Source organism: Lissotriton helveticus, chromosome 12, assembly GCF_964261635.1.
Source record: "Lissotriton helveticus chromosome 12, aLisHel1.1, whole genome shotgun sequence".
In the NCBI taxonomy this organism is placed as follows: Eukaryota; Metazoa; Chordata; class Amphibia; order Caudata; family Salamandridae; genus Lissotriton; species Lissotriton helveticus.
In genome coordinates, this window is record NC_136073.1 from 351,749,656 (window position 1) to 351,821,744 (window position 72,089).

Genomic DNA, 72,089 nt, shown 5'->3' on the forward strand with positions numbered 1-72,089 from the left:
TGCGTGGGCGGTGAGGCGGGCGGAAGAGAGGCAGGGTGGGGGGTAGTAAACACCAGAATATGGATTTTTTAAATGTATTTAATTGTTTACTTACCTCCATTCATACATATTCCGGTGTTTACTGTGCCCCACCCTGCCCCTCCCCGCCCCGCCTCACCACCCCACGGAACACCCTCCACGGGCCGCTACTGCTGTGTGATTGTTTTTTCTTAATCTCTCATCAACAAAAAATAAGTCAATTCTTGAAGCATGTGAGTATTTCTTATTTCGATACGTAAATTCTGTCCGATACCAGCATTAAGTCTCCAGATATCCACTAGACCTAGATTCCTTACTAACTGCTGTATTCTCTGTCTCATTTTTGGTGCATTTACTATATGTTTAGTTGATGATCTATCAAGGACAGGATTCATTAAGATAATAAAGTCTCCTGCTATGATGATGTTATACTTAACATCGGTATGTTATCTTTACAACGCAACTTTTACAACGCACAACAATTACAACGAAACTTTTACAACGCAAATGCTTTTTCAACGCATGTTTTTACAACGCATGTTATTACAACGCAAGTACTTTTACAACGTAAGTACCTTTACAACGCAATTATTGGAGTAATAATAAATATATTATGTTAAAATTTATTTGATGTATTAAAATTAATTTTTTAATGTATTTATTAATTTCTTTTATATTTAAATTTATAATATATTAAAATAATTAATTAAAAAAATAAAAATAAAAATAAATACAAATACATTTAATATTAATAAATGAATATATTACTTTTTAAATTTAAAAATATATTACTTTTTGTTTTATGAAATAATACTGTAGTATTAATAACAATATATAAAAATTATATCTATGAAATAATACTGTAGTATTAATAAAAATATATAGAAATTAATAAAATAAATATTTACATTTATATTTATATTTATTTATAAATATTACTTTATAAATTTAAAAATATATTACTTTTTGTTTTATGAAATAATACTGTAGTATTAATAACAATATATAGAAATGATATCTATGAAATAATACTGTAGTATTAATAAAAATATATAGAAATTAATAAAATAAATATTTACATTTATATTTATATTTATTTATAAATATTATTTTTTATTTAATAATTTAAAATAATTTAAAAATATAATAATCTAATAAAATTTAAAAATTATTTAAAAAAAATAATATAATAATATAATTATATACTATATTAATTTGTTATTAAATTATTATTTTTAAAGTTGTAAATATCTTAGTTTGTTTATTAAGAAAAAATACTGTAGTATTAATAATAATAAATATGTTATTTATTTATTAAAAAAATGTTATTTATGAAAAATTATTACTCTAGTATTATTTTGAAAATCTAATACATTTTAGTATGATTATTATTAGTTAATGTAAATGTTAAAAATAATTTAATGAACTATTAAATATAAACAAAAATTAATACTCTAATAATTTTAGTTAATGATATTGTTATAATACTTAATAATAATGATAAAATTATCAAAATTATTGTAAAGTAATTAATAATTGATTTTGATAAATTTAGAATTATTAATAAATATTATTTTAAATTTATTTATTAAAAAATAAATAAATTCTATAGTAATGTATAAAAATTATATTTTAAAAATATTGATTCATTATTTGAAAAATATTTATTGTTTTATAAAAAAATAACACATTTATTTTTATAAATTTAGCAATATTAATAAATATTAATTACAATTTATTTATTAAAAAATAAATAAATACTCTAGTAATGTTTAAAAATTATTTTGTAAAAAAGTAGAATTATTAATTGAAAAATATTTATTAATTTGATATTAAATTAATATTTTTTTAGTTTACAAATTAAAAAAAGTAATTATTAAAAAATAATACTGTAGTATTAATAATAATAATGTGTTACATTATTAAAAAAAATTAATAAAAATATTGTATAAATATTACTTAATATATTTAATATAAAAATAAAATTAAGACTATAAATTTTAATTATGATTATTATTAGTATATGATAAAATTTTCTCACGCTTTTACATTGATTACAATGGAAACAATTGTCCTTCATTTATGTCAATAGCTGGAGCACTACAGTCCGCGGAAACGATAAAGAAGGTCTCAAAGAAGAAGAAAGGGGATGAGTAGATAAGAAAAAGAAAAAGGATGAAGGTAAGGAAAGAATTTTATTATTTATAGAATAAATACATATTTTGAAAAAAGTAGAATAACATAAATACATTAAAAAAACAGACAACATTGTTTAATGTTTGATATTTTTTTATTAAAAAAATATAGAAAAACTGCAAATAATGTTTAATATTTATTAATATTTTTCTGTAAATTTAATCATATCAATTATGATTTTTATTAAATATAATGTAATTTTTTAATAACAGTATTTCATTAGTCCATTTTCTATCTTTGCAGCAGATTATGACGTATTCACGTAAACGTCATCGTAAGCGGCCATTTTGAAGAGCATCGATGGAGGAAGCAGCTGGAAGCTGATCTACGTCCAGGTAGGAAATATTTTTAACTTATAAGATACATTTTAAATTTAAAATAAATACATATATGTTAAAGAAAGGATAAGGAGTGGTTGCCGTTTATATTATTAATATAAAATTAGAATAACAACATGTCGACGATCGTGTAAATACTGTATGCCTATGACGGATCACAAAGAAAAGTTATGTTTTGAATTGAAAGATATAAATATGTATTTTATATGCATTTCTTATTTCATTATAGATATAATTAAATAGGACATGCTTTTTCATTGAAATTGAATCGATATACATTCAACTACATTTTTGTTTACGGGAAGAAGAATGTTAGTGGAAAATGCTTCTTAAAATTATTTCTGTTATTATTGGTTAGGTAGATTGTCAGGAAATAATTTTGTGTCTTTGCATTTATATAAAATAATTTCTATCGAAAGTTGGAATAGAAATTCAGAAATGATTAAGTGGATTTTTTCATGTTTTTCGATTTGTTGGTCTGTCGGTAAATTAAAAAAATGTTGATTTGTAATTAGAAAAAATATTGCAACTGTTTTGGATGAGTTTTTTGGTTTGGATAATTTGGAAAAAAAGATTACAATAAAAGCCAAACTGCCTGTTAATTTGGAAAAATATCAAACTAGTTAGGGTTGCATAGAGAGTTAGATTAGTAATTGATACCTCTACACCATCCTACACTTACTCTACTGTTGCACCTTCCTGGAGTTAGATTAGTCAATAACACCCCTACACCATCCCACACTTACCCTACTGTTACACCTTCCTGGAGTTAGATTAGTAATTGATACCCCTACACCATTCCACACTTACCCTAATATTGCACCTACCTGGAGTTAGATTAGTAATTAATACCCCTACACCATCCTACACTTACCCTACTGTTGCACCTACCTGGATTTAGTTTTGTTATTGATATCCCTACACCATCCTACACTTACCCTACTGTTGCACCTACCTGGAGTTAGATTAGTAATTGATACCCCTACACCATCCCACACTTACCCTACTATTGCACCTACCTGGAGTTACATTAGTTATTGACACCCCTACACCATCCTTCACTTACCCTACTGTTGCACCTACCTGGAGTTAGATTAGTAATTGATACCCCTACACCATCCTACACTTACCCTACTGTTGCACCTACCTGGATTTAGTTTTGTATTTGATACCCCTACACCATCCTACACTTACCCTACTGTTGCACCTACCTGGAGTTACATTAGTAATTGATAACCCTACAACATCCCACACTTACCCAACTGTTGCACCTACCTGGAGTTAGATTAGTTATTGACATCCCTACACCATCCCACACTTACCCTACTGTTGCACCTACCTGGAGTTAGATTAGTAATTGATACCCCTACACCATCCTACACTTACCCTACTGTTGCACCTACCTGGATTTAGTTTCATAATTGATACCCCTACACCATCCTACACTTACCCTACTGTTGCACCTACCTGGAGTTAGATTAGTAATTGATACCCCTACACCATCCCACACTTACCCTACTATTGCACCTACCTGGAGTTAGATTAGTTATTGACACCCCTACACCATCCTTCACTTACCCTACTGTTGCACCTACCTGGAGTTAGATTAGTAATTGATACCCTTACACCATCCCACACTTACACTACTATTGCACCTACCTGGAATGAGATTAGTTATTGACACCCCTACACCATCATATACTTACCCTACTGTTGAACCTACCTGGAGTTAGATTAGTCAATAACACCCCTACACCATCTCACACTTACCCTACTGTTACACCTTCCTGGAGTTAGATTAGTAATTGATACCCCTACACCATTCCACACTTACCCTACTGTTGCACCTACCTGGAGTTAGATTAGTAATTAATACCCCTACACCATCCTACACTTACCCTACTGTTGCACCTACCTGCATTTAGTTTTGTAATTGATACCCCTACACCATCCTACACTTACCCTACTGTTGCACCTACCTGGAGTTAGATTAGTAATTGATACCCCTACACCATCCCACAGTTAGCCTACTATTGCACCTACCTGGAGTGAGATTAGTTATTGACACCCCTACACCATCCTATACTTACCCTACTGTTGAACCTACCTGGAGTTAGATCAGTAATTGAGTTCCCTACACCATCCTATACATAATCTACTGTTGCACCTCCTTAGATTTACAATAATAAATGCTACTCAAACACAATTGTACATTTTCTGTTGCCTTATGTGTTTTATATACCTTGTGGTTTTTTTAATTTCCTTATGGAGTGGATTCTGGTTGTATTTTTGTCTCTTGGAGGCCTGTAGAGTTGTTGATGTTTTCAGATATTTCAGTGTCTGAATGATTTTTGAGAGTTTCTAAAAAATGAAATTGGAAAAAGAAATTTAAATAAAATGCAAAATGTGTATCTTGAAATTATAAATGTCAGTAAAATTTGGTGTAAAAATGTTTGATTTTACAGTGTCCTACACCATCACACACTTACCCTACTGTAGCACCTACATGGAGTTAGATTAGTAATTGATACCCCTACACCAACCTACACTTACCCTACTGTTGCACCTACCTGGAGTTAGATTAGTAATTGATACCCCTACACCATCCTACACTTACCCTACTGTTGCACCTACTTGCAGTTAGATTAGTAATTGATACCCCTACACCAGCCTACACTTACCTTACTATTGCACCTACCTGGAGTTAGATTAGTAATCAATACCCCTACACCATTCTACACTTACCTTACTGTAGCAGCTACCTTGAGTTAGATTAGTAATTGATACCCCTACACCATCCCACACTTACCCTACTGTCGCACCTTTCTGGAGTTAGATTAGTATATGACACTCCTACACCATCCCACACTTACCTTACTGTCGCACCTTCCTGGAGTTAGATTAGTTATTGACATCCCTACACCATCCTTCACATACCCAACTGTTGCACCTTCCTTAAGTTAGATTAGTAATTGATACCCCTATACCATCCCACACTTACCCTACTATTGCACCTACCTGGAGTGAGATTAGTTATTAACACCCCTACACCATCCTATACTTACCCTACTGTTGCTCCTTCCTGGAGTTAGATTAGTAATTGATAAACCTATACCATCCCACACTTACCCTACTATTGCACCTACCTGGAGTGAGATTAGTTATTGACACCCCTACACCATCCTATACTTACCCTACTGTTGCACCTACCTAGAGTTAGATTACTAATTAATACTCCTACACCATCCTACACTTACCCTACTGTTGCACCTACCTGGATTTAGTTTTGTTATTGATATCCCTACACCATCCTACACTTACCCTACTGTTGCACCTACCTGGAGTTAGATTAGTAATTGATACCCCTACACCATCCCACACTTACCCTACTATTGCACCTACCTGGAGTTACATTAGTTATTGACACCCCTACACCATCCTTCACTTACCCTACTGTTGCACCTACCTGGAGTTAGATTAGTAATTGATACCCCTACACCATCCTACACTTACCCTACTGTTGCACCTACCTGGATTTAGTTTTGTATTTGATACCCCTACACCATCCTACACTTACCCTACTGTTGCACCTACCTGGAGTTACATTAGTAATTGATAACCCTACAACATCCCACACTTACCCAACTGTTGCACCTACCTGGAGTTAGATTAGTTATTGACATCCCTACACCATCCCACACTTACCCTACTGTTGCACCTACCTGGAGTTAGATTAGTAATTGATACCCCTACACCATCCTACACTTACCCTACTGTTGCACCTACCTGGATTTAGTTTCATAATTGATACCCCTACACCATCCTACACTTACCCTACTGTTGCACCTACCTGGAGTTAGATTAGTAATTGATACCCCTACACCATCCCACACTTACCCTACTATTGCACCTACCTGGAGTTAGATTAGTTATTGACACCCCTACACCATCCTTCACTTACCCTACTGTTGCACCTACCTGGAGTTAGATTAGTAATTGATACCCTTACACCATCCCACACTTACACTACTATTGCACCTACCTGGAATGAGATTAGTTATTGACACCCCTACACCATCATATACTTACCCTACTGTTGAACCTACCTGGAGTTAGATTAGTCAATAACACCCCTACACCATCTCACACTTACCCTACTGTTACACCTTCCTGGAGTTAGATTAGTAATTGATACCCCTACACCATTCCACACTTACCCTACTGTTGCACCTACCTGGAGTTAGATTAGTAATTAATACCCCTACACCATCCTACACTTACCCTACTGTTGCACCTACCTGCATTTAGTTTTGTAATTGATACCCCTACACCATCCTACACTTACCCTACTGTTGCACCTACCTGGAGTTAGATTAGTAATTGATACCCCTACACCATCCCACAGTTAGCCTACTATTGCACCTACCTGGAGTGAGATTAGTTATTGACACCCCTACACCATCCTATACTTACCCTACTGTTGAACCTACCTGGAGTTAGATCAGTAATTGAGTTCCCTACACCATCCTATACATAATCTACTGTTGCACCTCCTTAGATTTACAATAATAAATGCTACTCAAACACAATTGTACATTTTCTGTTGCCTTATGTGTTTTATATACCTTGTGGTTTTTTTAATTTCCTTATGGAGTGGATTCTGGTTGTATTTTTGTCTCTTGGAGGCCTGTAGAGTTGTTGATGTTTTCAGATATTTCAGTGTCTGAATGATTTTTGAGAGTTTCTAAAAAATGAAATTGGAAAAAGAAATTTAAATAAAATGCAAAATGTGTATCTTGAAATTATAAATGTCAGTAAAATTTGGTGTAAAAATGTTTGATTTTACAGTGTCCTACACCATCACACACTTACCCTACTGTAGCACCTACATGGAGTTAGATTAGTAATTGATACCCCTACACCAACCTACACTTACCCTACTGTTGCACCTACCTGGAGTTAGATTAGTAATTGATACCCCTACACCATCCTACACTTACCCTACTGTTGCACCTACTTGCAGTTAGATTAGTAATTGATACCCCTACACCAGCCTACACTTACCTTACTATTGCACCTACCTGGAGTTAGATTAGTAATCGATACCCCTACACCATTCTACACTTACCTTACTGTAGCAGCTACCTTGAGTTAGATTAGTAATTGATACCCCTACACCATCCCACACTTACCCTACTGTCGCACCTTTCTGGAGTTAGATTAGTATATGACATTCCTACACCATCCCACACTTACCTTACTGTCGCACCTTCCTGGAGTTAGATTAGTTATTGACATCCCTACACCATCCTTCACATACCCAACTGTTGCACCTTCCTTAAGTTAGATTAGTAATTGATACCCCTATACCATCCCACACTTACCCTACTATTGCACCTACCTGGAGTGAGATTAGTTATTAACACCCCTACACCATCCTATACTTACCCTACTGTTGCTCCTTCCTGGAGTTAGATTAGTAATTGATAAACCTATACCATCCCACACTTACCCTACTATTGCACCTACCTGGAGTGAGATTAGTTATTGACACCCCTACACCATCCTATACTTACCCTACTGTTGCACCTACCTAGAGTTAGATTACTAATTAATACTCCTACACCATCCTACACTTACTCTACTCTTGCACCTTCCTGGAGTTAGATTAGTAAATGACACCCCTACACCATCCTACACTTACCCTACTGTTGCACCTACCTGGAGTTAGATTAGTAATTGATCTCCCTACACCATCCTACACTTAATCTACTGTTGCACCTCCTTAGATTTATAATAATAAATGTTACTCAAACACAATTGTACATTTTCCGTTGCCTTATGTGTTTTTTATACCTTGTGTTTTTTTTTATTTTCTTATGGAGTGGATTCTGGTTGTATTTTCGTCTCTTGGAGGCCTGTAGAGTTGTTGATGTTTTCAGATATTTCAGTGTCTGAATGATTTTTGAGAGTTTCTAAAAAATGAAATAGGAAAAAGAAATATAAATAAAATGCAAAATGTTTATCTTGAAATTATAAATGTCAGTAAAATTTGGTGTAAAAATGTTTGATTTTACAGTGTCCTACACCATCACATTCTTACCCTACTGTTGCACCTACCTGGACTTAGATTAGTAATTGACACCCCTACACCATCCCACACTTACCCTACTGTAGCACCTACCTGGAGTTAGATTAGTATTTGATACCCCTACACCATCCTACACTTACCCTACTGTTGCACCTACCTGGAGTTAGATTAGTAATTAATACCCCTACACCATCCCACACTTACCCTACTGTCGCACCTTTCTGGAGTTAGATTAGTATATGACACTCCTACACCATCCCACACTTGCCTTACTGTCGCAGCTACCTGGAGTTAGATTAGTAATTAATACCCCTACACCAACCCACACTTACCCTACCGTTGCACCTACCTGGAGTTAGATTAGTAATTGATACCCCTACACCATCCCACACTTACCCCACTATTGCACCTACCTGGAGTGAGATTAGTTATTGACACCCCTACACCATCCTATACTTACCCTACTGTTGCACCTACATAGAGTTAGATTAGTAATTGATCTCCCTACACCATCCTACACTTAATCTACTGTTGCACCTCCTTAGATTTATAATAATAAATGTTACTTAAACACAATTGTACATTTTCTGTTGCCTTATGTGTTTTATATACCTTGTGGTTTTTTAAATTTTCTTATGGAGTGGATTCTGGTTGTATTTTCGTCTCTTGGAGGCCTGTAGCGTTGTTGATGTTTTCAGATATTTCAGTGTCTGAATGATTTTTGAGAGTTTCTAAAAAATGAAATAGGAAAAAGAAATATAAATAAAATGCAAAATGTTTATCTTGAAATTATAAATGTCAGTAAAATTTGGTGTAAAAATGTTTGATTTTACAGTGTCCTACACCATCCCATTCTTACCCTAATGTTGCACCTACCTAGACTTAGATTAGTAATTGACACCCCTACACCATCCCACACTTACCCTACTGTAGCACCTACCTGGAGTTAGATTAGTAATTGATACCCCTACACCATCCTACACTTACCCTACTGTTGCACGTACCTTGATACCCCTACACCATCCTACACTTACCCTACTGTTGCACCTATCTGGAGTTAGATTAGTAATTAATACCCCTACACCATCCCACACTTACCCTACTGTCGCACCTTTCTGGAGTTAGATTAGTATATGACACTCCTACACCATCCCACACTTACCTTACTGTCGCACCTACCTGGAGTTAGATTAGTAATTAATACCCCTACACCAACCCACACTTACCCTACCGTTGCACCTACCTGGAGTTAGATTAGTAATTGATACCCCTACACCATCCCACACTTACCCTACTATTGCACCTACCTGGAGTGAGATTAGTTATTGACACCCCTACACCATCCTATACTTACCCTACTGTTGCTCCTACCTAGAGTTAGATTAGTAATTGATCTCCCTACACCATCCTACACTTAATCTACTGTTGCACCTCCTTAGATTTATAGTAATAAATGTTACTCAAACACAATTGTACCTTTTCTGTTGCCTTATGTGTTTTATATACCTTGTGTTTTTTTTAATTTTCTTATGGAGTGGATTCTGGTTGTATTTTCGTCTCTTGGAGGCCTGTAGAGTTGTTGATGTTTTCAGATATTTCAGTGTCTGAATGATTTTTGAGAGTTTCTAAAAAATGAAATAGGAAAAAGAAATATAAATAAAATGCAAAATGTTTATCTTGAAATTATGAATGTCAGTAAAATTTGGTGTAAAAATGTTTGATTTTACAGTGTCCTACACCATCCCATTCTTACCCTACTGTTGCATCTACCTGGACTTAGATTAGTAATTGACACCCCTACACCATCCCACACTTACCCTACTGTAGCACCTACCTGGAGTTAGATTAGTAATTGATACCCCTACACCATCCTACACTTACCCTACTGTTGCACCTACCTGGAGTCAGATTAGTAATTAATACCCCTACACCATCCCACACTTACCCTACTGTCGCACCTTTCTGGAGTTAGATTAGTATATGACACTCCTACACCATCCCACACTTACCTTACTGTCGCACCTACCTGGAGTTAGATTAGTAATTGATACCCCTACACCATCCTACACTTACCCTACTGTTGCACGTACCTTGATACCCCTACACCATCCTACACTTACCCTACTGTTGCACCTATCTGGAGTTAGATTAGTAATTAATACCCCTACACCATCCCACACTTACCCTACTGTCGCACCTTTCTGGAGTTAGATTAGTATATGACACTCCTACACCATCCCACACTTACCTTACTGTCGCACCTACCTGGAGTTAGATTAGTAATTAATACCCCTACACCAACCCACACTTACCCTACCGTTGCACCTACCTGGAGTTAGATTAGTAATTGATACCCCTACACCATCCCACACTTACCCTACTATTGCACCTACCTGGAGTGAGATTAGTTATTGACACCCCTACACCATCCTATACTTACCCTACTGTTGCTCCTACCTAGAGTTAGATTAGTAATTGATCTCCCTACACCATCCTACACTTAATATACTGTTGCACCTCCTTAGATTTATAGTAATAAATGTTACTCAAACACAATTGTACCTTTTCTGTTGCCTTATGTGTTTTATATACCTTGTGTTTTTTTTAATTTTCTTATGGAGTGGATTCTGGTTGTATTTTCGTCTCTTGGAGGCCTGTAGAGTTGTTGATGTTTTCAGATATTTCAGTGTCTGAATGATTTTTGAGAGTTTCTAAAAAATGAAATAGGAAAAAGAAATGTCAATAAAATGCAAAATGTTTATCTTGTAATTATAAATGTCAGTAAAATTTGGTGTAAAAATGTTTGATTTTACAGTGTTCTACACCATCCCATTCTTACCCTACTGTTGAACCTACCTGGACTTAGATTAGTAATTGACACCCTTACACCATCCCACACTTACCCTACTGTAGCACCTACCTGGAGTTAGATTAGTAATTGATACCCCTACACCATCCTACACTTACCCTACTGTTGCACCAACCTGGAGTTAGATTAGTAATCAATACCCCTACACCATCCTACACTTACCCTACTGTTGCACCTACCTGGAGTTAGATTAGTAATTGATACCCCTACACCATCCCACACTTACCTTACTATTGCACCTACCTGGAGTTAGATTAGTAATTGATACCCCTATACCATCTAACACTTACCCTACTGTCGCACCTTTCTGGAGTTAGATTAGTAATTGATACCCCTACACAATCCCACACTTACCCTACTGTTGCACCTACCTGGAGTTAAATTAGTAATTAATACCCCTACACCATCCCACACTTACCCTACTGTCACACCTTCCTGGAGTTAGATTAGTAATTGACACCCCTACACCATCCCACACTTAATCTACTGTCGCACCTTCCTGGAGTTAGATTAGTAAATAACACCCCTACACCATCCCACACTTACCCTACTGTTACACCTTCCTGGAGTTAGATTAGTAATTGATACCCCTACACCATCCCACACTTACCCTACTATTGCACCTACCTGGAGTTAGATTAGTTATAGACACCCCTACACCATCCTTCACTTACCGTACTGTTGCACATTCCTGGAGTTAGATTAGTAATTGATAAACCTATACCATCCCACACTAACCTTACTATTGCACCTACCTGGAGTGAGATTAGTTATTGACACCCCTACACCATCCTATACTTACCCTACTGTTGCACCTACCTGGAGTTAGATTAGTAATTGATCTCCCTACACCATCCTACACTTAATCTACTGTTGCACCTCCTTAGATTTACAATAATAAATGTTACTCAAACACAATTGTACATTTTCTGTTGCCTTATGTGTTTTATATACCTTGTGTTTTTTTTATTTCCTTATGGAGTGGATTCTGGTTGTATTTTCGTCTCTTGGAGGCCTGTAGAGTTGTTGATGTTTTCAGATATTTCAGTGTCTGAATGATTTTTGAGAGTTTCTAAAAAATGAAATAGGAAAAAGAAATTTAAATAAAATGCAAAATGTGTATCTTGAAATTATAAATGTCAGTAAAATTTGCTGTAAAAATGTTTGATTTTACAGTTTCCTACACCATCCCATTCTTACCCTACTGTTGCACCTACCTGGAGTGAGATTAGTAATTGACACCCCTACACCATCCCACACTTAACCTACTGTAGCACCTACCTGGAGTTAGATTAGTAATTGATACCTCTACACCATCCTACACTTACTCTACTGTTGCACCTTCCTGGAGTTAGATTAGTCAATAACACCCCTACACCATCCCACACTTACCCTACTGTTACACCTTCCTGGAGTTAGATTAGTAATTGATACCCCTACACCATTCCACACTTACCCTAATATTGCACCTACCTGGAGTTAGATTAGTAATTAATACCCCTACACCATCCTACACTTACCCTACTGTTGCACCTACCTGGATTTAGTTTTGTTATTGATATCCCTACACCATCCTATACTTACCCTACTGTTGCACCAACCTGGAGTTAGATTAGTAATTGATACCCCTACACCATCCCACACTTACCCTACTATTGCACCTACCTGGAGTTACATTGGTTATTGACACCCCTACACCATCCTTCACTTACCCTACTGTTGCACCTACCTGGAGTTAGATTAGTAATTGATACCCCTACACCATCCTACACTTACCCTACTGTTGCACCTACCTGGATTTAGTTTTGTAATTGATACCCCTACACCATCCTACACTTACCCTACTGTTGCACCTACCTGGAGTTAGATTAGTAATTGACATCCCTACACCATCCCACACTTACCCTACTGTTGCACCTACCTGGAGTTAGATTAGTAATTGATACCCCTAAACCATCCTACACTTACCCTACTGTTGCACCTACCTGGATTTAGTTTCATAATTGATACCCCTACACCATCCTACACTTACCCTACTGTTGCACCTACCTGGAGTTAGATTAGTAATTGATACCCCTACACCATCCCACACTTACCCTACTATTGCACCTACCTGGAGTTAAATTAGTTATTGACACCCCTACACCATCCTTCACTTACCCTACTGTTGCACCTACCTGGAGTTAGATTAGTAATTGATACCCCTACACCATCCCACACTTACACTACTATTGCACCTACCTGGAATGAGATTAGTTATTGACACCCCTACACAAATCATATACTTACCCTACTGTTGAACCTACCTGGAGTTAGATTATTCAATAACACCCCTACACCATCCCACACTTACCCTACTGTTACACCTTCCTGGAGTTAGATTAGTAATTGATACCCCTACACCATTCCACACTTACCCTACTGTTGCACCTACCTGGAGTTAGATTAGTAATTAATACCCCTACACCATCCTACACTTACCCAACTGTTGCACCTACCTGCATTTAGTTTTGTAATTGATACCCCTACACCATCCTACACTTACCCTACTGTTGCACCTACCTGGAGTTAGATTAGTAATTGATACCCCTACACCATCCCACAGTTAGCCTACTATTGCACCTACCTGGAGTGAGATTAGTTATTGACACCCCTACACCATCCTATACTTACCCTACTGTTGCACCTACCTGGAGTTAGATTAGTAATTGATCTCCCTACACCATCCTACACTTAATCTACTGTTGCACCTCCTTAGATTTACAATAATAAATGCTACTCAAACACAATTGTACATTTTCTGTTGCCTTATGTGTTTTATATACCTTGTGGTTTTTTTAATTTCCTTATGGAGTGGATTCTGGTTGTATTTTTGTCTCTTGGAGGCCTGTAGAGTTGTTGATGTTTTCAGATATTTCAGTGTCTGAATGATTTTTGAGAGTTTCTAAAAAATGAAATTGGAAAAAGAAATTTAAATAAAATGCAAAATGTGTATCTTGAAATTATAAATGTCAGTAAAATTTGGTGTAAAAATGTTTGATTTTACAGTGTCCTACACCATCACACACTTACCCTACTGTAGCACCTACATGGAGTTAGATTAGTAATTGATACCCCTACACCATCCTACACTTACCCTACTGTTGCACCTACCTGGAGTTAGATTAGTAATTGATACCCCTACACCATCCTACACTTACCCTACTGTTGCACCTACTTGCAGTTAGATTAGTAATTGATACCCCTACACCATCCCACACTTACCTTACTATTGCACCTACCTGGAGTTAGATTAGTAATCGATACCCCTACACCATTCTACACTTACCTTACTGTAGCAGCTACCTGGAGTTAGATTAGTAATTGATACCCCTACACCATCCCACACTTACCCTACTGTCGCACCTTTCTGGAGTTAGATTAGTATATGACACTCCTACACCATCCCACACTTACCTTACTGTCGCACCTTCCTGGAGTTAGATTAGTTATTGACACCCCTACACCATCCTTCACTTACCCAACTGTTGCACCTTCCTTAAGTTAGATTAGTAATTGATACCCCTATACCATCCCACACTTACCCTACTATTGCACCTACCTGGAGTGAGATTAGTTATTAACACCCCTACACCATCCTATACTTACCCTACTGTTGCACCTTCCTGGAGTTAGATTAGTAATTGATAAACCTAAACCATCCCACACTTACCCTACTATTGCACCTACCTGGAGTGAGATTAGTTATTGACACCCCTACACCATCCTATACTTACCCTACTGTTGCACCTACCTAGAGTTAGATTACTAATTAATACTCCTACACCATCCTACACTTACTCTACTGTTGCACCTTCCTGGAGTTAGATTAGTAAATGACACCCCTACACCATCCTACACTTACCCTACTGTTGCACCTACCTGGAGTTAGATTAGTAATTAATACCCCTACACCAACCCACACTTACCCTACCGTTGCACCTACCTGGAGTTAGATTAGTAATTGATACCCCTACACCATCCCACACTTACCCTACTATTGCACCTACCTGGAGTGAGATTAGTTATTGACACCCCTACACCATCCTATACTTACCCTACTGTTGCACCTACCTAGAGTTAGATTAGTAATTGATCTCCCTACACCATCCTACACTTAATCTACTGTTGCACCTCCTTAGATTTATAATAATAAATGTTACTCAAACACAATTGTACATTTTCTGTTGCCTTATGTGTTTTATATACCTTGTGGTTTTTTAAATTTTCTTATGGAGTGGATTCTGGTTGTATTTTTGTCTCTTGGAGGCCTGTAGAGTTGTTGATGTTTTCAGATATTTCAGTGTCTGAATGATTTTTGAGAGTTTCTAAAAAATGAAATAGGAAAAAGAAATATAAATAAAATGCAAAATGTTTATCTTGAAATTATAAATGTCAGTAAAATTTGGTGTAAAAATGTTTGATTTTACAGTGTCCTACACCATCCCATTCTTACCCTAATGTTGCACCTACCTGGACTTAGATTAGTAATTGACACCCCTACACCATCCCACACTTACCCTACTGTAGCACCTACCTGGAGTTAGATTAGTAATTGATACCCCTACACCATCCTACACTTACCCTACTGTTGCACCTACCTTGATACCCCTACACCATCCTACACTTACCCTACTGTTGCACCTACCTGGAGTTAGATTAGTAATTAATACCCCTACACCATCCCACACTTACCCTACTGTCGCACCTTTCTGGAGTTAGATTAGTATATGACACTCCTACACCATCCCACACTTACCTTACTGTCGCACCTACCTGGAGTTAGATTAGTGATTAATACCCCTACACCAACCCACACTTACCCTACCGTTGCACCTACCTGGAGTTAGATTAGTAATTGATACCCCTACACCATCCCACACTTACCCTACTATTGCACCTACCTGGAGTGAGATTAGTTATTGACACCCCTACACCATCCTATACTTACCCTACTGTTGCTCCTACCTAGAGTTAGATTAGTAATTGATCTCCCTACACCATCCTACACTTAATCTACTGTTGCACCTCCTTAGATTTATAGTAATAAATGTTACTCAAACACAATTGTACCTTTTCTGTTGCCTTATGTGTTTTATATACCTTGTGTTTTTTTTTATTTTCTTATGAAGTGGATTCTGGTTGTATTTTCGTCTCTTGGAGGCCTGTAGAGTTGTTGATGTTTTCAGATATTTCAGTGTCTGAATGATTTTTAAGAGTTTCTAAAAAATGAAATAGGAAAAAGAAATATAAATAAAATGCAAAATGTTTATCTTGAAATTATAAATGTCAGTAAAATTTGGTGTAAAAATGTTTGATTTTACAGTGTCCTACACCATCCCATTCTTACCCTACTGTTGCATCTACCTGGACTTAGATTAGTAATTGACACCCCTACACCATCCCACACTTACCCTACTGTAGCACCTACCTGGAGTTAGATTAGTAATTGATACCCCTACACCATCCTACACTTACCCTACTGTTGCACCTTCCTGGAGTTAGATTAGTAAATGACACCCCTACACCATCCTACACTTACCCCACTGTTGCACCTACCTGGAGTTAGATTAGTAATTGATCTCCCTACACCATCCTACACTTAATCTACTGTTGCACCTCCTTAGATTTATAATAATAAATGTTACTCAAACACAATTGTACATTTTCTGTTGCCTTATGTGTTTTTTATACCTTGTGTTTTTTTTAATTTTCTTATGGAGTGGATTCTGGTTGTATTTTCGTCTCTTGGAGGCCTGTAGATTTGTTGATGTTTTCAGATATTTCAGTGTCTGAATGATTTTTGAGAGTTTCTAAAAAATGAAATAGGAAAAAGAAATATAAATAAAATGCAAAATGTTTATCTTGAAATTATAAATGTCAGTAAAATTTGGTGTAAAAATGTTTGATTTTACAGTGTCCTACACCATCCCATTCTTACCCTACTGTTGCACCTACCTGGACTTAGATTAGTAATTGACACCCCTACACCATCCCACACTTACCCTACTGTAGCACCTACCTGGAGTTAGATTAGTAATTGATACCCCTACACCATCCTACACTTACCCTACTGTTGCACCTACCTGGAGTTAGATTAGTAATTAATATCCCTACACCATCCCACACTTACCCTACTGTCGCACCTTTCTGGAGTTAGATTAGTATATGACACTCCTACACCATCCCACACTTACCTTAGTGTCGCACCTACCTGGAGTTAGATTAGTAAGTAATACCCCTACACCAACCCACACTTACCCTACCGTTGCACCTACCTGGAGTTAGATTAGTAATTGATACCCCTACACCATCCCACACTTACCCTACTATTGCACCTACCTGGAGTGAGATTAGTTATTGACACCCCTACACCATCCTATACTTACCCTACTGTTGCACCTACCTAGAGTTAGATTAGTAATTGATCTCCCTACACCATCCTACACTTAATCTACTGTTGCACCTCCTTAGATTTATAATAATAAATGTTACTCAAACACAATTGTACATTTTCTGTTGCCTTATGTGTTTTATATACCTTGTGGTTTTTTAAATTTTCTTATGGAGTGGATTCTGGTTGTATTTTTGTCTCTTGGAGGCCTGTAGAGTTGTTGATGTTTTCAGATATTTCAGTGTCTGAATGATTTTTGAGAGTTTCTAAAAAATGAAATAGGAAAAAGAAATATAAATAAAATGCAAAATGTTTATCTTGAAATTATAAATGTCAGTAAAATTTGGTGTAAAAATGTTTGATTTTACAGTGTCCTACACCATCCCATTCTTACCCTAATGTTGCACCTACCTGGACTTAGATTAGTAATTGACACCCCTACACCATCCCACACTTACCCTACTGTAGCACCTACCTGGAGTTAGATTAGTAATTGATACCCCTACACCATCCTACACTTACCCTACTGTTGCACCTACCTTGATACCCCTACACCATCCTACACTTACCCTACTGTTGCACCTACCTGGAGTTAGATTAGTAATTAATACCCCTACACCATCCCACACTTACCCTACTGTCGCACCTTTCTGGAGTTAGATTAGTATATGACACTCCTACACCATCCCACACTTACCTTACTGTCGCACCTACCTGGAGTTAGATTAGTGATTAATACCCCTACACCAACCCACACTTACCCTACCGTTGCACCTACCTGGAGTTAGATTAGTAATTGATACCCCTACACCATCCCACACTTACCCTACTATTGCACCTACCTGGAGTGAGATTAGTTATTGACACCCCTACACCATCCTATACTTACCCTACTGTTGCTCCTACCTAGAGTTAGATTAGTAATTGATCTCCCTACACCATCCTACACTTAATCTACTGTTGCACCTCCTTAGATTTATAGTAATAAATGTTACTCAAACACAATTGTACCTTTTCTGTTGCCTTATGTGTTTTATATACCTTGTGTTTTTTTTTATTTTCTTATGAAGTGGATTCTGGTTGTATTTTCGTCTCTTGGAGGCCTGTAGAGTTGTTGATGTTTTCAGATATTTCAGTGTCTGAATGATTTTTAAGAGTTTCTAAAAAATGAAATAGGAAAAAGAAATATAAATAAAATGCAAAATGTTTATCTTGAAATTATAAATGTCAGTAAAATTTGGTGTAAAAATGTTTGATTTTACAGTGTCCTACACCATCCCATTCTTACCCTACTGTTGCATCTACCTGGACTTAGATTAGTAATTGACACCCCTACACCATCCCACACTTACCCTACTGTAGCACCTACCTGGAGTTAGATTAGTAATTGATACCCCTACACCATCCTACACTTACCCTACTGTTGCACCTTCCTGGAGTTAGATTAGTAAATGACACCCCTACACCATCCTACACTTACCCCACTGTTGCACCTACCTGGAGTTAGATTAGTAATTGATCTCCCTACACCATCCTACACTTAATCTACTGTTGCACCTCCTTAGATTTATAATAATAAATGTTACTCAAACACAATTGTACATTTTCTGTTGCCTTATGTGTTTTTTATACCTTGTGTTTTTTTTAATTTTCTTATGGAGTGGATTCTGGTTGTATTTTCGTCTCTTGGAGGCCTGTAGATTTGTTGATGTTTTCAGATATTTCAGTGTCTGAATGATTTTTGAGAGTTTCTAAAAAATGAAATAGGAAAAAGAAATATAAATAAAATGCAAAATGTTTATCTTGAAATTATAAATGTCAGTAAAATTTGGTGTAAAAATGTTTGATTTTACAGTGTCCTACACCATCCCATTCTTACCCTACTGTTGCACCTACCTGGACTTAGATTAGTAATTGACACCCCTACACCATCCCACACTTACCCTACTGTAGCACCTACCTGGAGTTAGATTAGTAATTGATACCCCTACACCATCCTACACTTACCCTACTGTTGCACCTACCTGGAGTTAGATTAGTAATTAATATCCCTACACCATCCCACACTTACCCTACTGTCGCACCTTTCTGGAGTTAGATTAGTATATGACACTCCTACACCATCCCACACTTACCTTAGTGTCGCACCTACCTGGAGTTAGATTAGTAATTAATACCCCTACACCAACCCACACTTACCCTACCGTTGCACCTACCTGGAGTTAGATTAGTAATTGATACCCCTACAACATCCCACACTTACCCTACTATTGCACCTACCTGGAGTGAGATTAGTTATTGACACCCCTACACCATCCTATACTTACCCTACTGTTGCACCTACCTAGAGTTAGATTAGTAATTGATCTCCCTACACCATCCTACACTTAATCTACTGTTGCACCTCCTTAGATTTATAATAATAAATGTTACTCAAACACAATTGTACATTTTCTGTTGCCTTATGTGTTTTATATACCTTGTGGTTTTTTAAATTTTCTTATGGAGTGGATTCTGGTTGTATTTTCGTCTCTTGGAGGCCTGTAGAGTTGTTGATGTTTTCAGATATTTCAGTGTCTGAATGATTTTTGAGAGTTTCTAAAAAATGAAATAGGAAAAAGAAATATAAATAAAATGCAAAATGTTTATCTTGAAATTATAAATGTCAGTAAAATTTGGTGTAAAAATGTTTGATTTTATAGTGTCCTACACCATCCCATTCTTACCCTAATGTTGCACCTACCTGGACTTAGATTAGTAATTGACACCCCTATACCATCCCACACTTACCCTACTGTAGCACCTACCTGGAGTTAGATTAGTAATTGATACCCCTACACCATTCCACACTTACCCTACTGTTGCACCTACCTGGAGTTAGATTAGTAATTAATACCCCTACACCATCCTACACTTACCCTACTGTTGCACCTACCTGCATTTAGTTTTGTAATTGATACCCCTACACCATCCTACACTTACCCTACTGTTGCACCTACCTGGAGTTAGATTAGTAATTGATACCCCTACACCATCCCACAGTTAGCCTACTATTGCACCTACCTGGAGTGAGATTAGTTATTGACACCCCTACACCATCCTATACTTACCCTACTGTTGAACCTACCTGGAGTTAGATCAGTAATTGATCTCCCTACACCATCCTACACTTAATCTACTGTTGCACCTCCTTAGATTTACAATAATAAATGCTACTCAAACACAATTGTACATTTTCTGTTGCCTTATGTGTTTTATATACCTTGTGGTTTTTTTAATTTCCTTATGGAGTGGATTCTGGTTGTATTTTTGTCTCTTGGAGGCCTGTAGAGTTGTTGATGTTTTCAGATATTTCAGTGTCTGAATGATTTTTGAGAGTTTCTAAAAAATGAAATTGGAAAAAGAAATTTAAATAAAATGCAAAATGTGTATCTTGAAATTATAAATGTCAGTAAAATTTGGTGTAAAATTTTTTGATTTTACAGTGTCCTACACCATCACACACTTACCCTACTGTAGCACCTACATGGAGTTAGATTAGTAATTGATACCCCTACACCATCCTACACTTACCCTACTGTTGCACCTACCTGGAGTTAGATTAGTAATTGATACCCCTACACCATCCTACACTTACCCTACTGTTGCACCTACTTGCAGTTAGATTAGTAATTGATACCCCTACACTATCCCACACTTACCTTACTATTGCACCTACCTGGAGTTAGATTAGTAATCGATACCCCTACACCATTCTACACTTACCTTACTGTAGCAGCTACCTGGAGTTAGATTAGTAATTGATACCCCTACACCATCCCACACTTACCCTACTGTCGCACCTTTCTGGAGTTAGATTAGTATATGACACTCCTACACCATCCCACACTTACCTTACTGTCGCACCTTCCTGGAGTTAGATTAGTTATTGACACCCCTACACCATCCTTCACTTACCCAATTGTTGCACCTTCCTTAAGTTAGATTAGTAATTGATACCCCTATACCATCCCACACTTACCCTACTATTGCACCTACCTGGAGTGAGATTAGTTATTAACACCCCTACACCATCCTATACTTACCCTACTGTTGCACCTTCCTGGAGTTAGATTAGTAATTGATAAACCTACACCATCCTATACTTACCCTACTGTTGCACCTACCTAGAGTTAGATTACTAATTAATACTCCTACACCATCCTACACTTACTCTACTGTTGCACCTTCCTGGAGTTAGATTAGTAAATGACACCCCTACACCATCCTACACTTACCCTACTGTTGCACCTACCTGGAGTTAGATTAGTAATTAATACCCCTACACCAACCCACACTTACCCTACCGTTGCACCTACCTGGAGTTAGATTAGTAATTGATACCCCTACACCATCCCACACTTACCCTACTATTGCACCTACCTGGAGTGAGATTAGTTATTGACACCCCTACACCATCCTATACTTACCCTACTGTTGCACCTACCTAGAGTTAGATTAGTAATTGATCTCCCTACACCATCCTACACTTAATCTACTGTTGCACCTCCTTAGATTTATAACAATAAATGTTACTCAAACACAATTGTACATTTTCTGTTGCCTTATGTGTTTTTTATACCTTGTGTTTTTTTTAATTTTCTTATGGAGTGGATTCTGGTTGTATTTTCGTCTCTTGGAGGCCTGTAGATTTGTTGATGTTTTCAGATATTTCAGTGTCTGAATGATTTTTGAGAGTTTCTAAAAAATGAAATAGGAAAAAGAAATATAAATAAAATGCAAAATGTTTATCTTGAAATTATAAATGTCAGTAAAATTTGGTGTAAAAATGTTTGATTTTACAGTGTCCTACACCATCCCATTCTTACCCTACTGTTGCACCTACCTGGACTTAGATTAGTAATTGACACCCCTACACCATCCCACACTTACCCTACTGTAGCACCTACCTGGAGTTAGATTAGTAATTGATACCCCTACACCATCCTACACTTACCCTACTGTTGCACCTACCTGGAGTTAGATTAGTAATTAATATCCCTACACCATCCCACACTTACCCTACTGTCGCACCTTTCTGGAGTTAGATTAGTATATGACACTCCTACACCATCCCACACTTACCTTAGTGTCGCACCTACCTGGAGTTAGATTAGTAATTAATACCCCTACACCAACCCACACTTACCCTACCGTTGCACCTACCTGGAGTTAGATTAGTAATTGATACCCCTACAACATCCCACACTTACCCTACTATTGCACCTACCTGGAGTGAGATTAGTTATTGACACCCCTACACCATCCTATACTTACCCTACTGTTGCACCTACCTAGAGTTAGATTAGTAATTGATCTCCCTACACCATCCTACACTTAATCTACTGTTGCACCTCCTTAGATTTATAATAATAAATGTTACTCAAACACAATTGTACATTTTCTGTTGCCTTATGTGTTTTATATACCTTGTGGTTTTTTAAATTTTCTTATGGAGTGGATTCTGGTTGTATTTTCGTCTCTTGGAGGCCTGTAGAGTTGTTGATGTTTTCAGATATTTCAGTGTCTGAATGATTTTTGAGAGTTTCTAAAAAATGAAATAGGAAAAAGAAATATAAATAAAATGCAAAATGTTTATCTTGAAATTATAAATGTCAGTAAAATTTGGTGTAAAAATGTTTGATTTTATAGTGTCCTACACCATCCCATTCTTACCCTAATGTTGCACCTACCTGGACTTAGATTAGTAATTGACACCCCTATACCATCCCACACTTACCCTACTGTAGCACCTACCTGGAGTTAGATTAGTAATTGATACCCCTACACCATTCCACACTTACCCTACTGTTGCACCTACCTGGAGTTAGATTAGTAATTAATACCCCTACACCATCCTACACTTACCCTACTGTTGCACCTACCTGCATTTAGTTTTGTAATTGATACCCCTACACCATCCTACACTTACCCTACTGTTGCACCTACCTGGAGTTAGATTAGTAATTGATACCCCTACACCATCCCACAGTTAGCCTACTATTGCACCTACCTGGAGTGAGATTAGTTATTGACACCCCTACACCATCCTATACTTACCCTACTGTTGAACCTACCTGGAGTTAGATCAGTAATTGATCTCCCTACACCATCCTACACTTAATCTACTGTTGCACCTCCTTAGATTTACAATAATAAATGCTACTCAAACACAATTGTACATTTTCTGTTGCCTTATGTGTTTTATATACCTTGTGGTTTTTTTAATTTCCTTATGGAGTGGATTCTGGTTGTATTTTTGTCTCTTGGAGGCCTGTAGAGTTGTTGATGTTTTCAGATATTTCAGTGTCTGAATGATTTTTGAGAGTTTCTAAAAAATGAAATTGGAAAAAGAAATTTAAATAAAATGCAAAATGTGTATCTTGAAATTATAAATGTCAGTAAAATTTGGTGTAAAAATTTTTGATTTTACAGTGTCCTACACCATCACACACTTACCCTACTGTAGCACCTACATGGAGTTAGATTAGTAATTGATACCCCTACACCATCCTACACTTACCCTACTGTTGCACCTACCTGGAGTTAGATTAGTAATTGATACCCCTACACCATCCTACACTTACCCTACTGTTGCACCTACTTGCAGTTAGATTAGTAATTGATACCCCTACACCATCCCACACTTACCTTACTATTGCACCTACCTGGAGTTAGATTAGTAATCGATACCCCTACACCATTCTACACTTACCTTACTGTAGCAGCTACCTGGAGTTAGATTAGTAATTGATACCCCTACACCATCCCACACTTACCCTACTGTCGCACCTTTCTGGAGTTAGATTAGTATATGACACTCCTACACCATCCCACACTTACCTTACTGTCGCACCTTCCTGGAGTTAGATTAGTTATTGACACCCCTACACCATCCTTCACTTACCCAATTGTTGCACCTTCCTTAAGTTAGATTAGTAATTGATACCCCTATACCATCCCACACTTACCCTACTATTGCACCTACCTGGAGTGAGATTAGTTATTAACACCCCTACACCATCCTATACTTACCCTACTGTTGCACCTTCCTGGAGTTAGATTAGTAATTGATAAACCTACACCATCCTATACTTACCCTACTGTTGCACCTACCTAGAGTTAGATTACTAATTAATACTCCTACACCATCCTACACTTACTCTACTGTTGCACCTTCCTGGAGTTAGATTAGTAAATGACACCCCTACACCATCCTACACTTACCCTACTGTTGCACCTACCTGGAGTTAGATTAGTAATTAATACCCCTACACCAACCCACACTTACCCTACCGTTGCACCTACCTGGAGTTAGATTAGTAATTGATACCCCTACACCATCCCACACTTACCCTACTATTGCACCTACCTGGAGTGAGATTAGTTATTGACACCCCTACACCATCCTATACTTACCCTACTGTTGCACCTACCTAGAGTTAGATTAGTAATTGATCTCCCTTCACCATCCTACACTTAATCTACTGTTGCACCTCCTTAGATTTATAACAATAAATGTTACTCAAACACAATTGTACATTTTCTGTTGCCTTATGTGTTTTATATACCTTGTGGTTTTTTAAATTTTCTTATGGAGTGGATTCTGGTTGTATTTTTGTCTCTTGGAGGCCTGTAGAGTTGTTGATGTTTTCAGATATTTCAGTGTCTGAATGATTTTTGAGAGTTTCTAAAAAATGAAATAGGAAAAAGAAATATAAATAAAATGCAAAATGTTTATCTTGAAATTATAAATGTCAGTAAAATTTGGTGTAAAAATGTTTGATTTTACAGTGTCCTACACCATCCCATTCTTACCCTAATGTTGCACCTACCTGGACTTAGATTAGTAATTGACACCCCTACACCATCCCACACTTACCCTACTGTAGCACCTACCTGGAGTTAGATTAGTAATTGATACCCCTACACCATCCTACACTTACCCTACTGTTGCACCTACCTTGATACCCCTACACCATCCTACACTTACCCTACTGTTGCACCTACCTGGAGTTAGATTAGTAATTAATACCCCTACACCATCCCACACTTACCCTACTGTCGCACCTTTCTGGAGTTAGATTAGTATATGACACTCCTACACCATCCCACACTTACCTTACTGTCGCACCTACCTGGAGTTAGATTAGTAATTAATACCCCTACACCAACCCACACTTACCCTACCGTTGCACCTACCTGGAGTTAGATTCGTAATTGATACCTCTACACCATCCCACACTTACCCTACTATTGCACCTACCTGGAGTGAGATTAGTTATTGACACCCCTACACCATCCTATACTTACCCTACTGTTGCACCTACCTAGAGTTAGATTAGTAATTGATCTCCCTACACCATCCTACACCTAATGTACTGTTGCACTCCTTAGATTTATAATATTAAATGTTACTCAAACACAATTGTACATTTTCTGTTGCCTTATGTGTTTTATATACCTTGTGTTTTTTTAAATTTTCTTATGGAGTGGATTCTGGTTGTATTTTCGTCTCTTGGAGGCCTGTAGAGTTGTTGATGTTTTCAGATATTTGAGTGTCTGAATGATTTTTGAGAGTTTCTAAAAAATGAAATAGGAAAAAGAAATATAAATAAAATGCAAAATGTTTATCTTGAAATTATAAATGTCAGTAAAATTTGGTGTAAAAATGTTTGATTTTACAGTGTCCTACACCATCCCATTCTTACCCTAATGTTGCACCTACCTGGACTTAGATTAGTAATTGACACCCCTACACCATCCCACACTTACCCTACTGTAGCACCTACCTGGAGTTAGATTAGTAATTGATACCCCTACACCATCCTACACTTACCCTACTGTTGCACCTACCTGGAGTTAGATTAGTAATTAATACCCCTACACCATCCCACACTTACCCTACTGTCGCACCTTTCTGGAGTTAGATTAGTATATGACACTCCTACACCATCCCACACTTACCTTACTGTCGCACCTACCTGGAGTTTGATTAGTAATTAATACCCCTACTCCAACCCACACTTACCCTACCGTTGCACCTACCTGGAGTTAGATTAGTAATTGATACCCCTACACCATCCCACACTTACCCTACTATTGCACCTACCTGAAGTGAGATTAGTTATTGACACCCCTACACCATCCTATACTTACCCTACTGTTGCACCTACCTAGAGTTAGATTAGTAATTGATCTCCCTACACCATCCTACACTTAATCTAATGTTGCACCTCCTTAGATTTATACTAATACATGTTACTCAAACACAATTGTACATTTTCTGTTGCCTTATGTGTTTTATATACCTTGTGGTTTTTTAAATTTTCTTATGGAGTGGATTCTGGTTGTATTTTCGTCTCTTGGAGGCCTGTAGAGATGTTGATGTTTTCAGATATTTCAGTGTCTGAATGATTTTTGAGAGTTTCTAAAAAATGAAATAGGAAAAAGAAATATAAATAAAATGCAAAATGTTTATCTTGAAATTATAAATGTCAGTAAAATTTGGTGTAAAAATGTTTGATTTTACAGTGTCCTACACCATCCCATTCTTACCCTACTGTTGCACCTACCTGGACTTAGATTAGTAATTGACACCCCTACACCATCCCACACTTACCCTACTGTAGCACCTACCTGGAGTTAGATTAGTAATTGATACCCCTACAACATCCTACACTTACCCTACTGTTGCACCTACCTTGATACCCCTACACCATCCTACACTTACCCTACTGTTGCACCTACCTGGAGTTAGATTAGTAATTAATACCCCTACACCATCCCACACTTACCCTACTGTCGCACCTTTCTGGAGTTAGATTAGTATATGACACTCCTACACCATCCCACACTTACCTTACTGTCGCACCTACCTGGAGTTAGATTAGTAATTAACACCCCTACACCAACCCACACTTACCCTACCGTTGCACCTACCTGGAGTTAGATTCGTAATTGATACCCCTACACCATCCCACACTTACCCTACTATTGCACCTACCTGGAGTGAGATTAGTTATTGACACCCCTACACCATCCTATACTTACCCTACTGTTGCACCTACCTAGTGTTAGATTAGTAATTGATCTCCCTACACCATCCTACACTTAATCTACTGTTGCACCTCCTTAGATTTACAATAATAAATGCTACTCAAACACAATTGTACATTTTTTGTTGCCTTATGTGTTTTATATACCTTGTGGTTTTTTTAATTTCCTTATGGAGTGGATTCTGGTTGTATTTTTGTCTCTTGGAGGCCTGTAGAGTTGTTGATGTTTTCAGATATTTCAGTGTCTGAATGATTTTTGAGAGTTTCTAAAAAATGAAATTGGAAAAAGAAATTTAAATAAAATGCAAAATGTGTATCTTGAAATTATAAATGTCAGTAAAATTTGGTGTAAAATTTTTTGATTTTACAGTGTCCTACACCAGCACACACTTACCCTACTGTAGCACCTACATGGAGTTAGATTAGTAATTGATACCCCTACACCATCCTACACTTACCCTACTGTTGCACCTACCTGGAGTTAGATTAGTAATTGATACCCCTACACCATCCTACACTTACCCTACTGTTGCACCTACTTGCAGTTAGATTAGTAATTGATACCCCTACACCATCCCACACTTACCTTACTATTGCACCTACCTGGAGTTAGATTAGTAATCGATACCCCTACACCATTCTACACTTACCTTACTGTAGCAGCTACCTGGAGTTAGATTAGTAATTGATACCCCTACACCATCCCACACTTACCCTACTGTCGCACCTTTCTGGAGTTACATTAGTATATGACACTCCTACACCATCCCACACTTACCTTACTGTCGCACCTTCCTGGAGTTAGATTAGTTATTGACACCCCTACACCATCCTTCACTTACCCAATTGTTGCACCTTCCTTAAGTTAGATTAGTAATTGATACCCCTATACCATCCCACACTTACCCTACTATTGCACCTACCTGGAGTGAGATTAGTTATTAACACCCCTACACCATCCTATACTTACCCTACTGTTGCACCTTCCTGGAGTTAGATTAGTAATTGATAAACCTATACCATACCACACTTACCCTACTATTGCACCTACCTGGAGTGAGATTAGTTATTGACACCCCTACACCATCCTATACTTACCCTACTGTTGCACCTACCTAGAGTTAGATTACTAATTAATACTCCTACACCATCCTACACTTACTCTACTGTTGCACCTTCCTGGAGTTAGATTAGTAAATGACACCCCTACACCATCCTACACTTACCCTACTGTTGCACCTACCTGGAGTTAGATTAGTAATTAATACCCCTACACCAACCCACACTTACCCTACCGTTGCACCTACCTGGAGTTAGATTAGTAATTGATACCCCTACACCATCCCACACTTACCCTACTATTGCACCTACCTGGAGTGAGATTAGTTATTGACACCCCTACACCATCCTATACTTACCCTACTGTTGCACCTACCTAGAGTTAGATTAGTAATTGATCTCCCTACACCATCCTACACTTAATCTACTGTTGCACCTCCTTAGATTTATAATAATAAATGTTACTCAAACACAATTGTACATTTTCTGTTGCCTTATGTGTTTTATATACCTTGTGGTTTTTTAAATTTTCTTATGGAGTGGATTCTGGTTGTATTTTTGTCTCTTGGAGGCCTGTAGAGTTGTTGATGTTTTCAGATATTTCAGTGTCTGAATGATTTTTGAGAGTTTCTAAAAAATGAAATAGGAAAAAGAAATATAAATAAAATGCAAAATGTTTATCTTGAAATTATAAATGTCAGTAAAATTTGGTGTAAAAATGTTTGATTTTAGAGTGTCCTACACCATCCCATTCTTACCCTAATGTTGCACCTACCTGGACTTAGATTAGTAATTGACACCCCTACACCATCCCACACTTACCCTACTGTAGCACCTACCTGGAGTTAGATTAGTAATTGATACCCCTACACCATCCTACACTTACCCTACTGTTGCACCTACCTTGATACCCCTACACCATCATACACTTACCCTACTGTTGCACCTACCTGGAGTTAGATTAGTAATTAATACCCCTACACCATCCCACACTTACCCTACTGTCGCACCTTTCTGGAGTTAGATTAGTATATGACACTCCTACACCATCCCACACTTACCTTACTGTCGCACCTACCTGGAGTTAGATTAGTAATTAATACCCCTACACCAACCCACACTTACCCTACCGTTGCACCTACCTGGAGTTAGATTCGTAATTGATACCCCTACACCATCCCACACTTACCCTACTATTGCACCTACCTGGAGTGAGATTAGTTATTGACACCCCTACACCATCCTATACTTACCCTACTGTTGCACCTACCTAGAGTTAGATTAGTAATTGATCTCCCTACACCATCCTACACCTAATGTACTGTTGCACTCCTTAGATTTATAATATTAAATGTTACTCAAACACAATTGTACATTTTCTGTTGCCTTATGTGTTTTATATACCTTGTGGTTTTTTAAATTTTCTTATGGAGTGGATTCTGGTTGTATTTTCGTCTCTTGGAGGCCTGTAGAGTTGTTGATGTTTTCAGATATTTCAGTGTCTGAATGATTTTTGAGAGTTTCTAAAAAATGAAATAGGAAAAAGAAATATAAATAAAATGCAAAATGTTTATCTTGAAATTATAAATGTCAGTAAAATTTGGTGTAAAAATGTTTGATTTTACAGTGTCCTACACCATCCCATTCTTACCCTAATGTTGCACCTACCTGGACTTAGATTAGTAATTGACACCCCTACACCATCCCACACTTAACCTACTGTAGCACCTACCTGGAGTTAGATTAGTAATTGATACCCCTACACCATCCTACACTTACCCTACTGTTGCACCTACCTGGAGTTAGATTAGTAATTAATACCCCTACACCATCCCACACGTACCCTACTGTCGCACCTTTCTGGAGTTAGATTAGTATATGACACTCCTACACCATCCCACACTTACCTTACTGTCGCACCTACCTGGAGTTAGATTAGTAATTAATACCCCTACTCCAACCCACACTTACCCTACCGTTGCACCTACCTGGAGTTAGATTAGTAATTGATACCCCTACACCATCCCACACTTACCCTACTATTGCACCTACCTGGAGTGAGATTAGTTATTGACACCCCTACACCATCCTATACTTACCCTACTGTTGCACCTACCTAGAGTTAGATTAGTAATTGATCTCCCTACACCATCCTACACTTAATCTAATGTTGCACCTCCTTAGATTTATACTAATACATGTTACTCAAACACAATTGTACATTTTCTGTTGCCTTATGTGTTTTATATACCTTGTGGTTTTTTAAATTTTCTTATGGAGTGGATTCTGGTTGTATTTTCGTCTCTTAGAGGCCTGTAGAGATGTTGATGTTTTCAGATATTTCAGTGTCTGAATGATTTTTGAGAGTTTCTAAAAAATGAAATAGGAAAAAGAAATATAAATAAAATGCAAAATGTTTATCTTGAAATTATAAATGTCAGTAAAATTTGGTGTAAAAATTTTTGATTTTACAGTGTCCTACACCATCCCATTCTTACCCTACTGTTGCACCTACCTGGACTTAGATTAGTAATTGACACCCCTACACCATCCCACACTTACCCTACTGTAGCACCTACCTGGAGTTAGATTAGTAATTGATACCCCTACAACATCCTACACTTACCCTACTGTTGCACCTACCTTGATACCCCTACACCATCCTACACTTACCCTACTGTTTCACCTACCTGGAGTTAGATTAGTAATTAATACCCCTACACCATCCCACACTTACCCTACTGTCGCACCTTTCTGGAGTTAGATTAGTATATGACACTCCTACACCATCCCACACTTACCTTACTGTCGCACCTACCTGGAGTTAGATTAGTAATTAATACCCCTACACCAACCCACACTTACCCTACCGTTGCACCTACCTGGAGTTAGATTCGTAATTGATACCCCTACACCATCCCACACTTACCCTACTATTGCACCTACCTGGAGTGAGATTAGTTATTGACACCCCTACACCATCCTATACTTACCCTACTGTTGCACCTACCTAGAGTTAGATTAGTAATTGATCTCCCTACACCATCCTACACTTAATCTACTGTTGCACCTCCTTAGATTTATAGTAATAAATGTTACTCAAACACAATTGTACCTTTTCTGTTGCCTTATGTGTTTTATATACCTTGTGTTTTTTTTTATTTTCTTATGGAGTGGATTCTGGTTGTATTTTCGTCTCTTGGAGGCCTGTAGAGTTGTTGATGTTTTCAGATATTTCAGTGTCTGAATGATTTTTGAGAGTTTCTAAAAAATGAAATAGGAAAAAGAAATATAAATAAAATGCAAAATGTTTATCTTGAAATTATAAATGTCAGTAAAATTTGGTGTAAAAATGTTTGATTTTACAGTGTCCTACACCATTCCATTCTTACCCTACTGTTGCACCTACCTGGACTTAGATTAGTAATTGACACCCCTACACCATCCCACACTTACCCTACTGTAGCACCTACCTGGAGTTAGATTAGTAATTGATACCCCTACACCATCCTACACTTACCCTACTGTTGCACCTACCTTGATACCCCTACACCATCCTACACTTACCCTACTGTTGCACCTACTTGGAGTTAGATTAGTAATTAATACCCCTACACCATCCCACACTTACCCTACTGTCGCACCTTTCTGGAGTTAGATTAGTATATGACACTCCAACACCATCCCACACTTACCTTACTGTCGCACCTACCTGGAGTTAGATTAGTAATTAATACCCCTACACCAACCCACACTTACCCTACAATGGACCTACCTGGAGTTAGATTAGTAATTGATACCCCTACACCATCCCACACTTACCCTACTATTGCACCTACCTGGAGTGAGATTAGTTATTGACACCCCTACACCATCCTATACTTACCCTACTGTTGCACCTACCTGGAGTTAGATTAGTAATTGATCTCCCTACACCATCCTACACTTAATCTACTGTTGCACCTCCTTAGATTTACAATAATAAATGTTACTCAAACACAATTGTACATTTTCTGTTGCCTTATGTGTTTTATATACCTTGTGTTTTTTTTTATTTTCTTATGGAGTGGATTCTGGTTGTATTTTCGTCTCTTGGAGGCCTGTAGAGTTGTTGATGTTTTCAGATATTTCAGTGTCTAAATGATTTTTGAGAGTTTCTAAAAAATGAAATAGGATAAAGAAATGTAAATAAAATGCAAAATGTTTATCTTGAAATTATAAATGTCAGTAAAATTTGGTGTAAAAATGTTTGATTTTACAGTGTCCTACACCATCCCATTCTTACCCTACTGTTGCACCTACCTGGAGTCACATTAGAAATTGCTACCCTTACACCATGCCACACTTACCTTACTATAGCACCTACCTGGAGTTAGATTAGTAATTGATACCCCTACACCATTCTACACTTACCTTACTGTAGCACCTACCTGGAGTTAGATTAGTAATTAATACCCATCCACCATCCCACACTTACCCTACTATTTCACCTACCTGGAGTTAGATTAGTTATTGATACCCCTACACCATCCTACACTTACCCTACTGTTGCACCTACCTGGAGTTAGATTAGTAATTGATACCCCTACATCATCCTACACTTACCCTACTATTGCACCTACCTGGAGTTAGATTACTAATTAATACTCCTACAACATTCTACACTTACCCTACTGTTGCACATTCCTGGAGTTAGAATAGTCAATAACATCCCTACACCATCCCACACTTACCCTACTGTTACACCTTACTGGAGTTAGATTAGTAATTGATACCCCTACACCATCCCATTCTTACACTACTGTTGCACCTAACTGGAGTGAGATTAGTAATTGACACCCCTACACCATCCCACACTTAACCTACGGTAGCACCTACCTGGAGTTAGATTAGTAATTGATACCTCTACACCATCCTACACTTACCCTACTGTTGCACCTACCTGGAGTTAGATTAGTAATTGATACCCCTACAACATCCTACACTTACCCTACTGTTGCACCTACCTGGAGTTACATTAGAAATTGTTACCCCTACACCATCCCACACTTACCCTACTATTGCACCTACCTGGAGTTAGATTAGTTATTGACACCCCTACACCATCCTTCACTTACCCTACTGTTGCACCTACCTGGAGTTAGATTAGTAATTAATACCCATACACCATCCCACACTTACCCTACTATTTCACCTACCTGGAGTTAGATTAGTTATTGATACCCCTACACCATCCTACACTTACCCTACTGTTGCACCTACCTGGAGTTAGATTAGTAATTGATACCGCTACACCATCCTACACTTACCCTACTGTTGCACCTACCTGGAGTTAGATTAGTAATTGATACCCCTACACCATCCTACACTTAACCTACTGTTGCACCTACATGGAGTTAGATTAGTAATTGATACCCCTACACCATTCTTCACTTACCTTACTGTTGCACCTACCTGGAGTTAGATTAGTAATTAATACCCCTACACCATCCCACACTTACCCTACTGTCGAATCTTTCTGGAGTTAGATTAGTAAATGACACCCCTACACCTTCCCACACTTACCCTACTGTTGCACTTAACTGGAGTTAGATTAGTAATTGACACCCTACACCATCCTACACTTACCCTACTGTCGCACCTACCTAGAGTAAAATAAATAAATGATACCCATACACCATTCCACATTTACCCTAATGTTGTAGTTACATTGACTTACACTCTACACCAAATATATAATATTTATTAATGACTACATTTTTATAAAATCAATAATTTGTACAAATAAAATTTTACCTTCTTTTTCAAGTGGTCGATTACATTTTCAAAGTAGAGAACAGTTTTTATTTTTTTCAAAACGATTTTCTCTGTGAAAATTTAATAAACTATATATAGATTTAAACATGTATTTTGTTAAATTTTTGGATATTAATTGGCTGTGTAAAAAATTCAAAAGTACCTTTAAATTAATTTTGAAATAAAGTATTACTTATTTCACAATAACCAAAAATATTCGCTGTTGTCGTTTTCGTAGTAGATTATAGTGCCTCGACTAATAATAAAAATATCACATTTAGTAATGTTACTGAATAATAATGGTAAATATTTTGTTCTAATGATAAATAATTATTATATACATTTTATTTTGCTTTTTATATGGATAGTTTATTATTCATGGATATATGTATTAATAAATACAATTAAATATGAAAATTATATTATTATATTTAAAAACGAAAAATCATTTTATTACAGGAAACATTTCAATCGTTTGTTTAAAATATTCTATATATTATATATTTACTTACTTGATTTATGAGAAATATTCCTTAGAATATATAATCGGATAGTATCTTTGCTATCAGGTCAGAGGGTCAGCTGTTGGCGTCTGATCTCTCTGGGAGTTGAGAATCAACTGTTTTAAAAATGGTGTCTGGTTCGTATTTATATGTTTTTCAGTGTGTCATTGTTTTTTTAAAGAAATACAGCGTTGGCATTCTTTTTTAAGGGACGTTATATTTTTGAGGTAACTTATAATTTAAAATGTAGTTAAAATAGTGAATGTTTTCGATGTTTCGTTCCGTTTTGGCATCCATTTTAGAAGTACTGTTGTGGTATTAATTTAATAGAAAGAGTTGTAGGACTTATGTTGGGAGAAAACATGTTAAAATGGTGGACAGATCGATGTATTATCTTTTTGTTTACCTATCATTTGTTTAAATAATAATATTAATAATATGATTAGATTTAAATAGTGACGAATATATGAGTATTCATTTTTAATACTCGGGTAGTAATTTTAATTCTCGAGTATTAATTAAAAAAAATGAATTCATTAGAAATTACGTTCAGTTTTTCTTTACATTTTAAAACACTTCCCCACCCAAAACCCCTAGTTTTCCTGCATCCCGTCCCAGGGGTTATTTTACAAAAAAAATATATATATAATTTATATTTTTGCGTTGCAATGGTATGCGTTGTAAATAAATTCATCTGGTTTAATTTTTTTTTTTTAATAATAATAATAATATGATTCGAATTTATTTTAGTGTTTGTTTTGTACAGTTTAGAAAATATTAAATAGTGACGAATATATGAGTATTAATTTTTTAATACTCGGGCATTAATTTTAATACGCGAGTATTAATTTAAAAAAATATTTACACTTTTTTTTAAATTACGTTCAGTTTTTCTTTACATTTTAAAACACTTCCCCACCCAAAACCCCGAGTTTCCCTGAATCCCGTCTTAGGGGTTATTTTACTAAAAAAAAATAATATATATAATTTATATTTTTGCGTTGTAATGGTATGCATTGTAAATAAATTCGTTGTTATTGCATATTACTATGAATAATACTATTTCGCGTTTTAATAGTATTCGTTGTAAAAACATGCGTTGTAATAGTATTTACGTTGTAAAAACATGCGTTGTAATAGTATGCGTTGTAACGTCATATATCCTTAACATCTAAGAGGTGTCTGTCCAGTTTGTTAAGGGGAGATGGGTCATCCACATAAGGGCAAAAGTATCATATCAATGTGAATCCGAGTTTCTTGATTTTCATATTAACTATAACCCATCTTCCATCTCTATCCACTTTGCAATTTCTATTTTAGTATTTGCTGATTTTTTTAATAATATGGCTACTCGTTTGGTATTGCATGATTGATTGGAGCATACTAAATGTGCTGTCCACTTATTTGATTTGCGTACCCCTTCCCATTCCCTTTGTCGTAACTGTCCCCAGCAGGATGATTATATCATTTTCAGATAATTTAATGAATTCTAAAATCTTCCTCCTTCTCCTATATACTCTCAGGCCATTAACATTCCAGGATAGTATTCTAATTTTATTCCTGCTCTTCTCTGCCTTGTCTTTGCCCTTTGATGCCTCCTTTTAGTATTTTGCCAATGTCATGTAAGAGGATGTTTTTTTTCTTCCCTAATACTCCCTACCCAGTGCCCATAATTACAAGTGAAAAAGTGCAACCCTTGAAATTTGACCCTCCCCACCTATCCTGGGGAACCCTCCCTTACACCATATGGGGTGACTCATTGCTCCCCTGAAGCTTCGATGCTCCAGCCCACTCCATGTGTCTAATTTGTTCCTATTATGTGCCTTTTTGTGTATTTAGGTAAACAATCACATTTTCAATTTCTGAGACCTCCCTAAAGTTATGCATTTTATTTCTCCACATAACTTTTAAAGTAGCGGGAAACTTCAGTTGTGCCATTGCCCCCAATGTTTCTAGAGTTTTAATATGCTTTCCAAGCTCCCATTGGCGATCTTGGGGCCGATTCCGATCCGGTAAAATCCCCGTCCGTACGAATCGTATCCGGAGCCGTTTCCGTACGACTCGTATGGATGCCGTACGACCGGACGATTCCGATCGGCCGACCAGGACGCGATTCGTACGGTACACGTCGATTCGTACGGAAAAGCGCACGATCACCTACACACCGTACGGCGCGTACCCCCCATGATCACAGGGGTACGCGCCGTACCCCTGTGATCATGCGGGGTACGTGCCGTACACCCAGCGTACATGGGGTACGTGCCGTACACCCACCGTACATGGGGTACGGTGTGTACCCCATGTACGCTGGGTGTACGGCACGTACCCCGCATGATCACAGGGGTACGGCGCGTACCCCTGCGATCATGGGGGGTACGTGCCGTACCCGGGGGGGGCGTTCCGTACCTTTTTCGGCGCGAACTCTGCGTTTACGACTGTTTTCAGCTCCCGTAGGAAAAGGGTCGTACGGTGCATACCCGACACGAATCGTACTTGCTGGGTCGTAAAAACCAGCCGCGAACCGTAGTGATGTCGCGTACAGCGGGTTCCGAGTGAGACTCGTACGGAGATTTGATTCGTACGGAGTCCTGTACGACTCGTACGGAGTTCGGCTCCTGGTACGGATCGTACTTCGTCGTACGTACAGGACGTTTACGGGTACGATTCGTACGGGGAAAAAACGCTCCGTACGACGATTCGGAGCGCATTTTACCGGATCGGAATCGGCCCCCTTATGTTGCTTTAGCTATATCTGACCTTATAGAATAGGACCAATCAACTTTTTGGAAACTTTTTGCCTTAAGGGCGGCTGAATTGCCTCCTTAATAACGTAGGTACGAAAATCTAGCAGGATTCTCCTTGGTTTATCTTGTTTTGGGTCCGGTCTAAATGGGTCTCTATGCGTCCTTTGTATGTCCTGTTCCAAGTCCCACGTTATGTTATGTTATGTTATTTTTGTGCTTCTATAGCGCACGGCCACTCCAGTTGGAGCATCCCGGCGCTTTTTCGAAGGTACCCACTAAAAGAGGGAGAAACATAACACTGAAGGGAATTGTAACACACGCATAAAAGAAAAAAAACAGCAGCGGTCTAAGGGAAAAGCCATGTTTTAAGGGCCTTTCGGAAGGACATCAGGCTAGAAGCCTGTCTTAGAGAAATCGGAAAGTCATTCCAGGCACGAGGAGCTAGATAACGAAAGGACCGACCTCCTGCTCTGGCGCGCTTAATAATGGAAACCCTCACTTTGGATAGCGCAGCAGATCTAAGAGATCTGGAAGGCTGGTACCAAGACACACGATTGGAAATATATTTTGGACCGATGCCATGTAAGGCCTTGTAGGTCGTAGTCAAAGTTTTAAAAAGAATCCTTTTATCAACCGGGAGCCAATGTAAGGTCGAAAGAAGAGCAGTGGCTCTAGCTCTTCTTGGGAGACCAAAGACCGCTCGGGCTGCAGAATTCTGAGCGACTTGAAGACGCCTGACCAGGTATTTAGGAAGCCCCAGAAATAAGACATTGGCGTAATCCAGTCTGGATCCCACCAGTGCCTGGACAATAATTTTCCTGTGCTCAATGGATACTAAAGGTAGAAATTTACGTAGCATCCGTAGGATGCCAAAACATTTCCCAGTGAGAGAGGAAATATGTGGTCCAAAAGAAAGATCATTGTCAATGATCACTCCCAAATTTTTGGCCTTCTGGGATGAGCTAACTGGGGGAGACATCTCCTGCGGCCACCAGGCTTTCCAGTCCGGCTCGGAGGTGCACCCGAAAAAGAGCAGCTCCGACTTGTCGGAGTTGCATTTCAGTCCATGGTGTCCTAACCACTCAAAAACCGCACTCAGACAACCTCTGATCTGCTCGTCGTTAAACAGACCGTTCCTGTTGCTCACAAACAGGAGCTGGGTATCGTCAGCGTAGGTGACAATCCGGGCACCGAAAGACTCCGCGACCGCTGCCAGAGGAGCCATAAAGATGTTGAAAAGGAGGGGGCTCAAGATGGACCCTTGAGGAACCCCCACTTCTAGCAGCGGCATCTCAGCGGAGTACGGAGGAGCCCAGATTGTCTGTCGGCGGTCGGCTAAGAAGGATTGAAGCCACCTCCACACCGTTCCCTGCAAGCCAAAATCCCAGAGTCTAGCAAGGAGAAGCGCATGGGGAACGGTGTCGAATGCCGCCGACAGATCAAGCATGACCAATACCGCCTTTCTTCCAGCATCCAGCTCCTCCCGGATAGCGTCTGTGACTTCGAGGAGCGCAGTTTCCGTGCTGAAATTCGCACGGAAACCGGATTGGGTGTTATGTAACAGATCGTTTTCCTCGATGAAGTTAGATATCGATCTGTGAACAAACCTCTCAGTCACTTTCGCTAGAGCCGGGAGTAAGGAGATAGGTCTGTAGTTGGCATGGACCAGAGGGTCGAGTGCTGGTTTTTTCAGGAGTGGCAGGATCATGGCGCTCTTCCAAGCCTCAGGAACTACCCCAGATAGGAGTTTGAAATTCTGGCATTGACTCCTTAATAATGGTTACCACAAAGTCTTTCAAGTGTCCCTTTTCAAGCCCTTCTGGAACATTTAGAAGCCTCAGGTTGTTCCGCCTGGAATTATTTTCTAATACCTCCAGCTTATCCCTGATCTCTTTCTCGCTACTTATTACAGTTTGGATCTCTCTATGGTTGATCTTAACCTCCTCTTGCAGACCCCCAATCACTGTCTTCATGGCTGTTAATCTTACTGTTATATCAGCCAGTTTAGCGTCCAAATTTTCACACACCTCCTCTATTTAGACTTGGTTGCTTTCTGAAATAGCACATTTATCTTTTTTCTCCTTTGAGAGCTGCATTAGCATTAAGCTCACGTTTAAAGTCTTTGCCTTTGTTTTCCCATTGTGGCTCCAATTGTGTATTTGTCATATGACCACTGGAAATGAGTTCACTTTGCAAAGGAGTGCGTATCGGGGGCTCCTCGACAACCATGCCTGTGTCATCTTCCATCAACGCAGAATATCTGTTGGAGATGGGGAGGTATGTCATGGCTGCTGTCTGCTTCTGCATATCCCCTGAGGGCTTTAAAGTGGCCATGGTGATTTTAGCAGTTTGAGAAACCGGTGAGGGGGGTTTTATTTAAGGATTCTGCTTCTTTAATTTTAAAATATGACCTCAAGGATGGTGTAACTCTGGGTTTCCCTAGATCGTTTTTATTCTTCCTTACGACCTTTCCTAGTTTATCTGTGTTGTTTTGTTGCTGTATAGCCGGCTTTCTTTGTACTACCAAAGGGGTGACACTAGTGTTACACCTGCCCCTATATCCTTATTAGGTTCCCTCTTTCCTTGATTTATTAACAGCGGGCACTCTGTGTTTCTCAAGGAATATCTGTTTTTGTCCGTTCTCGCTTTTTCATTTACTGTGCAGAGTCTTGGCGTATTATCGTCTATTTCAGTGGTTGTTTGTTCTTGTCCTGTCTCTTCTATGACCGTTCCTAATGAGCCTCGGTCTCCGGTCTTATGGATAGTCTATTTCTTCTTAAGGAGACCTCTGCTTCCATTTTTTGGGGTTATATGGCAGTCCAGCCTCCCTTTCTGAGTTAAACTCAGGAGCTGAGAAATTCATTCTACCCTGCTTCAATTGTGAGTAAGTTCCACTCTCCCCTCTTTCCAAACAAGGATCCCCTCCCGAACCTCTCACCTCTGTCAGTTTCATACGTGCCAATCTGCCGGTCCAGCCTCGACTTCGCTCCTGCGCGTCGCCTGCACAGGCAGGTCCAACAGCCCCTGTGACCCAGAAGCTCAGGTGCGCTGCCACCAGCCCCGGCCTCTCTACAGCTTGTGTGAGGCACACAATAACAATGAGCCAACCCCGGGAGGCAGACGCACACTCCCGAGCAGCAGGGGAGCCGATACTCAGCCCTGCGGAGCCACAGAAGAGAGGGGCCATAAATTGGACACCAGGTACATATATTATATATTTGCAGTCTTAAAAGCCTCAAAAGACTAAACTTAGCCCATAACCTTCAAAAAGTGCTGATTTCCACGCTGAGGCATTGGATCTCCCAGCCGCGCTCTTTAGCTAGCCCCCCTGTTCCCCCTGCTCGCACAGCGTATGAGCGTTGCCCCCCTGCCTATATTACATTTATTGATTCATTTGTATTTAGTAATATTTGTTTAATTGATATGTTATACTGATAAATGTGTAAAGTAATTTCTTAATAATTAATTTAAATTAATTAATTGGTAATTCATTATGGGAATGATGTAATTAATTTTAGATGTGTGTTGTGGTGTTTATAGGTGTAAAGGGTGGGGAGTAATTTATTTTTAACTTATGAATTAATAATTGGCTGTCATGTGATTTCATAATGTAAAGTCTAATAAATGATACTGACAAGCTCATAAAGCTTATCCCCCAAAAAAAAAAAAAAAAAAAATATATATATATAAAAACATTAAACATATGGGGGAATAATGCATTGAAAAAATGAAAAAAAAATATATATAAATAAAAAAAAACATATCAAAACATACAAAATAAATAAATAATAAAAAAAAAAAAAAAAAAAAATTGGTGGGGTAACAAAGTTAAAAAAAAAAAAAAAAAAAAAAAAAAATAACATAACTTCACTTACATTATTAGCAATTAAGTCATTATGAAAGTAAACGGTGAGCCACTTCGTAGATACTAAAGGCACATAGCGACGAGATGGGGAAGAGCTAGGGGCACTTACTTCCGGAAGTTTTCCGGTTGGTGAGTACGGGGTTTTCCCAGGGTGGGTTTAGGGGGGGGAATGGGGAGGTAAAGGGACACAATTATATTTTTGAAAAAAAGCTCCAATCGTTTTTTGTAAATATTTTTCTTAACATTATGGTCTTTTCTCATCCTAAGCTATATAGCAATAATTTTCCTGAATTTTTCAGCTTCTCTTTCTTACAGTCAGCCTTAATAAGTGACCTATGGCTAATCTAAAAATATTATCCTGGAATGTTAATGGTCTTCGCACCAGACCACGGGCTAACAAAATTATGCAGTATCTCCGTGACTGCGAAGCGGGGATCATTATACTCCAGGAAACGCATTTAACCGAGACTGAAATGCTCGATCTGGTTCATAGAAATAGATGGATAGAATCAGCTATTTCAACAACACAAGGTTCTAACACAAGGGGGGTTTCGATCATATTCAAAAAATCAGTGGTATTTAAATTAAGACACCAGAAAGTAGACTCCGGAGGGAGATGGGCTATTGTAGCAGTAGAATTAGGTGACACTAAGCTAACTCTTGTAGGATATTACGGTCCCAACATAGACGACCCCTCAGTACTAGAAACCCTTTTTAGCCATCTGCTTAATTTTCCTGACCCTGTTATTATAGCAGGGGATTTTAACATAACTTTGAATCCACTTTTGGATAAATCACCTAACAGTAGGCAGAAAACCATTTCTAAATCTAGAAATTGTCTACTAGGTTTAATGAAACAATATGATTATATAGATATTTGGCGATTTAAAGAGGGTCCAAAGCAAGAATTTTCATTTAGAAACTGGAAATACAGACACAGATCCAGAATTGATTTTATTCTTACAAGTAGAGCTTTAGCTGATAATGTAACCAGAATAAAGCATAATCCATTACATCTCTCTGACCATTCCGCATTAGTGTTGGATTTAAAACTGGCGATGACACCTCTTACTAGAATATGGTCTTTTGACAGATCTTTTCTCTCTTCAACAGAAGATATTACATTCTTACTGTCAGAGACAAGATACTTCTTTAGTACTAATGAGGGAACTGCCCCCATAGGAATTATTTGGGACGCGTTCAAAAGTACTTTAAGAGGTCTAATTAAAAATAAAGTAGTTTATCGTGCCAGACAATATACAGATGAAGTAACCTCTATCGAAAGAAATATTTTGAATGTACAAAGGGAATTAGACAATACTACCCCTACGGATAATTCTGCCATTAATATCAAACAAGCAGAATTGAATGAGTTGAAGCTTTTATTGTCTACAGTTCTGGAGAAGAGGGTCATTCAGAGATGGGAGGCAAGCAAACTCTCACATTTCCAATATGGGGAGGGGGCAGGGAAATTACTTGCCTGGAAAACAAAATCAGACCGGGTCCGTAACAATATCTGTTCTGTTACTACTCCTCAGGGCACTGTTTCCAGGGATGATGAAATTAGAGCAGTCTTTAGGGATTTTTTTGAGTCTATATACCAAGATGATCTTAAGCCCAAACAGAGTGATATAATTAATTGGCTTGAAGATATATCTCTCCCGTCCCTAACCATTGAGCAGTCCCGCTCATTAGATAAAGAAATAACCATAATAGAGGTTGAGGAGGCCATTAAGAAATCCAAGAGCGGAAAGGCGGTAGGTACTGATGGTATGCCTTCCGAGATATATAAAAAACTTGTCTCGGAGGTCGCTCCTGTGCTGGCCACTTTGTTCAACCAAATTCTTAGAGAAGGCGAATTACCACCAGAATCATGGAATAATGCCTCTATTACCCTCATCCTGAAACCTGGCAAACCCGCTTCTGAATGTGGCTCATACAGACCCATCTCCATATTAAATGCCGATTACAAAATTTTTACCTCTATACTAGCAAATCGGCTAGGTCAGGTGACCCCAGATATTATAGATCCTACACAAAAGGGGTTTATTAAAGGGAGGCAACTTGGTGATCTTACGTATGAATTGATTGGTACAATAGACATTGCTATAAAGGAGCAAGTCCCACTGGTTGTGCTTACCCTTGACGCCACCAAGGCCTTCGATAGAGTGAACTGGTTATACCTATCGGAGGCTTTGAAGAGGTTTAATGTTGGGGACAGATTTCGGAGGACCATAGAGCTCCTGTACCGTAATCCATCCGCCTCATTGTTAATTAATGGTGGTTTGACAGAACCCTTCAAGGTCATGAGAGGAACCAGACAGGGTTGCCCCCTGTCCCCTCTTCTTTTTGACGTTTACATAGAACCCTTTGCTCAAATGCTTAGGAATAACAGTCTTATTAACTCCTTTAGCTTTGGTGGTTGGGATAAGAAGGTGGCACTCTATGCTGATGACATCATGATTTTCTCCACAAGCTATGAAGAGGCATACCCTGAGGTAGTTGAACAGGCCCTTACATTTGGGAAAGTCTCCGGGTACGAAATCAATGCCCTCAAAACAGAATCAATGTCCTGGAATTGCAGTAGAACGAATAATAATGGGACATCAAAAAGTCTAATTCGGTATTTGGGGGTAAATATAGTTAATGATATCAACGCTATTGCCTCTCTAAACTTTAATAAAGTAGCTGCAGAGTGCCGGAAACTTATGAGAGGCTGGTCTCATCTCCCACTTTCCATTTTGGGTAAACTTAATTTGGTGAAGATGAGTATTTTACCGAAAGTTTCTTTTTTATTTAACACTATACCACTTTATTTCGATCCTAAGTTAATTTCTAAATTGCAGAGCTCGATTGCTAGTTTCATTTGGAATAACAAAAGTGCCAGAATCTCGTGGAAAAAAATTAGGCGTCATAGGGAGAAAGGGGGCTTGGTTGGCCCTCACCTTCAAATATACGCATGGGCGTTCCAATTATCGCATATGCGTATGCTGTTTAAAATCCCAACCACAACTACAGGGAAGGGTCCGCTTTTTTCCGCTTTATTGGATTGTGAAGGAGTTGATCATACCAGTTTTCTGTTTAAGTTTGGAGATCCCAAATTCTTTAAAAAGATAAAATTGAAAGTTCTAAAAGGGTCTATATCCACGTGGTATAAAATTAGGCAAGCGATAAAGATTTGTTATTATTCTGCAAAGGCTCCAATATGGAACCTACCCAACCCACCCATATGGACAACAGATGCTCTCAACAAATCACTATTAGAAGCTGATATCCGTTGCTGGGAAGACCTGTTTATGGACGGGTCTTTACTTCCATGGGATCATCTTAGCAATAAAGTTGGTCCTGGGTTGTCAAGATTTAAATATATTCAGATTTCCAGCTGGGCTCAGTCATATAAAGATCTGCCAGCAAGACGTAACAAGCAACATATAGGTGGTCTTAGCGACCTGGTCAACTGTTTGGTAGATAGTCCGGTGGCAAAAAAAGAAATCTCAAGCTGGTATAGTAAAATAATAGATGAAATGGATGTCAGTTTCCAGTTACCAACCACGCTGTGGGCAGAATTAATGCCAGGATGTGATGTAGAAGAGCTCTGGACCGCCTCATGCTCATTGTTATGGAAGTTAGTTAAACCTTCGTGGCTTCGTAGAAACCACCTTTTTACTATACATAGGGCATATTATTCTCCATACAGGTTAACAAAATTTTCATTAACAGGCCCAGTTAAATGTCCGAGATGTGGGTTAATTGAAGCTACGGATACTCACATGTTTCTAGAATGCCCAGATCTAACAGAATTTTGGAAAGCAATTAAAAATAAGCTGTCAGAATCCTTGGGTGAACAGGTCAATATAGATTTGGTTCTTGTTATTTTTGGTGTGAGAAATAAAATCTGCAACTCAGCATCCAAATTGATATTTTACTCCATACTTGCTGCACGCAGGGAGATATGCAGGCATTGGAAAGACGCTCAACCCCCCACAGTGCATGAATGGCGAACATCACTCTTCCAAATTTCCAAACTTGACCTAGCTAGGGCAGGGAATCCAAATAGCAGAGCGTTTTGGGCAATGCTGGTCTAGTCGTGACTAATCCTGGGGTTTTTCTTATTTATTTATTTTTTTTTTTCCCCAGGTCCTATGATTAACGTGCGCACTGCCCATCCTGTTTAACAAGATTATCAATCTTGGCACCAATGGGGTCTCGATAAATCGGGCACTATCAACTGAGATACCATCCTAAGCTGGTTTAAGATTGGTCACTGTATATAGTGCTGAGTGGAACTGGCCTTACTTCGCTCTCCATAATTTCCCTTACCAGCTATAAGCTGAGTGGCACAATACACGACTGGTCGGCCTATTGCTCTGTGGTGGTTTTCTCTTTAGTTTTGGTAGATTGGAGCTACGCACACAAATGAGGATAAAAAAAAAAAAAAAAAAAAAAAAAGAATTAATAATTGGTTGTTACTTAATTTTAATTATTTAATTGGTTATTATTTTTTGTAAATTTGTAATTAATGTTTTGTGTGTGTTGTGGTGTTTATAGGTGCAAAGGGTGGGAAGTAATTTGTGTTTAATTAATTATATTTAGTTGTTAATTAAGGTTAATTATTTGATATTTATTCCGGTTAATTGTAAATTTTGTGTGTGTTGTTTTTACTTTTAAATGGGTAAAGGGAGGGTATTAAATGAATTTTAATGTAATTATTAGTTGTTAAGAGTAAAAGTTTTTCTTTTACATATAATGTTTGATTGTGTTTTATTATTTTATAGTTTAATTTAGGTGTGTTCTACAGATATTATAGTGTTAAAGCATGTGTACTCAATGAATATTTATACTTTTTTTTATTAATACGATTCCTTAATTGATTATTAATTATGTTAATTATGGAACTAAATGTAATAAAAAATGTTGAAGTATTGTGTTATTTGTGTGGTGTTATAGGGTAGACAATATAACAATACATTTATGCATTAATACATGTTTTTGTTTGTTAATATTTGCTACTTTTAAATAATTACTGTTTATAAAAGTATTTATCACTTTATTATATATATTATTTGAGGTATTTTATTATCTGTAATTATTATAATAATATTTGTTCCTTTTATATCTTTAATATACTTATTTTTATAGTTTTAAAATGTTGTTGATTTCTTTTTATGATTTTTAAAATGTTGTAATATTATTTGTTTTTTCCAATTGTTTTCAATTATCATCAATTGTTTAAGGGTTATTAGTAATGTTTCCTCTGCTATCCAGCACTTTTCCCGCTGTTGCACTCACTGGAGTGGGAAGAGTAATTTTTACCCCTCTGCTATCCAACAATTTCCCTACTGTTGCACTCCGTGGAGTGTGAATAGTAATTTTGCCCCTCCGCTATCCAGTACTTTCCCGATTGTTGCACTCACTGGAGTGAAATAATAATTTGTATCCCTCCGCTATCCAACACTTGCTTTACTTATGCACTCACTGCAGTGTGAATAGTAATTTTTACCCCTCCGCTATCCAAAACTTTCCCTACTGTTGCACTCACTGAAGTTGGAATAGTAAATTTAATTATTCGGCTGTCCAACATTTTTCCTACTGTTGCCCTTATTGTATTGGGAAAAGTAAAAGTAATTTTTATTAAAGGTTTAATGTATTCATTTATTATAGAATTTTTTTACTTTAAAATATTGATATATATATATATTTAATATAACTTTAACGTTTAAAAACGTAAATAAAGTTAATAGTTAATAAATTATTTTATATAAATATATGTATATATGTATACATTATTATGTTTGTTAAAAAAAAAAACTTTCTTTACTGTTTTTATGCAAACAAGATAATTAAGTTACAATTCTGACAGCAGTCGACACAGTATCCTTAGCCATATCAACATGCAATTACAGAGATCTGGAACGACATTACATTGCATCACATAGCTTTTACATTTCTTTTCTACAGAGTCAACCGATGGTATACATTCATCCATGTGGGCATCTCATACTCTATCACTCAATAAAAATCGCTGGTTATATCGGCCTGTGGGTGCTATGTGCCTATATATGTAACAGGTAAGTCATCTGTTCTAAGATACATTGCATGTATTACACAGCAGGGATTTGCAACTCCTCACAAGTTCCCATGACCTTTATACATTATTTTTGGACATTTTTATGGAGGAACCAGTCCCTATGGTGCAGCCAGCGGAGGTTCACGTGGGTGCGCCAATAGGTAACATGTTAGTGGTGACCAAATATCTCTGTGCCTGGAAGCACTGGGCAACAATTCAGTATAGTTTGTAAGTTGTTCCTGACAGTAAATCATGTCGTCAAGCCAGGTCTTAAATGTGGGCGCCCTTCCCCTGCCCCACCTACAGGCCACCTGTCTTTTGGGCATGAGCATTGCAAGGGCTACATATTTGCGATGCATCACCTGCACATGTTTAACATACCCCAGCAAGGCGGTCAATGGCCTAGGCTTGATGTTCGTATTTGTCATCAAAGTCAAGGCCTCGTAGACATGCCTCCAAAAGTCACACACCCCTGGGCAGTCCCAGGCCAGGTGCATGAAATCAGTGCTCGGAGCATGACACCTGTCACATCTGTCTGAGTCTTGTAGCTTATATTTTTGCATCCTGACTGGTGTATAATATAATCTATGCAGGTATTTATAATGAATTATTCGCAACCTACTGCTAGCCGAAACCCGCTCAAGCTGCAAACAGCAATATTCCCAGTGATCATCCGTCAGGGGATAGCGTAGCTCCTCACCTCAGCGTGTGCGGGACGGCATGGTCATTACTTCCCTCTGTGTGTGAACCATGCAGTATATTGATGAAACAAGGCGTTTGGCCATCGTATTTTGGATGATTAGGTGCAGTGGTGCAAGTGTTGGGGGTTCAGCTGGGAATTCTGGAATTAGAGGCCTGAACCCCTGTCTAAGCCTTATGTACAAGAAGACATCAAGCGGGGTCTGTCGCATGTCCTGAAATACACTCCCAGAATCCAGAAACTGCCCATCCCAGTACAGGTCACCCCAGGTACTAATTCCAACTCGGTCCCTCAAGTTATGAAATACTGCTTCCTGGAGAAGGGGCATGTCCGGGTGATACGCAAGCGGCAACAACGGGAAGTAGGTCATAGGGGTGCCCAGCAGTTGTCCAATGCGTCGCCATGCTGTGATTGTAGCATTAACAGTGGTTTGTGTCTTCTCCTGTGCGCCTGGAACAGCATAAAGTGCACCTTCGATTGGTATCGGGTGTGCAAGCCAATGTTCGGCCACCACCTGTGGCATATATTTCGGTTGATTCACCCAAAATAACACATAATGGTCCTGTGTGCTAATATAGTAAAGTTCAAAGTCTGGAATTCCAAACCCCCCTTTCGGAAAAGGGCTTATCAGAACATCCTATTGTAACTTTGGTTGCTTACCTCCCCATACTAGTCATATCAGCTCCTTTTAAGAGCCTTAAAGAAATGTCCCCCTGGATAATGTGGTATATTTAGGAAAAGGTAAAGCAATTGGGGGAGTATTACCATCTTAATTAGGGAAGCCCGACCCGCCATAGAGAGCGATAATGTAATCCAGTGGGCAACACAGTCCACTATGCGATTTAGTGCAGTTCCATAATAAAGACGCATCAGCTCCTCTTTATCCCTGGTAACACGGATACCTAGATAACGCAATTCGTCATCACACCACTCCAGTGGATAGTCTTAGGAGAAGCGTTCTACAGATGTTGTCAGCGGGAAGAAACAGGACTTTCCCCAGTTTATTTGGATCCCAGACAGCTTCCCAAAGACAATGGACTCCCGGAGGAGTGGGTTTAAATTATGTTTGGGGTCCCTGACATATAAAGTGATATCATCAGCATATAACGAGATTAGTATCTGCCTCATGTTACACCTCAGAGCTTTGCCATTGTGGCGTTGTCTCAGCCTTGCCGCCAAAGACTGTATTGCGAAGGCGAAAAGCAAGGGGTACAGGGGGCACCCTTGTCGAGTACCTCTGGTCATCGGGAAAGCATGAGATGTGTGTCCATTCATGAGTACCTTAGCACCTGGCCGGTGATACAACAGTCAGATCCAAGGCAGAAAAAAGTGGCGGGAACCCCATTCTTAACATGATTCCAAAAATATAGTCCAACTCGATGGAATCAAAAGCTTTGGTGGCATTCAGAAAGACCCCCACCAAAGGTAGGTCTGGGGAAACGTTATTTAAAATAATAAATTATGTTCTCAGATTGTGGGAAGTGGCTCTTCCTGGTACAAAACCCAACTGATCCGGTAGGATAAAGTGTTCTAGCAACAAGCAAAGCCTATTAGTGACGAGTTTTGCCATCATTTTGGCATCGCAATTGAGAAGAGATAGTGGTCCCTAGGATCCGCATTGTTGGGGCGGCTTCTCCGGTTTCAAATGAGAGATAATGAGAGCTTCTCTCATGGACGGTGGAAGGCAGCCCAATTCCAGGGACTTCTCATAGACCTCGTGTAGGATGGGGGCCATCAAATCTATATAAGTTTTTTAAAATTCTATCGGAATGCCAACCGTGCCAGTAGGTTTCCCAGATTGCATTTGCATGATGGCTTCCCTAACCTCGTCTAATTCAAAGGGAGCACGCAGAAATTTTCGTTGCACGTCGCTTAACCATCCCAGGGACACGTCTCCTAAGTATGCCTCGAGGTCCAAGCCATCCTCTCTAATCGTAATATATAGGTCGGTGTAGTGACCTGTAAAAGCTAGGAGGATGTTCACGGTGTCTCGACAGGTTGTCCCATCTGGGCCCTCCAGCTCTACTACATAATTGGAATAGCGTGGTTTCCTAATTGTGTCCACTAATGCTTTGCCAGGCCTTTCACCCTCTCCGTATCTACGAGCTACTCACTGCTTGCCCCTAAATCACGTTTCTCTCGGTGCCATGTCCATGTATTCTGTAAGTGTCTCTCTGAACTTATGTTGCTTAGCCCTATCCGAACCTAAAGCCAGTGTTTCTTCTAATGTCTTAAGCTCTGAGTCTAGCCTGCGTAGCGTGTTGGTGATGTCTTTTAGTACCCCAGCTCCTTTAGATATGCATAACCCACGGAGCGTGACTTTAAATGCTTCCCAGATGTTTTCCACACTCTTTACCGTGCCTTTGTTCCGTTAAAATAAGTCCCAGCTCTCCTCCCTCAATTCCTCCTGGAAAACTACATCTAATAGTATACGTGCATTCAGTCTCCATGCACAACGTGGGGGGCTAAGCTCTGCCGATGATAGTGTGAGTTTGACCGTTGCGTGGTCCGAGTAGGTCCTAGCTAAGTGCTGCACCTTCTGTATAGCTGGAATGAGTCCCCTAGATATGATCCAATAATCTGGTCTCGCCCATGACGCAGCCTGTGCTGTGTAATGTGCCCCTTCACGTTTCAGGGGGTCGGCATGTCTCCACGCATGAAGCAATTGGTATTCAGTGAGTGTATTTTGTATAGCATTGCGCGCTTTGGTATAGTGGTGAGGGACAGGGTGAGATCTGTCCATGTCTAGGTTATATGTAACATTGAAATCCCCACCGCAGCTGATATGGTTAGCGCCTATCGTGGTGATCCCAGCCCATAATGAAGTAAAGAACTCCATCTGTATTGGGCCCATAGCAGCATGCCAGAGTTACTGATTCAGATTCCAGTCGCCCCCAGCCAAATGGAAGGGCACCTGTTTTTTTACCAGTATCCCCTACTCGCGAACGTGTTGGTTCTCTGGGGAGTGAAGTGAGTTTCCTGCAGCATAGCTATATGTGTCTGTCGCCTGTCTAAGTACGCCAGGACCTGTCTCTTTTTTCTCGGATCCCCCAACCCTCTGACGTCCCATGTAACTATATTCAGCTGTGCAAGGTCAGTGTTAGCCATTCAACCATTTCTTCAATAAAGTCGGTTCCTGCCCCTGGAATGTACTGCCTGTTGACCATATGTGTGCATTGCATATTGTCATATTGCATGTCAAGGGGCCCGCCTTCAGCCACCATGTCGATCCTGTCAGCCTAGAAAAAACATCTTCATCATATATGAGATACAAACTTGTAATAACCATGTCCCCTCTGATTCCCTCCCCCGCCCACTGAAGCAGCTCCAACTTGCCAGAAAGAATGTCCCGCCCCCTCCCTTGCTCCCATCTTAAGCAAATAGCAACCAACAATCCCCGCGAATGTCCGCAGTGATCAACAGTGGGGGAATACCCATTGGGGGCTAACCTCAGGCTACAGCACAACTACCTCCTTCCCCCAGAGCCCCTCACAGATGGTATGTCTGGTCACCATGGGGTAGAGGGTGCCTGGTGTACAGTAAATCAGCTCAACATTGCCTACCAGTTACACAGGGTGCGTTTCCCTTGAGGTAGGTCTGACTGTTACATATCCGTCCCCTCTTGTTGCTATCTTCCAAACAGTCATAAGTGATCAAAAAGAAACAACAGAGAATAAGGAGAATGAAAGGGACTTTGTCACTGTGAGTCATCTTCCGCTCCCATCGAGAAGGACTGCTGCGACGCTGATGCAGTTCCAGAAGCACGATTAGCATGCTTCACATGTTTGAGGAACTCCTCCACCTGCTGTGGCTTGGTAAAGAATCGCTGCTTCCCTTGGTGCGTGACCCTAAGTCTTGCAGGATATAGCAACGCATAATAGATCTGGGTCAGCCTCAATTTGTTCTTGACATCTATAAATTTGCGCCTTTCCTCTTGAACAGTAGGGGTGAAGTCCGGGTAAATGGAGAACTTGTTGCCATCATAAGTTAGTTGTTGTTTGCTCCGTGCCACCCACAGTGCCACATCTCAATCCCTATAGTTCAAAAGTCTTGCGATTATAGGTCGTGGAGTACTGCCAGGCGGTGGCCGTGGTCCCAGCGAGCGGTGGGCCTGTTCTACTATGAACTGATTTGATAAGGATTCTGCGCCTATCGAGAACAATAATAGTTGTTCCACATATTCTTCCATCTTGCCCTTGTTGGTCGACTCGGGAATTCCTACAATGCACATATTATTGCACCTACTGACGCTTCTAAGTCCTCGTTCTTGGAACCGATCAGTTTCATGAGTTTATCCATCTGAGCAAGTTGTGTTGTGTCTCTGGCTGTCGTGTCTTCGGTATCTGATAGGCGCATCTCCACTTCCGTCAGTCGATCCTCGTGCCCTTCCAACTTATTAGCGATGGCATCCATCCGCAAGAACATTCTATCTACCATATCCACAATGGTGGCAAATCCCCGGGGCACCTCTTGTAAGATACTCTGTACATCCGATGCCTGTGTCGCCGCACTCACCTATGCCTCCTCTCTCCTGTCACCATCTTGTTCCTCCTGCGAGCCATTAGCAGTGCGTCTTGTTGCCTCAAAGTTCAACTTAGGCTGTCTTGTATCTGGCTTACCCATGGCGATTCTGGGACACACCCCGTCCCCTCTTGGTCAGTTCTGTGATATGGCACTTGCTTCGTATTTTGTCTAGGTGCTCAGGGTCAGGTGCGTACCGCAGCCGGAGGAGCAGTATCGCCATGTAGCGCACCTATGCGGTTGAGGCTGAGCGCTACCGTCAGTCCACCAGCCAGATTTTCTGTCAGATACCAGGGCCCTTGTGTACCAGTGAGCTCGCATCACAATAAATGGCGGAGTCTGTTCCTTTTACACTCTTTATCGGGTCCCCAGCCCCTCAGTACCTTATCTCTGCAGGACCGTCCTGCCCGTTCTCAGGATACCAGCGGCAGTGCTTGCGTATATGTACTGGAAGGCTAATCCTGGGTTCCCTCACTATGCCCCTCCAGTGCAGGGCCGTGGGCTCCAGGCAATGCCGCAGGTGGCAGCACGGCCTCCCCCGGGTGAGTCCCTCACAGAGAAGAGCAGTCTCACAGCCCCCCGCCTGCCGCTGCGTAGTCCAGCACAGCCGATGTCTCTCACTCCAAGTCGCAGGGGTATTGGCCGCTTATCTCTTGCACCCACATCAGCACCCAGAAGGGGCTCACCGGGGGGTTTTGGATCGTCTGCACGTGTCGCCTCAAAACAGGTTCTTCATTCTGCCGCTTACAATGCCGGCCCTCTCCTCAGGTAGTATGATGTGGGCGCGTCTAGTTTGTGCCAACACACCCCACAATGTGACTTATTAGTGGGCACCTGAGCATAGGATATCAGCATCCTATCAGGCGCAGAGACAGCTCGTCACTCCTGCACACTCCCAGAAGCAGCTGGTGGGGTGTAGACAATTGCCGCCGCTGCCACTCCGTCACGGGCAGCTACAGCACCGCTTTCCAACCTCCTCTTCCCCGCGCTCTGTCTCAAGCATTAAAATTGGGCACTTCCCTCCGTAGTCAGCAGGCAATCAGGGCTCCCTCACTCCTCTTTTTGCTGTGCGCTCGGCCATTTTGCAATGCATGCCCTCTCCTTACGTTGCAGTGTTGGGTCTTTCCCCGGGGCCTGGATTCCTCGTGGGAGGCCGGGGGCTCGCGTAGAGCTCAGAGCTAGCACAGCGCTCCACCGCGATCACCCCCTCACTCTTGGCTGATTCTTCTTTCGGGCACGACAAGTGTAGCTCTGCCCTAAACCGTCTGAATTTTACACCTGAGCCCCAGCAAGTCTCCGCTGTATTCCATCATAGTTGAGATGCAAACGAGGGTAAATGCCGGGTAAGTGTACGAGGCTGCAGAAGCCTTACTTGTGTGAGGCCATACTGCTTGTGCGCCACCTAGCGCCCCCATACATTATTATGTTTGTGTGTTTATATTTTTTAATTAAGTTTATGTGTTATATTTAGTTAAAATGTATATTGCATTTAATTTATATTGTTAAAAATGATATTAATGTTTAATATATTTTCACTATATTATTTTATTGTATATATATTTTTAAATCGATATGTTTACATCTATATTTTTTACCTCAATATTTTTGAATTCATATCTTTCTACTGTTAAGGTATTGGAGTTGTTATTTTTGATATTTAGAATATCGATGTTTGTTACATCGATATTCTATCAGTGAACCGTGGTGAACATGTGATGTGCTTGAAATCAGACGTCCAGTAATTTTGACTGCAAAACCTCCAGAAATAAGGTATAATCTCAATGACAATAAAAACCTTTGACTATAGATTGCTTTCATAAATATCACACAACATTTTGATTGTGCATTACCCTCAGGTCCTTCCAGTCCTCATCCCATTCCTTACTTATGGAGCATACCATAGCCAGAACTCAGCCTTCCAAATCCCCAAAGAACACCCAGGACACCACACCAAAAAGCAGCATCCCAAGCAAAGCAAACGGGAGAACCGCAGGAAAAAACAGACAGGAGCACACAGTCAGTAATGCCCCCAACCAGCCACCACCCTGAACAAGCAGGAGACGACCAAGGGGAATAAAAAAGCAGCAAGCCCATGGTGCCTCCACCAGAGAGACTAGAAGCACCCGTCAAGGAAGCACCAGAGTCTTTCATAAACAGGACAGCAAGGAGGCCACTAAAGGAAGAAGGCCCAAAGCAGCCAGACACACCAGCAAAGCCAAGGACAGACCAAAAGGGTCACACCCACGACCCAGAAAAAAAACATGACCCCGGAAAGGAGAAGGCACCAACGGCACCAACAGCACCAAGGAGGAAGCCACCCACAGAAAAAAGACAAGCAGGTCATCCAAGCCCCCCTGACCCCAAAGCCCAAACACACAGAGTGGAAGAGAGCCAGCCATGAAGTCGACAAAACAAGGACAAACAAAACTAAGGCCGTAACGGAGGCACACCACAGAGACCTCAAACCCAAAAGCCAGGCACTGGAAGGGAAAGGGGGCCAAAGCAACCACACCACCAGAAACAACTCGCACAAGGAGGACCAGAAAAAACGCAGCACCCCACAGGGCACAAAAAGCCTGGAAGGGCACCCACTGGCCAGTAGGCTGCCACACCCAGCACCATCAAGCAGCCCCCCAAACCCGGCAGCAAAATCAACAGAGAGTTCGCCCAAGCTGATAAAAAGGAAGGAAGGCAACCACACTAACCCCAGCGGATAACTGGAGGAGGGAACTAGAGGCTCAGTGCGCTAGGAGCAGGCCAGCCTCCATCACAAAATGTTCAACACAAATGGGGCTGCTCCCAGAAAAGTGACCAAAGGTGCTCAAGAATAAATTGTGAGTGTGGACATCTCACAATAAGTGAAGGACTGGCCTCACACACCACCTGGTGTCATGCTTCATCATCATCGGCAGTCCTCACCCTCTAAAAACTCGGTTTGATAGAAGGCAGGCATACACCTTATGACAGGGATGCACTTCTAAACTAAGTGGGGGCCTGTGAGTGAGTGAAGTTTAAAAACCATTACAGTTGCCAAATCAATTTTAATAAGGTAGGCGGCTGGATGGTATTAAAAATGTGGGCAGTGACGTTGAGAAATGTATTATCGCCTTACCATAGGGAATAGGGTCAACATGTTTCTGCCCAGTGTCCCTCAGGCATACGCGGTATTCATCAGGACCTGTATCATGCGGGCTCCATTCCTACCAACTTCGTAGTGAGAAGGTACCACTGGGTGGGGTAACCTTTGTCACTCTCCACTTCAGAGGGCTCTCAATAAGCCTGTAAGAGAAAAAGGGAAATGTACAAGAGAACCATCAATAGTAGGCTCGGTCACTTAAGTAAACTCATTCAGGACCACAAACACAAGAATTAGCGTGCGTGGCTATATGTTTGTAACAAGTGACAACCATCTGTGCACACACAATACAATGAGAGACACTTGACTTGAAATTCAAAACCTACTTATAAGTATAAGATTATATGTTTGTGTGAACAGATAGCAAATTAGTCAATGTTATTTTCTGTAGACAGCAACAGCCCTTGCTGACACTCTCTCCATTAAAACAAGAGGACACACATTTCACATTTTAGGAAATAAATTAATTACAATACCTTGAAGAAATACAATCATGGAACTTGCATGTATTCTTGTACTCTCAGCACACCATGAAACTAGCCAGGCTACATCTTATTTAAAAAAAAAACAAGAAAAAAAAACGCTCTTTTTATGCTCTTAGCTTCTCAGTCAGGAAATTTCAAATTTAGCATATACATGTTCGTGGGTGCCAGTTTCTGTGGGGAACTGGGGTTCAAGCCTCATCATTATTTCAGTAGGAGTGTGTAGTATCTTGTTCATGTTAATATCCTGTCATTATCTCCCTACCTTCTCAGCCCAGTGTGAATGTGCTGTGTGCTGCATGGAATGTTGGTGTGATGATGCGTAATGGAATGTTTGGGTGCCTGTGAGTTGAGGTTGACAGTTGGAGAATGGGCTGAGCAGCAGGCAGGCTGCTCCTGGAGGGGGTGCTTCGCTAAAACTCAACAACCTGTAACTCAACTTAATAGATGTACTGAAACTATATCTTGCCTCTTGGACTTAATTACTACATATTTTTGGTGACAAGTTGGTGACTAACTCATGTGTTACAACTGGACTTTCTGAAGCTCGATTTTAAAGAAGGATTTAAAGATGGAGGAATCTGCAGAGCCTTCAGATGCTGGAAGCGTAAAGAAAATTTCCAGGAGGAGGACTTCACAAAAAAGCACAATTGTCCACAAGAAAGCAAGAAGTTGTCACAGAATAGCAAAGATGTCCACAAGAAAGCAGTGAAAGTGAAGCACAACGCATCACAGCCCCACCAGTGTCCTTCCATTAGACATTGGTCAGTCTAAGCGTACCTCGCTCATTGACATTTTCATGGACTTGGATTTACCACTGCAGTCTGGAGTACGCTCACGACAATTTTCTGGGAGATGTTTAACTCACCATGCTTGTCAAATGGTGGTAAGAAGACGTTACAGTGAAATGTCTGGCTAAATTTTACATTGTGCTCATGATGAGAATTTGTTTTTGGGTGGTTGCACTGAGCTCAAGGACATTTTATTCAGTCAACATCCTGAGGCAGTTTACGGGTTGATTGGTATCAAGTCCTTTTCGTGACGCATGACAAGCTGCACAGTCAACAATGGTGTGTGCACTGGTATGGAAATTTCTCCACGCTGTGCCATCAGTTTTTTTTAAGGTGTCTGTCAGCGTATGGTTTGTGAACATTGTGGCTGACGTGTGGACTGCGCTCTCAAACCTTTAGTGGCATTTTTGTTTATATGCTGTTTACATTATGTGTGTTAACCCACTTGGAAGGGTGTAACACCTGTTGGTGATCCAGCCTTGGTACTGGCGGCTGGAGTGGGACATCTGAGGTGAGACATTTCTTGGTCCATTATTTCCCTCTTCCTTTGAGACCTGTCTGGAGTTGGGCCGTTGAATCTCCGCTTTGCGGTTTGAAAAAGGAGCCATGAGACGGTGTTAGCGTGCGCATTTTTACCTTCACCTTGATTTCGCACAGTCTTCGAATCGACGTCTTCTTTGCTTTGCAGCTCCTTGAGCTGTTTCATGACGCCTTACAGCACAGACGCACCGGGAGCCATCCGGCATAGCGTTTTGTAAGTGCTGCCATGTTTTTTTTATTTTTGTCATCTGATGTAAGGCTACAGAGCTCTTTCAATCTGTGTGGTGTGTATATCATGCACAGAGGACAGTGGATGCTGCCGAGATGTATCGCAAGTTCTATTTTTATCTACAAAGTTTGGTTTGTACTTTTTACTTCTCTTCGGCAGCATCTGGGTTGAGATTGGCGCCATTGCTGCTTTCATCCAAGTTTTTGCAAAATGCCCTTAGCAAATCTCACGAACCTGTCTCGCGTGTCTGTTTGTTTTCGTTGACACACACACCTCAATTGGCAAGAGGCAAGCTTGTCTGCTTATGAACACAGGATTGCGGTAACACGCACACCCTAAACTGTGACAGTCAGCATTTGTGAAAGTTCTTCTGTTTATAAGTCTACTGTGTACTGGTCTGTGACTACAGTACAGTTTCTATGTTTGGTATTTGCGCCATATCACAAAGGGATTTGGTGATATTCACATCACATCTCATATGCTTTTGACATTTAGCACTAAGGGTTTCTGTGTTCAGTGTCATTCACTGTTTAACGTGCCATGCTCTGTTTTTCTCTTTTTCTGTTTTGACAAATGTTTTAAATATCTAATATTGTGATATGTAGCTGCAGAGCTGCCCACATATCCTGCATGGGATTGTTCAGTGGGATTTGGTTGCACATTATCTTACATTTCTGGTCTTTGGGTACACACCTTTTCATCAGGGAATGGCGTTATGGTTCATTTCACCTGTATTTACATTAAACTCTACTCTCCATTACATGAGGGACAGGAATGGGTAATAGCCCCATTTTCCCACAATACATTTGTCTAAATGGGTTTTTCCCCATTTACAAAGGTTTACATTGTTAACCCTTACACAGGGTATCTCTTTTTGGGTCTTAGTCCCATTTACATTAGTTCCCACTCTTTCAATAGGGGTAATTTAAGGGTGTTAGTCCCATTTACATGTAGTAGCAGTACTATCCTTACACATGGGATGTCTTTATGGGTTTCAGTCCCATATCTGCTATTTTTGGTCCTTACACGAGGGTTGGCCAAATGGGTGTTAGTCCCATTAACAAGGTTCTTGTCACTAACCTTTACACAAGGGACGTATTTCTGGGTTTCAATCCCATGTCTCCATGTTTTTGACCCTGACATATGGGGTGTCAAAATGGGCTGTAGTTCCATTTTCACACCACAGATTTTTATTCTTCAAATCAGGTATCCCTTTAGGGGGACAGTTTTCTGTGTCTACACTTATTGCTTGTTAAGTTATGCAAATATTGTTTTACAACTAAGCATGAAATATGGGGGAGATGAGTGATACTTTTTGTATTTGTATTCATCTTCTCTGTTTTCTTGCTTTTTCAGTTCTCCTCATGATGTTATATGTTCTTTGCATCTTTGGAATCTGGCCTCTATTTGGTAGTTTGACATTCTTTGTCTATAATTGTTCCCTCATTGTTTTGTGCATTTATTCTTCTCTAAAAACTAGGGGACAGATCCTATGTTACTTTGTGTGTCGGTTTGTAAGGCTTCCGGTTAGATCTTGTTGTGCTGTGCCTTCTTCCATGCCTGTCTGGCCAGTGGGTGTGTTTGGGGGTCACCATAGGTGCGTTTATGTCAATCTGCTAACATGTTGTTTCATATACCACATCATTTTATTCTACACTTTTGAAATGTATTGCAGGGGAGGATGGGTTATATCTAATTGTGTATATGTATCTATTGCTTCCTCTTCATTTACTTCTACGCTCCATTTTGCTCTTTGCTTTTTGTTTATTTTTTTATAGCATATATTTAACTGCATGTGTGTAGTTTACCTTTATTCCTTTTTAATGGTTCTTCTTGTTTTAACTTTTTTCAGGTTACCAGCTTTATGCTTCTGTCATATAAGAAAGGGGGATATGTATTATCTTGTTCATGTTATTATCCTGTCATTATCTCCCTACCTGCTCAGCCCATTGTGGATGTGCTGTGTGCTGGGTGGAATGTTGGTGTGATGACGCGGAATGGAATGTTTGGGTGCCTGTGAGTTGAAGTTGACAGATGGAGAATGGGCTGAGCAGCAGAACTCAACAACCTGTAACTGAACTTAATAAATCTACTGAGACTATATCGTGTCTGTTGAACTTAATTACTACACAGTGCTCGTGAGGTGTCATCAGTGTGGCTTTATTTTTATCTTCTCATTTCAGAGACTTTCAGTTGTTACTGCTATTCATCTTGACCACGGGAAAGGCGGGCGTTGTAGTGCTGCTACCCCAGAGGATCCAGATCCCACTGAGGCTCCTGTTGTCTTAAGTAGTAACGCTTTTAGCAAGCTCCTAGATTTAGAGCAGTGTGAATGTTTGCCCATCGCCAAATGAATCCTGGGCTCTGTATATGAAACACACTCTCCACCCTTTCATCCATTAATCCTTGATTTCTTCTAATAATAAAGACCAAAAATCACAAACTAAAACTTTATTTTTATAACTTTTTATATGGTTGCCAAGAGGCGCGTTGCCATGTGACACAATCAGTTAGTTGTCACTTTTCTGGCATTGCGAGGTACACTCTCATTCTTAGAGATTTATTTCTCATGGCTGTGTGTCGGTGCTGAAAATCCCAACACAGAAGGTGTTGTTCGATAAAAAGCCAAGTCTGACTGATCGAATTCACTGCATTAGGTCATTAAAATGGTATGTTTTTTAAATGTTATCATTTCGAAAGCTGTTACTGTTTGAGCCATTTGAATAAACCAGGGTTTAAGATTTTGGTACAAATTTACAAAGGTTTTGTGTCGGATGTATGCTACCTTTTCAACACAGATAAAATACAAAATCTTTTTGGGGATTTACAAACCAAGGCAAATAGGTATTTGCGTTGGTTTGTAGGAACGCAAACCAGCACAAAGCACTGCTTTGCATTACTCTGCATCAAGGGGCATTCTATGGTGCTACATTGGCATTCCTATGCTTCCATCCTAGGCTTTTGATGAAAACCCTCTCTACTAACAAAAGTGGACATGCTTTTGCGCCTAAAATGAATTGCACTTGAAAGCAGGTGTTAAAAGGAGAAATGCTTTCATTTCTCATTTCTTTTCCAACTTGTGTGTGCTGCACTGTACATCACATGTACAAAGTAGGAACAGTTTTAAAGTCAATCTAAGCATAGTATTTTGTACGTAAAGTGTACTCTTCCAGGGCAAAACCTATGCTAGATTCACATAGGTACTTTTGCACTTTTAGACAGGTGTATGAGTGTTGCTCAGCATGATCCTTCTTTGGGAGAGGGAGAACAGTGCTTTGTATGTATGGGGCTTTCTGTCTGGTTTAGTTTTTTTCTTCATACACAGCGATGCACAATGAATTTTGGTAGTCTCCAAGCAATGAAAATATTGATTTGTGTTGCTTTTATTTTTTTTAAAGTAACGCAACTCAGTGTATTGAGCTGCCTTTCCTTACTTTGGGTCTGGGAGGCCTTCAATGGGTTGTGCGGTGCATGGGCATTACTGTCCATCCAACCATGGATTTTGATGCAATCCCATTCTTATAAAGAGCTATACTCATTGCTTTGCACCAAAATGGTAGGGTGCATCTACCTTATGATAGCGTCAAGAGGGAAAATACCTTTATTAAAACTGGTTATTTCTTCTTTGCATGTGTACTGCATTCTGCAGCACACAGGCAAAATAAAAATATCCTTCAATGATAGTATTTGTGCAAGAGGTCATCTTTTCTGACCATATTACAGGACCCTTGTACTACAGTGCCTGCACTGATGCCAAGCAGCCCAAAGTGCATCTGTACATGCAAGAGAACAGAGCAGCACCATTTCTTTGAAAATATGTTGCAGTTTTGCTCTACCCCTTTCACACAACACAACATACCAACTTCACATGCTGGGTTGCGTTGCATGACATGTTTGTAAATATGGACCTATATATCTGTTTACCTATTTTAAGGAAGAGCACCATTTCATTCACATTCATGAAAATAAGCATTGAAAATGGCATTTTATTTTTACTTTTGAACAGTGAATAGAGAGCAGGTATTTCGTTAATAGCCAATACAGGCATAGCAGCGGCAGCAACAGTGCAAACCTTCTTAACAAAGGCAGATTAGAAAATGGAAATGTGAATGAGAAAGTGTGTGAGCTTACCATACTTACACACCGTACGTAGTGGGAGAATGTTTAAACAAAATATGTAGCTTGTGATACACAAATACTTTGTCACAAATATTATTAGTACAGAAATATCGTGTCAAAGAAAATTGTTGTCAAGAATATTGTGATTTTTGGTATATAACATTTTCTTAAATAATATTGTTTTACTTAATATTATTGTTATTTGTTCGTGTTGTAAATATAATAGTTACGAATGTTTTGTACTCTAGTTTGTCATTTAAAATGTTTATTTGCTAATTAAGTTTGTATTTTTTAATGTAGCAGCACGATGGGTTTGTAGGAGAATACGTTAGGAAGTACTTTAAATTACAATTAATATATTCTAATGATTAAATATTTTTGTTTTGTGAATATGAAATAATTAACTAATTGATAATTATTTAAATTGTTAAATAATTGAATAGCTATTTTATTTACATTTAATTTATTTTAATGAATACATACATTTTTAGATTTTGTGTACTTATTTTTGTTGAAGTAGCATTTTATTTGTTCATCATTGTGAAGAGGGTGGGTAAATATTTTAATTACTAAGGATTGTATATGAATGCTAATTGATTTTTAATTGGGTATTAACTATGTAATTAGCCATTTATAATTTTTTAACTGTCGGATTGGGTTTTTATTTTTAGCATTTTATAGTTTATTTAAATTTTTTTTATGAAATCAATTTATATTTTAGGAGTAACTTTTAGCTTTGTATAATATTTATTGGCAATTTTGATATGTTACATCACAGTGGTCATATCGTCATTGGTTACACGTATCGACAGTATAAGAAAAGAAAATAATAAAATAACAGTCTCCCATGTGCCGTGTGTTTCACATTAATGCTAAAAATGGAACATATATGGTTGAGGGGATGGGTGAACATAAGGTGGGGAGGGGTATGTAAAGGGGAGATGTAGATATATGCTTGGGTCCCCAAGGGGCAGTGGGTAGGGAAATTGATGGTGGTCTTCATGCTCTGTCTTGGTTTACAGGGAAACGGGGTATAAAGCAGGTGTGGTGGCTGAGCCATAAGTAATCCGGAGTAGGACCGGTGCAGTTGAAGTGTTGGATCAGTTATGGCTTCTGAGTTCCGAGGGTGATATGGGGTATAGAGGCTGATCGTCCGCACTTATATGGTTCTGCTAGGGCTTGCACTGTCAGCCTGCGTACCTGGTCTTCGGTGGCTCTGCCGTGTCGGGGGTGTGGCGCGGGGAGGATGAGAGGGAAGGGAGGTCGAAAGGGAGAGCGGCAAGAAGCTGGTAGAGCTAGTAGTAGAAAGCTAGTAGTAATAAAAGTGGTAGTAATAGTAGTAGGGAGAGGGAGGAAGGGGGAAGGAGGGAGGAGGGAGGGGGAAGGAAAGAGGCCGCAGGGGAGAGGGGTAGAGGGGTGGGTTTTGGGTATGTACAGAAATAAGGTGGGAAGTTATTTGCAGTACAAATGCGGTACAAATGGCTTTTTTAATGCTAATTATTTTTTAATTGTTAATTGTGTAATATATGATCACGTAACTTGTTTTATTTTGTAATTACTCTATAAATGTATTTTTTGATTTGCTCATATGTTTAAAGTTTACATTTTTGTTAGTAATGTAATTTTTAGTAGCAGGTTGTTGGTTTTGTAGGGGACTAGGTTGGAATGTTATTGAAATGATAGTATTTAAAAAAAATGTTAACTTTAAATTGATTAATTGATAATTATGTATTTATATATTTTGTAATGTTGGGAATGTCATACACATTACTTATTTTATTTAATAGTTTACTGTTCAGTGTGCTCAGTGTACAATAGTTTTGCGAAATGTACGTTTTTTACTCTAAACCTTTTGTTTTTGTCAAAGTAATAATTGAAATTAAACTTTATTTTATGCATTATGTAAAAAAATGCTTTTTTTCCAGTACATTTTTGGTGTTAGAGAAGTACATTTTATTGATTTATTTGGCATGTAGTTATGTTGTATGTTATGTATTTTTTATATTATTTAGCAGTGTATTTTATGTATCTTTGTAAAGTATGTTTTCTTTTTATTTGAGATATTTACATGTTTTATAGAAATTGATTAGTTGGTTGGATGTTATTTGTAGTGCCTTCAAATTCCTACATTTTCTGTACTATTTGTTAAACTGGTATATGAATAGTAAATGTAACCCCTCTGGAGTCCAACACTTTCCCTAATGTAGTGTGGATTACAGTGGAAATAATACATCTAATCCCTTCAATGTCAACACTGTCACTACTGTTGTGTAGTTTGAGTGGGAATTGTAAATCTAACCCCTCCGGAGTCCAACACTTTCCCCACTGTTGCTTAGACTGGGTTGAATATAGTACAATTAAACCCCTCTGGAGTCCAACTCTCCCTGTACTGTTGCTTAGATTCGAGAGGGAACAGTAGCTCACTTTTACTATTTTAGTTTTTGTGCCATTGAAAAATTGTTTCTTTATTGTTTTATATTTATACATATACCAGTGTTTAATATATAAATATATATATATTTATATGAATTTCATATATTATAATATAATACAATATGTAAATAATTGACTAAAATGATGTAGTTTACATTGTATTAAAAAGAAAATGATATACTTGCCTTGTTTTGGACTATCTACCTCTCCACTATATTTTTGGCACTATATTTTTGTAATTCCCACTATAAGTATAGGAAGACGATTTTAGACACAATATTAACATGCCTTGATATTTTTGAACATTAAGGGTTTTATTTAGATGCCAGTCGGACCGACCATCCGACCGCTGTGGCCAGAATCCAATTCTGACCGCCAAGACATGGAAAACTCCCCCGCCGTATTACGATACAACTGATGCTACCGCTGTGATCTCCTCTACGGTTTTGCAAATACACCCTAATATATTGTTGTAAGTGTGTGCAAGCTCACAGGAAGCATGTGATATGTACACACTTGCATGACATATGTGGGGATATGCCTCGTGCTGCACCCCGTTGCTGGAGTATGGAGACCTGTGCTCAGTCCAGTCAATGGGGATACATGCAACGTACAAACTTACTCAGCGCCAACAGGGTCATATTTTTCAGGGTTCAGCCCCAGCGGCATAGGAGGGACCTGGAGGAAAGGATCCATGCTGGAGACTGTCAGGGAGAAGCTGATTTGGGTGAGTATGCACCAAAAATCCTTTGTTTCCGCAAGTCGAGGCAGCCGGACAGACCACCTCAACCGGCTCATCTGAAATGCACATCATAATCCAGACAGATCCCTGTACAGCTCAATGGCCGAGCTTTTCTACGACCGCCATCTCAGTGGTTAAAGAAAGGCTGTCAGAGTCTGCGGTTTGTCAGCGGTCATTTGGCGTACATGATGCATGCATAGTAATCCAGCAATCAAACCGACCACTGCTGACAAGACCATGGCAGTCCGACTGCCTCTGACAGGACCGCAGAAGCAGGTCCAACTGGCATCGTAATAAAGCCCTCAATTTGGATATGGAACCAACCAGGAGAAGCAACTCCACATAGCTTGGCGTTTTTTTTTTTTGTTGCCTAGGCCTAGTTACAAGCCAATATACTGTTACTGGCAGATTGGAAGTAGTTTTTCACATATGAATGACACACTTGTCAAAATTCTGGCCCTGGCACACGAAGGAATTCTTTTACACACCCCACTTTTTTCAGGCTTCATTGAGGGCCAGGGGTGAGGACTACAAGCTCCAGGAGTCACTGTGGTTAGGAGGTGGAGACAACCACAGCACTCATAAGGGGCCCTTTATTCCAGTTGTGAGGAACCACACGGGGATGTTCCCTGGCACATGCCAGGGCAAAGACCGGGCCAAGAGCAGGCCCATCTGTGCCAGTCAGAGCCCGGAAAAGGTCAGGCTGGGCCACCCCTCTTGGTTCTGAGATTCTTATGTTTGGCCTACTGACAGTACTTTAAAGCGGTAGGAAGTTCTTTCCTCATGCAGTTCAAACATGGAGAAAGGAAAGGCTAAAGTAGCTAAAACTAATCTAATAAAGTGGAAGTGCACAGGACAACAGATTCCATCACCAACTATTTGAACTACTCCTTTATGGGTGTAATAACAACTGAAATAGAGAATGTTTTTTTTTTTTTTGGAAAGAATTAGGATTTTTCTTAGAATTTGTTTTTAAAGTTCACAAAGAATATATTATTTGACCATGAGGACCAGATACCATATATGGTTTGTGGGGAAGATAATACTTCTGATTTTTGAAGTACTCAGTTAAAGCAGAACTTATCACAAGTATGTATCTTAATTACAGCCTCATAGCATTGTAGTAGATGCAGTGCTTGCACTTCTCGTTTCTTTTTTCCTTCTTCATTTTAGAAGTATACTGGGATCAATCTTTCATTCAAATATCACAGTTTTTCATTGAGTATTCCTCTAAAATTATGACATTTCGCTTTCATCAAATCCCTTTAAAGGGAATATGTGATGTTTTCCCGCAAACAATTACCCCACATACCATCACACCACAATTATTATATTACAAGTACAATCACCCCGCAAATTATCACAACGCAAACTTTTACAACGACTATGCCCCTACTACGCATGCCTCTACAACGCAAAGGCATGCATGTTAAAGGCATACTCCCTGCAAAAGTTTTTTTTTTATATTTCTTTTTATTGAAAACAAAGCAAGGCATGTACAAAACATAGGAATGCAATGACTCTACGAGGGCTGAGCAAAATTTCATCAAACATTACAATAAACAATACATTGACGGGGGAAGTGGGGGAGGAGAAGAGAACACAGTAATCCTACGAAAATTACCAATAACAATAAGGGGCCAGGGGGAGAGCGGGACATCAAGGACCACAGCTACAGGTGGTACGCATATGTCCCCTCTATATCGGTTCCAAGGGCCCCAAACCTTATGCCATTTCCGGGGGCGACCCTGAGCCAAGTACACCGTTTTCTCCCGGAACATGCACTAATCCATGTTTTCTACCCACACATCAAGAGTAGGAGGCCTCTGGGACCCCCACAACTGTACGATGTTCCGTTTGGCAATCATGGCCCCTAGAGTCACCCATTGAGTCTGTGCCGCATTATGATCAGTGGGCTCCCAAACATTCAACAAGCAGCGTCTGGCCTCCGGTAAGAGAGCCAAGCCTGTGACCTCCTGCATCACCTCTTGGACCCTATTCCAATAGTCAAACACTTCCCGACATTCCCAGATGATATGAAGGAACGTCCCCAAATGACCGCAATCCCACTGACACAGATCCTCCTCAGAAAAGCCCATCCGGACCTGACGGGGACCCGTGACATATACCCTATGTAATATTTTGAGCTGGACTAATCTCAGTCGTGCTGGAATCGCGACCTCCTTTGGTGAGGAGATCGCCGACTTCCAGTCTTCATCGTCAAGCTCAAAGCCGTCACGGGTCCACTGATTACGCAGTTGCAATAGAAGGTCCGCCCTGTGATTAATCAGTTTCTTATACACCAGGGAAATGGTACTATCAGGCATATGGCCATCCAAGATACGATCCTCTAACGGGGTAGACTCCGGTATCTCCTCCCCCTCCTGGAAAACGGACGTTAGTGCATGCCGAACCTGAGCATAACGGAAGTACTCCGTCCCTCCCAATTCAAACTCGGTTTGCAAGGCCTTGAACGATTTCACCTGTCCCTTCACCCATAGGTCTCCCACCTTGGAGATGCCAATGAGATCCCACTTGTTGAACCTTTAGTGTTCCACAGTTTACCAAACTTGTCAGAGCAGAAAAGCGGGGTAGCCAAAGTCAGACGGTCCTTCCACCCTAACGAACTGGTAGCGTCGAGCCAGATCCGCACAGCCGTCGTGGTTGGCCCCGTCAAAGTGGGATTGCGGTCATATGAAGGAACGTCCCCAAATGACCGCAATCCCACTGACACAGATCCTCCTCAGAAAAGCCCATCCGGACCTGACGGGGACCCGTGACATATACCCTATGTAATATTTTGAGCTGGACTAATCTCAGTCGTGCTGGAATCGCGACCTCCTTTGGTGAGGAGATCGCCGACTTCCAGTCTTCATCATCAAGCTCAAAGCCGTCACGGGTCCACTGATTACGCAGTTGCAATAGAAGGTCCGCCCTGTGATTAATCAGTTTCTTATACACCAGGGAAATGGTACTATCAGGCATATGGCCATCCAAGATACGATCCTCTAACGGGGTAGACTCCGGTATCTCCTCCCCCTCCTGGAAAACGGACGTTAGTGCATGCCGAACCTGAGCATAACGGAAGTACTCCGTCCCTCCCAATTCAAACTCGGTTTGCAAGGCCTTGAACGATTTCACCTGTCCCTTCACCCATAGGTCTCCCACCTTGGAGATGCCAATGAGATCCCACTTGTTGAACCTTTAGTGTTCCACAGTTTACCAAACTTGTCAGAGCAGAAAAGCGGGGTAGCCAAAGTCAGACGGTCCTTCCACCCTAACGAACTGGTAGCGTCGAGCCAGATCCGCACAGGCGTCTTGGTTGGCCCCGTCAAAGTCTTCACTACAGATTCAGAGTACAACGCTCTATAATAAGTGCCACCAGGAAGTATCCACCTATCCATGGCGAAACCGGGGTTTTACTCAGGGCCGTACATACCGTGATTGATGGCTCCCAACTGCGAAGCCCAATAATATCTCTTAATATCAGGGAGAGCGATGCCCCCATCATACCACGGGAGCGTTAATTTAGCCAACGCAATACGCGGTCTTCCATCCCACAACAGCTTCCGCTGTAGATCCTCCACCAAACGAAAGTAACTAGCTGGGACGATATCAAGAGTGTTCTGAAGGGCATACAGAAAACGAGGGTGTGACATCATTTTGAAGAGGGCCGCCCGCCCAAGCATTGACAATGGGAGTTTACGCCAGCCCGCAACATCTAACCTTAGCCGAGTCAAAGGAGGGAGAAGGTTCCTCTCGTATCAAACCACGGGGTCCATCGAAACATAAATTCTGAGATATTTGAACCCCTCTTGTGCTATTTGGATAAGGCAGTTACGCGGTAGGATCAGTATCTCGCCACTAAGAACGTACAGATAGGACTTTGCCCAGTTAGTGACCAAGCCAGAGTTTCTACCAAAGGAGGTCAGAACATCACAGAGCACTATTAAAGATTTCTTGGGGGAGGTCAAATACAACAAAATGTCGTCTGCATATAATGAGATACGATCTTCAAACTGCAGAGACCAATTAATACCCCTCATCGAAGGCTCCCAGCGGATCCAAGCCACGAGAGGCTCGAGGGCCAACGCGAATAAAAGAGGAGACAGCGGGCAACCCTGGCGAGTACCCCGCCCAAGACAAAATGACTCCGAGACGCGACCATTCACCACAATCTGGGCAAGAGGGTCTGCATAAAGAAGACGCACCCAGCTAATGAAATCTGAACCGAAACCAAATTTAGCCAGCACCGCCCACAAATAAGGCTATTCAACAGTATCAAACGCCATCGTGGCATCTAATGACACCAAAATGGCCAGTTCACGCAGCGTCGAGGCCCTCGCAAGTGCCCCGTGCAAGCGCCTAAGGTTCAACGCCGCATTCTGTGCGGGATAAAGCCAGATTGATCTGGGTGAACCAGATCACCTATAACCTTTATCAGTCTATTAGCCAACAACTTAGCAAGAATCTTAGGCTCAGAATTTAACAATGAGATCGGCCGATACGAAGCACACCTATTCCTCGGTTTTCCTTCCTTATGGATTACTACGATCGATGCCAATCTCAGATCATGGGGGGAGGAGACCACGATCCCGGGACTCCAGCAACATGTCTCTCAAATACCGAGCAATCCTATCCGGGCGAAGCTTGTAAAGCTCAATCGGGAGACCGTTGGGACCCATCGCCTTACCAGAGTTCAGGGAGCGCATTGCTAACGCTACCTCATCTGCAGTGATCTTACCATCCATAAGGTCCCGGTTCGCCTCAGACAGGCATGGGAGCGCAATATCTTGCAACAACAAGCATGAGTCTTCCTCCAGTCTATCCGAAACGGAAGAGTACACAGAGCAAAAATGATCAGCAAAGCATGCCACTATCTCTTGGGGGACAGTGACCAGAGCCCCACCCTCTATCTCGATTTCTGGTACCACACGACTAGCCCTGTCTTTTCTGTCCAGCCATGCAATTAATTTGCCAGCCTTGTCCCCAACGTCATAGAGACCCCCCTGTTGTTCCCGACTAAGGGCCTTTGCACCATCCGTTACCAACGTTCTATAGTCCAGCTGCTTCAGGTGCAGGACATGCAGTCTAGAGCGGGTCACCTCTCACTCCAATTCTAATTCCAAATCAGCTATCTCCGTCTCTATCCTCACCACATCCTCTTCCATCTGTTTTTTAACACCAGCAATTAAAGAGAGAGCTTGACCCCTAATTACTGTCTTGAAAGCCTCCCACAGCGATATAGAGGAAGAAACCGAAACCCTCATTCTCCCGAAAATAATGTTCCAATGCCTTAACTAGTGCACTGTGAGTCTTGGGATTACGAAGATACCAAGGGTTAATAGGGGCTATCCTCCCCTCAGAACCCGGCGCCAGTTCAAACCGAAACCAAAGCGGGGAGTGATCGGAGATACCCCGAGCCATATGTCTGACCTCCGCAACATAGGATGCATGTGCAACCGGCAGTAACACATAGTCTATCCTGGAGAGACTACCATGGGCGCCAGAATGAAAAGTATACTGCTGTTCAGTAGTGTGAAGCAACCTCCAGCAGTCCACGAGGCCCATTGTGTCAATTAAGTCAGGCAGCCAGCCATGACCCCCCTGAGATCCCTAGGTGGGTGCCTATCCAACACACCAGATATCACTGCATTAAAATCACCACCCAGAATCAGAAACCCCCCAGGGAGATCGAGTAGAACCCGTCCCAGGTCAGCAAAGGTAGTAGACTGCAAGCCAGCAGGAACATAAACAGACACCAGGGAAAGTATGCGGCCCTCCCACCGTCCCGATAAAGCCACATAGCGCCATCGTTGACTCCACTCCGAACGGAAGAGCGTTCCTAAGGAGGATTCCAACACCTTGGGATCCGGATGAAAACCCAGCATGAGCCACCAAACGATATCTCTTTCTATTCATGGCGTGACATTTATTACCAACCAAGTGGGTTTCTTGTAGTAAAACCACGTCCGGAGAGTGCCGTTTCAGGAGTTGCAACACCACCCCGCGTTTAATCTTGTCCCCCAACCCATTAACATTCCAGCTCATCAACCTCAACCTCCTACCCCCCATAATGAAACAGAAAGAAAACCCACCCCCCCTCTGAGTCCAGCACATCAATAAAAATGTCTTGCGATATAGTGCCTTGCTGAAAAAAGAAACTGAGAACCAACGCCCCCCACCCCCTCCCAAACAACCCGTTGCAATACCCCCCAACCTGCACCCCTGCATCCGACTATAGAGCCACCCCCACTCGCAGTGTGCCTGTCGCCCCCACATCCAAACTAAACTACAAAAAGTTAAACTGAGGAGGAGAG